The 54,545-nt window shown below is 52.7% G+C and overlaps 5 protein-coding genes across 9 annotated transcripts; 3 read left to right on the forward strand and 2 right to left on the reverse strand.

The window, feature by feature from the left end:
• Nucleotides 1–9,843: 9,843 nt before the first annotated feature.
• Nucleotides 9,844–10,632, forward strand: MYMX (myomixer, myoblast fusion factor). The gene has a single exon (XM_037519812.2). It carries the CDS (start codon nucleotides 9,881–9,883, stop codon nucleotides 10,133–10,135), a length of 255 nt encoding a protein of 84 aa, XP_037375709.1. The 5' UTR covers nucleotides 9,844–9,880; the 3' UTR covers nucleotides 10,136–10,632.
• Nucleotides 10,633–11,660: 1,028 nt separating this feature from the next.
• Nucleotides 11,661–24,511, forward strand: SLC29A1 (solute carrier family 29 member 1 (Augustine blood group)). 4 transcript variants are annotated; one of them, XM_037519809.2, is made up of 14 exons: nucleotides 11,661–11,793; nucleotides 17,236–17,345; nucleotides 18,435–18,535; nucleotides 20,299–20,380; nucleotides 20,500–20,720; nucleotides 20,819–20,958; nucleotides 21,243–21,377; nucleotides 21,464–21,561; nucleotides 21,696–21,771; nucleotides 22,214–22,308; nucleotides 22,497–22,599; nucleotides 22,827–22,912; nucleotides 23,320–23,519; nucleotides 23,847–24,511. In XM_037519809.2, the coding sequence occupies exons 3-14, from the start codon at nucleotides 18,507–18,509 to the stop codon at nucleotides 23,956–23,958; spliced, it is 1,377 nt and encodes a 458-aa protein (XP_037375706.1). In that variant the 5' UTR covers nucleotides 11,661–11,793; nucleotides 17,236–17,345; nucleotides 18,435–18,506; the 3' UTR covers nucleotides 23,959–24,511. The 4 variants fall into 4 exon arrangements, with proteins under 4 accessions (XP_037375706.1, XP_037375707.1, XP_037375708.1 ...); XM_037519810.2 differs by lacking the exon at nucleotides 11,661–11,793 and adding an exon at nucleotides 14,775–14,796; XM_037519811.2 differs by lacking the exon at nucleotides 11,661–11,793 and adding an exon at nucleotides 15,242–15,301.
• Nucleotides 24,512–35,511: 11,000 nt separating this feature from the next.
• On the forward strand, nucleotides 35,512–42,667 carry HSP90AB1 (heat shock protein 90 alpha family class B member 1). Of its 2 annotated transcripts, none has more exons than XM_037519814.2 (12): nucleotides 35,512–35,628; nucleotides 37,094–37,240; nucleotides 37,533–37,739; nucleotides 37,844–38,003; nucleotides 38,138–38,271; nucleotides 38,377–38,685; nucleotides 39,339–39,504; nucleotides 40,258–40,448; nucleotides 41,054–41,201; nucleotides 41,334–41,602; nucleotides 41,864–42,197; nucleotides 42,286–42,667. In XM_037519814.2, the coding sequence occupies exons 2-12, from the start codon at nucleotides 37,094–37,096 to the stop codon at nucleotides 42,393–42,395; spliced, it is 2,175 nt and encodes a 724-aa protein (XP_037375711.1). In that variant the 5' UTR covers nucleotides 35,512–35,628; the 3' UTR covers nucleotides 42,396–42,667. The 2 variants fall into 2 exon arrangements, with proteins under 2 accessions (XP_037375711.1, XP_054554807.1); XM_054698832.1 differs by lacking the exon at nucleotides 35,512–35,628 and adding an exon at nucleotides 36,869–36,893.
• SLC35B2 (solute carrier family 35 member B2) lies at nucleotides 41,829–46,122 on the reverse strand. The gene is made up of 4 exons (XM_037519815.2): nucleotides 46,082–46,122; nucleotides 45,367–45,560; nucleotides 45,041–45,192; nucleotides 41,829–44,352 (listed from the first exon to the last, which is right to left on the reverse strand). Exons 1-4 carry the CDS (start codon nucleotides 46,090–46,092, stop codon nucleotides 43,414–43,416), a joined length of 1,296 nt encoding a protein of 431 aa, XP_037375712.1. The 5' UTR covers nucleotides 46,093–46,122; the 3' UTR covers nucleotides 41,829–43,413.
• A 706-nt stretch (nucleotides 46,123–46,828) lies between these two features.
• NFKBIE (NFKB inhibitor epsilon) lies at nucleotides 46,829–54,334 on the reverse strand. The gene is made up of 6 exons (XM_037519816.2): nucleotides 53,782–54,334; nucleotides 51,303–51,405; nucleotides 50,394–50,616; nucleotides 49,344–49,432; nucleotides 48,960–49,199; nucleotides 46,829–47,901 (listed from the first exon to the last, which is right to left on the reverse strand). The coding sequence occupies exons 1-6, from the start codon at nucleotides 54,147–54,149 to the stop codon at nucleotides 47,836–47,838; spliced, it is 1,089 nt and encodes a 362-aa protein (XP_037375713.1). The 5' UTR covers nucleotides 54,150–54,334; the 3' UTR covers nucleotides 46,829–47,835.
• Between the last annotated feature and the right edge of the window lie 211 nt (nucleotides 54,335–54,545).

Below are 54,545 nucleotides of genomic sequence, written 5' to 3' on the forward strand. Positions count from 1 at the left end.
GCACATGTTGCAGAGAGACACGTGAAGAAACTGCACTTGCCTTTTGGTGGTGGACTGGAGACACAGATGTGGGTGAGAGACCCGTGGGGAGGTGACAATGGTATTTTTTGTCTTGATTTTGATTTTGCTCTTTTCCTTCCAGACTTATCTGGTGGTTTCTGGTCCTTTTCTGTGGGTCCCCACTGGAAGATGCTTTAGACTTGTGGCAGGCTTTCGGGCCTTGCTCTGGGCCAATCTTGCTTGGGTGGACTTTTACCCACTAGGGGACGGGTAACATTGGGTGCTTGATTTAAAAACTATATTCTTTGCCTTTCCTGTATTGTTTCCTAATTGTATTAAAGTTCCTTTCCATTAAAGTCTCATATGTTTTGTGTTGATGCGGCAGATGGCAGAATCCATTTAGAATAGGCAGGTTTGCGGGGTTTAGGCTGCCCCTCTCCCTGCCCTGTAGCACCATCATCTACTTCCCCTGGCCAGCAAGTCAGCCAAGAAGACAAAAGACTGCAACACACGTGTGTATATTGTGGATGTCAAGGTCAACAAGCACCATATCAGACTGTGAAGAAGCTCTATGAATTGACATGGCCAAGGTCAACACCCTGATCAGACCTGATGGAAAGAAGCCCTCTATGTTTGGTGCTCCTGACTATAATGCTTTGGGTCTTGCTTACAAAATTGGGATCAGGGCCTCCTTGGTGGCGCAGGGCCTCCTTAAGCGCTGCACTGTGAAGCTATCCGCAACCGAGCTGACCCACATGGCCAAGCAGACCTCTCCTGTCTTGTCCGCTGCTCCCCTCAGCAGTGTATCTCAGTCAGTCTGCCTGTTCTGTTCCCTACTCTGTCTCTGGTGAATCCTCTCACCCCCCATACCTCTGGCTTATACCTCAGGTTTTTTTTATGCATACATAAATAAATCTTTAAAAACAAAATTGGGACCATCTAAACTGAGTCTAGCTGGCTATTCAAACTTAGCCAGTTTAGAAAAGAAAAAGAAATGGAAATTTCTACTCTCATGGAGTTTACATTCCAGTGTGGAGGGAGATGATGTCCTGAATGAACTCCACAAACTCAGGTTTTATGGACTCCACGCCCACCTCAGGCTGAGAGATCCAAGAAACCAAATCCTATAACATCATCATCACCAAAGGGAGGATTGTTGGGAACTAAGGGTGGAGTTGAGCAGCCAGGCTTGGTATATAACCAGACATGTGGTCTTTGGGTGGATGGTTTTACTGCAGGTATTCAGCGAGCCGTGGGGTCCCAGCTCAGAAGAATGGTAGGATGCATTCACCAATTTATCGCTCTTTCTCCTTCGGTTAGTCCTCTATTCAATTCCCCCTTTCTATAAATAAACTCTTTATTAACCTTTTTGTGTGTGCCTGTAGTTGGGTCTCATTGTAAGCTTTTTGTTTTGTTTTGTTTTTAATTTGTTTTTGCATAGAGGATCTGGGATGTAGGCCAGAGGTGCGGGGGCGGTGAGAAGATTCACCAGAAACAGAGTGGAGAACAGAACAGGCAGATCTACTGAAATACACTGCTGAGGGGAGCAGCGGACGAGTCAGGAGGGGTCTGCTGTGCCATGTGGGTAGCTCCCTGGCTGGGAATTGAACTCATACTGCAGTGGCTGGTGATAGCTTGATAGCACAGAGACTTTAACCCCTGCCCCCCCAGGAAGGCACCAATCTAAGCAGGCCTTATTACTCAAGCTCAGAAAGCCAGACTCTGAACCACAAGATTGTTCCTACAAAGGAAACATTTTGTTAGCCAGTGACTCCCCAACAGGAGGACAGTAGGGGAGGACAATACAGTCTGTACTCAAGAAGGCTGCTTACCACAGTGGCAAGTGAAGGAAGATTATATTAGACAAAAAGGTTTGCAGGGACATGTGGGTCGGAGAGAATTTCTTCTTCATTCTCAGGACCAGGAGGGGCTGGGCACTCCTGCTAGGAGCAGAGGATCACGAGGTTATTGATACACTTCTGTAATAGTTGTTTTCTTCTGAGTTATTAATTTAAAATGACCTGAGGGGTGTTGCTCAGGCACTGATGCTTTCAGCATTCTTAGAGGGAACAAAAATATTTCTGTAAACATGCTGTAAAATGTTCTGGGGACCCTGCCCCTGGTCTCACATGCAAGTGAGTAAAGCCATATTCACAAGCTCCCCCTTGGTATGTAGGTATCTCTTGCCTGATGGTGTGAATCAATCTTCGGTTTAAAAAAATGAAAAGGATTTAACAATGGGTACCCAGCTTTTGCATCCGTGCAGTGCATTCATTAAAATGAAAGCTATTAGATCCTACTTTGTTTTCCTCTTGTATCAGCTTATCACTTAGATCAGGGCCATTTAGAACCAGAAGCCCTGCCTATCAAAAATAATTACATTCTTAATGTCAATGACGCACTGTTTTTACCTATATAAATTAAATTTAAACTTGTGTTTACTGGAATAGCTCTCATAGAGTACAATAGGTTGGACTACTTCCAGGGTTCGAAATTTCACTTTGATTATCTAATAAACTCTTTGTCTAACTATTCTTGAGGCTTTATTTTTTAGTTAATATTTCCTTAAGCATTAGGCAACCATCTTGGCCCTGAGGAATGTAGTACAGCGGCTTCTAAGGCAGGGGGCCTGTGTTCAGCAACACCACCATTCCCTTCTTCATTCCTTTTTTCATTTTTGCTTTGAAGATCTGGGGTGTAGGTCAGAGGTGGGGCGGGGTTAGAGGATTCACCAAAGATAAGTGGGGAGCAGAACAGGCATATCTACTGAAATACACTGCTAAGGAGGGGCAGCAGCGGGAGTCAGGAGAGGTCTGCTGCACCATGTGGGTTGCTCCCTGCCTGGCCTGGAAGCAAACTAATGCTGAAGTGGCTGCGGTTAGCTTCACAGGTTGCGTCTAAACCCTTGCGCCATCAGGGAGGCCCAAGAGCTCATAAATTTTAAAGTTAAGTCAGAGGTGGTTGCAACAGATTAACTAAGTAGAAAGGGTTTAACATGTGATAAGTCCAAAGTGTTGGTCCTTTCAGCTTGAGGACAGGCGTGGTAAGAACTGAATGAGGCCCCTTTGAGGAAGGCTGTAGCTGATCTTAAAGATAATCAGTTTTGGGGCCTCCCTGCTGGCTCAAGGGTTTAAGTCGCAGCACTGTGAAGCTATCCACAGCCACTGCAGCACACACAAGTTCGAACCATGGCTGGCCAGGGAGCTAACCACATGGTGCAGCAGACCTCTCCTGTCTCGCCTGCTGCTCCCCTCAGCAGTGTGTTTCAGTCAATCTGCCTGTTCTGTTCCCCACTGTGTCTCTGGTGAATCCTCTCACCCCCAACACCTCTGGCCTGTACTCCAGTTCTTGTATGCATAAAATAAATAAATCTTTTTAAAAAAGATGTCAGATTTCCCATGTTTTCCGGAGCACCTGGTCACCAGGGAAGTAGCCAGTATAGGGGAACATTCAGTGGATACCAAGACCTTGATGTAGACTTGAGCCTCCTGGGCTCTTCCAAGGCGACTGTTTCTGGTGGAGCTTGGCTGAATACTTCTGGGGCACGTTCTCCCTGAGGTAGCTGGGGTTAGAAGCACTGCCTAGAGGTCACAGGCTGTCTCTTTTTCTCCATCATTTGGATCTCACCCTGGGTCTTGGAACTGTACTGCCAGAGTAGCTTCCTGGTGGATGAGCCTTGGAGCCTGGTGATGGAGGGCATTGGCTTCATGAGAGCTTTTTCCAGGCAGCAGCTCTCCTGTCCACATGTGCCAATGCAGGCATTTCTCATCATCAACTTCTTCCCTTTGCAAAGCTGCAGAAGCAGCTCTTTTTCCAAGACTGCCCACTTGTGTCCATGCAGGTACCTCTTCTAATAAACATTTCCTTTCAGAGGCAGCTCTTTCTGCCCACTTGTGTCTATGTAAGCATCCTTGACTTACCTTCTTTTATTTATTTATTCATTCATTCATTCATTCATTCATTCATTTATTTATTTTTAAGATTTATTTATTTATTTATACAAGCACTGGGTACAGTCAGAAGTGTGGGAGGCTGAGCGAATTCACCAGAGCCAGAGCGGGGAGCAGAACAGGCAGACTGATGAAATACAATGCTGAGGGGAGCAGCAGGCGGCAGGAGAGGTCTGTCGCGCCATGTGGGACCCTTCCCGGTGGCCGGGGATCCAACTGGCGCTGCAGAGGCTACGGGCAGCGTTGGAAGCCAGCGCTCAACCGCTGCCCCACTGGGGAGGCCCCTCTTCTTTTTTTTTATAATAAACCTGCCTTTTTGATATTAAAAATTTTTTTTCAGGCACCATGTTTCTTCAGATCTTAGTTTAACAGTGTATAATCCTCATAGAAAGGGGAGGTTCTAGGTTCTCTGCCCCACCTAGGGAAGGGTGGAGCTGAGCAGTAAGGGGGAAGCAAAAAAAGGCTTGGGAGAGAAGGCTGGGGAAGACTAGGAGAAGGCAAAAGAATCTGCACTGCTTTTTGGCCTTGGAAGACATGGAAGGAGACACTGGAAAGAGACCAGGGTGAGAGACTTATGGGGGATGCTGACAATGGCAGACTTTATCTTGACTTGTACTTTGATTTTGCTCCTTTCCATGGCTTGGAAAATCCCCTGAGGCAGAGATCAAGGCGTAGTCACAATCAAAAGCCCAAAATCACTTCAAAATGCAGCACTACCTTTATTTTTTTTTTATTATTTTTTAAAAGATTTATTTTTATATATGCATACAAGAACTGGGATATAGGCCAGAGTTGCAGTGGGTGAGAGGATTCACCAGAGACAGAGTGGGGAGCAGATTAGGCAGATCTACTGAAATACACTGCTGAGGGGAGCAGTAGGCGACACAGAAGAGATCTACCCTGTCATGTGGGTCAGCTCCCTGGCTGGGGATCACACTCATGCTGCGGATAGCTTGATAGCGCTGACTGTAACACCTGTGCCACCTGGGAGGCCCCCCCCCATCACTACCTATAGAATTGCTACTAAGACCTATAAGCCAGCAGAGATCACAAACAAAAGACCAAAGTCACAGAACTGAATTTATTCTTTTTTTAAAAAAAAAAAGGTTTATTTGTTTATACATACAAGAACCAGGGTACAGGCCAGAAGTGTTGGGGGTGAGAGGATCTACCAGAGACAGAGCAGGGGAACAGAACAGGCAGATCAACTGAAATACACTGCTGAGGGGAGCAGCGGGTGAGTCAGGAGAGGTCTGCTTCACCTTGTGGGCAGCTCCCTGGCCAGGATCGAATTCGTGCTGCAGCAGCTGCCAGAAGCCTCATGGGTTGCGTCTTAACCCCTTGTGCTACCAGAGAGGCCCAGAATGGAATTTATTCTAATAAAAAATGTCACAAATAGAAAAGCCTATTCTTAGTAAAACAAAACTAAAGGGAAAAATCATCAAGAAAACACTTCTTAAAAAAAAACAAAAACACTTCTGGGGGCCTCCCTGGTGGCTCAAGGGATTAAATCTCAGCACTATGAAGCTATCAGCAGCCACTGCAGCACATTCTATCCCCTGCCAGGGAAGTGACCCACATGGCGCAGCAGACCTCTCCAGACTCGCCTACTGCTCCCCTCGGCAGTGTATTTCAGTCAATCTGCCTGTTCTACTCCCACTCTGTCTCTGGTGAATCCTCTCACCCTCCTGCACCTCTGGCCTACATCCCAGCTCTTGCATGCATAAATAAATAAATCTTTTTTTAAAAAAAACCAAAACTTCTGAGTTTCAGAACAGCCCACCATCTGGTCACAAACATCATCTTGGAAAACGTAGACCTTACAGGAGCAAGTGCCATATTTGATTTGGCCATGTGGTTTGAATTTACTACTATCTTTTGCTAAAACTGCTTGCTTAGTTCCTGAGAAGCCCACCACCATGAGGCCCCAAATGCCATTTTGGAGCAGGTTCTATCTTGACCTAACCACATGGTTTCAACATTAAGCATCTTTGAATAAAGTTGCTTATTACCACACAGAACAATTTCCACAAAATCAAACCTCTGCACTAATGACTAGAAACAAGTCGCACACAGTCACAAAGTTTCCATGAGGTCAAAGCCAGTTTTTAATAATCTGAAGTGAGAAGCAAATCAACACATATCTGAAACGCAATCATACTAGAGAAACAACCATACTCTCATTATGGTAGTCAGAGCCATGGGGAAGCCAACTTTCCCCATAGGGCTGACCAACCACAGACTCTAAAACAGACAATGGTTACCAAATTTGTCAGCAGAAGTGATCCAGCAACAAAATACATGCATCTCTCAGTTTCAAAAGGAGGGGCACCCCGGGACCCCTAAACCTACATGATGGAAATGGGTTCTGTCATCTGCCACACAAAGACAGCATATACTGTTTATGTATAAGACCTTCAATAGAAAATAACTTTAATAGAACAAGTGTGCTATAGAAAGAAGAGAAAGAATATAGCTTCTAAATGAAGCACCCAAAGTTACCCAACCCCTCATGGGTAAATGCCAAGCCAAATGGGTGGCCCAAAGCAGGATCACTGAGGTCTTAAAGCTTGAGGTGGGCATCCCTGGTGGCGCAAGGGGTTAAGACGCAACCTATGAAGTTATCCACAGCCACAACCTATGAAGTTAGCACGAGTTCAATCCCTGGCCAGGGAGCTACCCACATGGCGCAGTCAATCTGCCTGTTCTGTTCCCCACTCTGTCTCTGGTGAATCCTCTCACCCCCACACCTCTGGCTTGTACCCCAGTTCTTGTATGCATGAATAAATCTTTGGGGAAAAAATACACTCGATAAAAGAGCTTTAGCCAGTATTGAGTTAATAGTTCCAATTTTTTCTCTAAACTTCTATGAATCTGCAACCAGTATGCCAATCTGACTAAGCTAAGAGTAAATAAAACAGGTTGGGAAACAGAGTAGCAATGAAGGTCCCCTTTCCTTAGAGCTCACTCTGGAGGAGTCTCTACAGTCAGAACTACTGTGGTTTCTTCTAATCAGAAGAAATGGTGCCTTCAACGATAGGTATCTTTCAGTTACTTACCCATCTAGCTTTTTTTTAAGATTTATTTTATTTACTTATGCATACAAGAACTGGGGTATAGGCCAGAGATGTGGGGGCAGGGGTGAGAGGATTCACCAGAGACAGAGTGGGGTACAGTTCAGGCAGATGTACTGAAATACACTGCTGAGGGGAGCAGCAGGCAAGACAGGAGAGGTCTGCTGCACCATGTGTGTTAACCCCTTGGCTAGGAATCGAACTCATGCCACAGTGGCTGGTGATAGCTTATAGCACTGAGACTTTGGTTTTTAATATTCAGGTTCCAGTCAGCAGTTTTCAGTTCCCTTATGAAAAGCAGTGAGTGTGGTCCCATCTGGAAAAGAGAGGATGTAAAACCCAGTCTCTGAGGAAAGAGCTCAAAAAGCTGCTAGGCCTGGTTAGTGGCTTCTCCCAGTACCAGGGAATGGTTCTCAAACCCTGAGTGAAAGGGAATTCCAGACAAGCCCCTGAAATTTGTTATTGACCTACCCTGACTTTATTGCTTGAGCTCAGAAAGCCAGACTCTGAACCACAAGATTGTTTCTACAAAAAAGCATTTTCTTGGGGGCCTCCCCTGGTGGCGCAGCGGTTGAGCGCTGGGCTGCAAGGCTGACCGCAGCCTCTGCAGCGCCGGTTCGTTTCCCAGCCGGCTGGCGAGGGTCCCACAAAAAAAAAAAAAAAGTATTTTCTTGGCTAGTGGTTCCGCATCAGGAGGACAGCAGAGTCAGTGCTGTAGGAAAGGCTGCCTCCTAGAATGTCTAGCAAAGGAAGATTATATAGGAAAGAAAGGGATGCAGGACACATGGGTCTGGGGAGAGTTTCTTTAGTCTCAGGACCAGGAAGGATCCTGCAATCTAGGGGCACTGGATCCTGCGTTATCAATTTAACGAAGCTAAGAGTAAATAAAATGGACAGGATGGGGAACAGCAGCAGTGAAGGTCCCCTTTCCCTAGAGCTCACTCTGGAGGCGTCTCTACACAGTCAGAACCACTGTGGCTTCTCTTTTATGAGTTACCAATTTAAAACAACCTGAGGTACTGACGTTATCAGCATCCTTGGAAGTAACAGAAATATTTCCTTAAGCATTAGGCAACCCATCACCATGGCCATGAGGAATGTAGTACAGTGGCTTCTAAGGCAGGGGGGCAAGTGTTCAGGCCTGACCACAGGAACACAGTTGAGAGGTTACTACAATAATTCAGGAGAGAGATGATGAAAGCTCTGATGAGGGTAGGCATGGTGGTGTCAGTGGTAAGGCACTGAATATGTAGAAAGTAGACCACCTCAATTTACAAATGTGGTGGTGAACTGTGACAGGAAGAGCGAGGTCAAGGATAACTTACAAGATTTTGGCCAGAATAACTGGGAAGATGGAGTTATCACTTAGAGATGAGAAGTACTGAGGGAGGGGCAAGTCTGGGGGGAGATGAGGCCATTTATCTGCTGTATGGGCAAGTTTTTTAACCACTCTGGACATCAGTTTCCACAAATGTTATAATAATCTTCCCCCGCAGAGTGGTAAGAATTCAGTGAGATCATGAGCTCAAAGCCTTGGTACACATGTGTACACATCCTGCCCACAGCACAGGGGTGACACAGGCCATCCCATCTCCTCGGGAAACAGGTAGAAGGAGAGGAAGACAACACCTATGAATCTATACTCCCGCTCCTCTCCCCTGTTACCTCAGGGTGGAAATGGAACAGACCTTTCTGCCATTTAAGCTTTCTTCAAGGTCTCTGGCTTTGGAGATAGTGAGGATGTTAACAGAGACCACTGATGGGACAACGGATCATATTTCCAAGGCCATGAAGTGTGCAAAAACACTCTCATGGTTATTATCTCATGTCAGTCCAGCGAGGCAGAAATTATACCCATTTTATGAAGAGGAGAGTGTGGTACAACAAAACAAACCTTTGTTGTTCCTGTATTTTGCTAGCTCATGGGACCTCGTGAATCTAGGGGAAAAGTGGGTGGAGTGGGTGCTGAGGTAGATATCCCTGTTCCTGTCCCTGTACCTCCCAGCTGTGTACAACTGGGATGAACTGCGACCTACTCCTCTATCCCCCAGGGGAGGGCCTACAAAAGCCAGCCTGCCCGGTCCTATGCTTCCTTTCTCAGCTGCTGAGTAACAGGAGGGACAGGAGTCCAGAAGAATCAATAAGCCTAAGGTCACATGACTAGAAAGTGCAGTCTGGGTTCCAACCCTGAGGTCTGCACCCAGTCAAGGAGAATTCCTGCTTGTGTTCCTTCCATTTCCAACCCCCTCTGCCCCCTCCCCTCCATATACCAGGTGCCAGAACACAGCTGTCTCATTTTCCCCCCACCCCCCAGCCAGTCTGTGTGGGACTGAGCTGAGTGGAGCAGTCCAAGCAGCCTCCAGTGAGGCTGTTACCCTCCAGACAAATTCAGCCTGAGATAGATTGTGGGCAGCGGTTCTGAACGGTGAGTTACACAAGGTAGGGGGTGAGGGACTAGGAGGGGTGAGGTGTCAGAAATGGGTGGATTGAGGGCCCTAAAAAGAAAATTTAGAATTGCCTGGAGGAAGAACTCCTGCTGATTTGAGGGTAAAGTCTGGAGCCTGAGGGTGTGCTTGACGGGTGGGTAACCCGAGGAGGGAAGGGTATGAGCAACTGTAGGAGCTTCCTGGGGCTGAGAGTAGCCAGTTTCTAGTTCTGGGAATCCTCACCTCAGCTACCTGGCCAAGAGAAAGGGCTTCAGGAAAGTAAATATTACCTAAGAACTAAGGTCTGGGGAGCCTGAAGGGGGAAACTGAGGAGGGGGAAATCCTCCAGCTCCATGTCTTTGCCAGGTGAGGAAGGAGCAGGAAAGAGGCAAGTCTAGAGTCTGGATTGCCTCCCAGTCCCTGACCGGCCATGCCTGCACCGCTGCTCCCTCTGCTGCTTCGGATGTTGCTGTCTCGCCTACTGCTGCCAATTGCCCGCCTGACCCGCCGGCACCTCCTGCCCCTGCTGCGCAGATTGGCCCGCCGCCTGGGATCCCAAGACATGCGAGAGGCTTTGCTGGGCTGTCTGTTGTTCATCCTCAGCCAGAGACACTCACCTGATGCTGGGGAGGCCTCCAGTAAGGCCCACCCAGAGAGGAGGGAGAGGCTAGCTCCCCCAAAATGAGACCAGGAGACCAAGTAGCAGCAGTATTCGCCAAAATGCTTTCTTTTGCAGTCACAGTCCCTGCACTGTCACTGACCACAGCCTGCCCAGTGTGCAGAAGACATGGTGGGATGCTAAGCACAAAAGGGGTCTGACCAGGACACGTCTCCTCCTTCCCAGCAGAAATGACAAGAAGGATACCCTGCACCTTGTAGAAAATGGACACTCCCTTCCCTGCTTCCCTTTGAAGACCTTTGTTGATTACCTGTGGACTCAGGGGGGAAAGAAATAACTCCCTCTCAACCCCTACCCCACCCCAGCCAAATGGGGACATGAAGTCCCATGAGGGACGATACTTACTTAACCCAGGGACAACTGACCATTTAGCAGAGTCTAGACATTTTAATCCAGATTGTCTTACTGCCTCAAGATTTACCTTAAAATAAGATCTTGGTTCCTTAGGGAGTTAGTCCTGCATCTGAAGTGACACCTCCAGCATGCAACTATCACTTAATAAATCTGTAGATTTGAATTCCTGGGATGCTTTTGACCATCTTCCATCTCATATGCTACAAGCGGATCTCACCTGGAAGAGGTGCTTGGTGTGGAGGGGTGGGACAGAGGGCGGGCCCTCACGGCTTCCTTTTGTTGCTTATTTCATTGTCACTTATCCTCACCTGGAAACAGCTTCTCTTGTCTAACGTCAGCCAATACATCTGTCACACTCTGATCCGAAGTCGTGGTCTGACTTGGAGGAAGTGTGCCATGCCAGCTCAAGGTAGGGAAAACAGACATCCGTGGTCGTTGAGCAAGTTTGAAGACTTCAGTGAAGGGCTGGGAAGAGGCCCTGTGTCTGCTAAGGGAGCCAGTGGGCCGCCCCTCGGGAGAGCAATGGCGAAGGGATCTGAGGGAAGCTGGGGGTGGGGCGACCTGATGTGATGAATTCACCATAGTTTCTCTTCCCCTAGAAAAGGCCCCACTGGGGTCAAATAAGAATTGCCAGATGTATTTGCAGCCCGTTTCCATATAATTTGCATATTGTTCTCATTCAATAGTCCTCTCTGCCTCTCACGGCTAGTCTTGGGCTCTAGGTCCAGAGGGGAACAGCGAGGACTACAGGCCCTTTTCAGGACCCCATCCTGTCCCCTCACCCTTAGCCTGCCTGGGCTGGGAAAAGAACAAAGCCCCGAGCTATGCGCGCCCCCCCCCGCCCCCCCCCCCCCCCCCCCGGCCCGCCCCGCCCCGCCCGTCGCCCTCCTGCCGGGGAACCATCTGCTCGCTCCTGGAGTTCTCTAAAGCCTGCGCTGGAGCTCGCCTGTATCGGGACGGCCGCTTGGGAGGAGGGCTCGAGGCCATTTCCCTAACTCCCTTCCCCTTTGGGGTCACGGGCGCGGTTTCTGGCCTCCTCCGGGTCTCCTCTCCCACCGACCTCCCAAAGCCCTCCCGGCCCCCAGCGGCGCCGGCGGGGCCCAGCGGAGCGCGCAGAGGGCGCGGGGCTCCGTCTCAGCCGTCCCGGCCGGCGGGGAGACCGGTCAGACCCGGCGCGGGCTGCGATTTCCGGCCACCGCGATGGCCCTCGTCTAGCGGCGAGGACGCCAGGAGAGGGACCCTGGGTTTGCCAGCCCGGGATTTCCGTACCCCCTCCCCAACGCCGGATGTCCTCACTAAAGCTTCAGCAGGTGCGCTGGAGGCGGGGGTAGGGGCGGGGTTGGCCTGGCTCTCCCCTGGCCTCATAGAGCTGGGTGCTGGCAGCGCCCCACATGTGCTGCTCACCCTTGTTGGGGTCGGGGTAGGGGTGGAGTGGGGGTCTGCGGTTTCTGGGAAGGGGGTGCTGGTCTGGGGTTTTGAAGGCCACGGTTAGGTGATCCTCACCCCTCACCCCATGTTGATGACCCCAAGGTCAGAGACTTGCCAAGAGCCTAAGGTAGGGCAGAGGTGGAAGAAGCTAGGCTACATCAAGGCCAGACCTAGTAAACAGAGTCAAGTATTCCTGAATCCTGAACTCCAATACCAGTCTTTCCCCAGGAAGGTCAGGGAAGTGAGTTTGACCCAGAATGAGGTCTTGTTCATCTTGGGTTTTTTGCATTAACTTGGATTATTTTATTTATTTATTTATTTTTTGCGGGACCCTCTCCGGTGGCCGGGGATCGAACTGGCACTGCAGAGGCTGCGGGCAGCCTCGCAACCCAGCGCTCAACCACTGCGCCACCAGGGGAGGCCCTAACTTGGATTATTTTAAATACAGCATCAAGGTATTATTAATCTTGATTTATGAGTTTTTTGGAGCACTCTTAAATTTTGCACCTCAGCCCAGTGCCTCATTGGCCTCTCCCTAATCCCAACCCTGCCACAAAGCCTTGCAGCTGAAGACACAAACACAAGTGAAAAGGTACAGTCATGAGACATGTGACATGTGCTGGTGACAAACTGCCCCCCCCCCCCCCTGCTGAGCAAACACTCCCAGCAACACAGATGGACACAGGGCTGGAGAAATCGGACTGTCTGTGAGGGGGTGAGGCAGGCTTGGGGCTGGGCAGGGGAGGAGGGAGTCTGGGGCAAGACACAGAGTGGGGGGTGGTGCTGCTGGACCAGCCCTTCCCATCTCACAGAATTCAATCGAGGAATGGGACCTGAGGGAACTAGAAGTGAGAGAGCCATAAGAGTGGGCAGAAGATGACAAAGGGCTGGCTGGGCCTGTCTAGATAACTCCAGACCTAGGCCTGAGTGAGTTAGGGCCAGAGGCTGTCCATTCCACTAGGGGGCCCTGGCACCCATAGCAACACTTATCCAGGGAGGTGGCTCTAGAGGGGTGTGGCTGCTGGCTGGGGGCCCAGGCAGGGTGAGGGCCAGATGGGCTTTTCTTTTTTTTTTTTCTTTTTTTTTTAATAGAGGCATGCTTTATTTATTTGTTTGCTGGTTTGTTTGTTTTGTTTATACATGCACTGGGTACAGTCAGAGCGCAGAAGGGTGAGAGAATTCACCAGAGCCAGAGCGGGGAGCAGAGCAGGCAGAAGGACCGAAGTACACTGCTGAGGGAAGCAGCGGGCGGCAGAAGAGGTCTGCGCGCCATGTGGGACCCTCCTCCGGTGGCCGGGGAGCAGCCGGGCATCGAACCGGCGCCGCAGCTCGGGCAGCTTCGCAACCCAGCGCTCAACCGCTGCGCCACCGGGGAGGCCCGGGCTTTTCTTTTTTTCTTTAAGATTTATTTTTATTTATACAAGCACTGGATACAGTCAGAAGCACGGGAGGGTGAGACAATTCACCAGGGCCAGATTGGGGAGCAGAGCAGGCAGAAGGACCGAAGTACACTGCTGAGGGGAGCAGCGGGCGGCAGGAGAGGTCTGTGCCCCATGTGGAACCCTCCTTCGGTGGCCGGGGAGCAGCCGGGCATCGAACCGGCGCTGCAGAGCTGCGGGCAGCTTCGCAACCCAGCGCTCAACCGCTGCGCCATTGGGGAGGCCCCAGATGGGCTTTTCTACAGCAATCACAGCCTTGGCTGTTGCCATCCTGTGAGCAGACCAGGCCCCCGAGGGGGTGGGGAGAGGAACCAGTCTTCCCCTGTCTGGCGTGGGACTCTCACCACTTTCCTTCACTTTAATTCCACTTCCAGCCCTAGTTACACACAACAGCAGCCTCTGACCACCAGCCTGGTCATGCCTGGCAGATCTGCCTGACCACTAAGGCCTGCCACCCCCACATGTCCAGAGACAGGAAATGAAGGTGGGGAGAGAGATGGAGCCAAAGAAGAGGGAGGGAAGGGCTGGGAGAGGAAGAGGGAGAGACTGGACAAACACAGAATGGACATGGGGGCGAGGGAGACCCAGACATGAACCTGTCTTGGACACATGGACAGTGCCTAGAAAAATACCCATTTTCCTGCCCTCTGGATAAGTCTGGGGGCAGATGGTCTATGAAGATCTGTTGGGCTTGGGGCCAGAAGGCTGGAGAACACCCCTTCTGGAGTAGCCTGGGGAGAGTCCATTGATCCTAAATAAAAAAGCATCCCTCCCCTCAGGGCCCCATCTGTTCTCTGGGGGAGAGGGTGTGGCTCTGCCGTAACCCTATGATGCTGGTACTGCTAATTGTTAATTAGTGTTTGTGGCTTCTCCTGGGCACAGGCCTCTTGGGTAATGGCAGGGAGGGAGCAGAAGACTGGGTTGGATTTTCTCTCCAAGGCACCTCCTAAGCTTTGGATTGTCCTCCAGCACCGAGGGCTTCTGCAGGGCAATGATCTGTCCCCAGCCACAATTTACTGCTTAACAAAAATGGAGGGGATCGTTTTCCCTCCTTAGGTAAAAGAACTGACCACTGCTCAGCAGCCCACCCCCTTCCTCCTCAGCCAGTGGAGGATGTGGGGGCTCAGCAAGGCTTCCTCCTCACAATAGGATTCACTCAGGATGTAAGGCAGTTCCGGCCTTTTTCTCTTCCTTTATCCAGCTGTGCCTCAGTTTTTCCAAAGTTCTGGGTACAGAAAGGGTGAATCACTAGGAGGCTACCGAGCTGCGCTTCTAATCAACATCCCCCACCCCCCAACACTCACAGCCACATACCCCCCTTAAGTTGTGGGTGGTAGAGTGTTTGGGCCGTGTGGTTACGTATTAGGGGTGGGAAAACCCACCATGCAGACTCTATCGGAGGGGAACCCCACGGAGTGAAAGAGCAGCAGCGTTCCAGGAGGAGAGGTCTGAAAGGAAGAAGGGGGGCACCGCGTGGGGGAGGGGCGCGGGAAAGGAGAGACGTACCAAGGGAAAGAAAACGGCGTGGGAGGGGGTTTGAGGAGCGACAACGGAGCATCAAGAATGGAGTATGGGGCATCCGGGACTGTCGGGGCAGCAGGTCTGTTGCTGGGAGCATCCCAGGCGGGGCTCTGTGGGAACTTGTGCAGTAGCTCCAGCTTAGAGACTAGGGGTACCGAGTGGGGGGCCTGGCCCCTGCAAGCCCCCGTGCCCCTTAGTGGGGTAGGGTCTGGTGCGGCAGGGCCCAAAGATGTCGTCGCTACAGAAACCACCAGGCGTGGTGCCGGCGGGGGCGCGGGCGGAGGTCGCGCAGCGGCGGGGCCCCCGTGAGGGCGGCGGGCGGAGACTCGCGGGGGCGGGCTCAGCGCAGGGCGGGTTTGAAAAGGCCCCGGCGCGCGGGAAGCGCCGGGAGCGCGCGCAGATCTCGGCGCCGGAGGACCCTTCCCTGCAGGTGCCGCGGGAGGCGCGGGCCGGGGGGCGCGGGCCGGGGGCCGCGGGGGCGGCAGGCGCCAATTCCCGCCAGCCACGAGGGCGGGGCGGCCGAGCCTGGCAGTTGCGTGGCGGCGAGAGGGCACGCGGGGTGCGGCTGCCGCTGCCCCCGTGCGGAGCTGGCGGGGCGGCGCAGCACGTGGCGCCCCGGGGCCAGGCGCGCGGGGGGCCGGGGTGTGGGGAAGGGGTGACCCCCAGGGGATCCCGACTCGTGCGGGTCGTGGGCCGCTGGGCTTTCGGCTCTGAAACCGACTGTCGCCGGCCTGACCTCCTTCCGAGGCGGCGAGTGACTGCATGGCTGATCACCAGCCTGGTCGGTACGCAGGAGGAGTCCCCCTTGGAGTCTTGGGGATGAAGGCACGCAGCCTGCAAGCTGTTTTAGTACCCGTTTGTTATCGGCTCACTCTGTCTCTGGCATCTCCTTTCTGGGCGCTTCCTCATTTTCTCCCAGAAAGTCTTATATTCACTAAGTGAAAGGACAAAATTTTCTTCCCAGGGAGGAAAAGGGTGGGTGAAGGCTGGTCCCAGCCTGGCCCCTTATCCTGTCTGGGCCGCCCCACGCCTCTGGGTAGTCGTCACACCCAACACTCATGCCAAGCTAGTGAGACCTCTAACCTCATTTCTCTCCCCTACTTGAGAGTACCCCCACACCCACTATACAGGGCTAACTGTGAAGCAGCCTTCATACCTCCCATCCCATCCCATAAGTCTAGAATAAGCTGCACAGTTTGAATTACGGCTCTTCACTAACTGTGACCTTAGGAACAAGTAACTCAGCCTCTGAAGCTCAGATGTTCTCAGCTGCATTGGAGACAGCTGAGTGCTAACTTAGATGAGTGCCAGGACAAGAGGGAGTAGGTATCTGCAGGTAGCAACTAGCCCCATATGGCATCCTGAGGAGTAGAGAATTTGGTGCTACTAGGAGGGTGTGCCTGGAAGCCAAGGCTCCTGAGACTTGTTGGGAGCCAGGGGGTGGAGAGCTGCTGAGTTGGGTGAATGCTTTCAGGGCCCCTTAGGCAGGCCAAGGCATGGCCAGAGGGACACCAGATGCTTGGAGCTGGTATCAAATCCCTGGCTGCTGCTGGGCAGAGGCAAATAAGAACAGAACACCTGGGCTGGCCAGCTGAGTGTCCTGACGTGGGCAGGAGGAGGGGACTGCTCCTGGCGTTGAATTGGGCCCAGGATTGGGGAGGTGACTGCTGAGCACGGTTGTAGGGGTGTAATCTTGCCAGCGTTGTTGGGGAGTGCCCTTGGGTTCAAGAAGCTGGGGGTTCCTATACCTAATGAAAAATCTGAGTCTTGAGCCTTCTCCACCTACCCCTAGGGTAGAGTGCTCTTGCCCTCATCTCCCTGAAAATGTAGACTTGTTCTTCACTCTGTCCCCGTGCCAACAGTGCGTGGCTAGCATGCAGAGGTACCCAGTAAATAGTTAGAAGGATAAGGACAGAAGCCCTTGCCTCCATCCTGGGGGTTGTGTGCTTGCTCCTCCGCTCCCTGTTCTTCCACGTGTGTGTGTGTGTGTGTGTGTGTGTGTGTGTGTGTGGGGGGGGTGCTGAGGAAAGCCTTTGACAAGTCTGGAGTTTTCCTAGGGAAGGGTTGGGATGAGGGGAGCGGTGGTGGCAGTGGAGTCTGTCTCTTTGGTGTCTATCTGGCAGTGTCTTTGTCTCAGTACTGGCTGTACCTGTGAATTGACCCACCCCTCAGCCTCCCTGCTGAGAGACTTGTTGGGTCTTTTATCTCCCTAGCTACAGGGGTGGTTTTTATCTTCTTGATGGGTGTGGGTGTGTGTGTGAGAGAGATACTTCTTAGAATGGGGCAGCTCCCTCCTTCAACAAGGCCTGAGGGGGTTCTCCCCGATATGCCCTGTGCCACTCTGCATTCTGGACTCTTACCCAGGAACCAATGGACAAAACCTGCAGCCTGAGCCTGAGCTAGGACCACCTCCCAGGGACAAACTAGGCCCCCTTGACGACGCTGACCCAGCTGCTGGCAAGTTTGGGCATCTGGTAAGTGCCAGCCCCTGGAGGGCAAGGAAGCTTGTCCATCTCCTCCCCCCCACCGCCCCAGCAGGCTTAATACTGGAGCTGGACCCAAATATGGCAGGATGTGTTAGCATGTGTGTGCCTGCCTGGCTTTCTATGCCCTCCAAAGGGAGGGCTGGTGCCAGGGTACTTCTTGCTACCCAAGGGTACAGGAGAGAGACACTGAGGAGGGAGGCTGGCAACTTTCGGGACTGTGCAGTTAATCAGGCCTGTGCCCCCACCCCACCAATCTTCAAGTTTGCTTTCAGAAAGGAGAAGAGAACAGCTGTAGGAGTAGTCAGGGAGGAACTGAGGGGGGATGGGATGACCCTCGGGGTCAAGGTTAGGGGCTGTGTCCCCATACATAGCTAAGTATTTCTTAGAAAACTGGTCTGGAACTGGAAGGAACTAGGAAAGCCCCAGGCACTGGCTGGAAAGGAAGGTTAAGGTGCCACCAGCGGAGAGGCTGGAGTTCTGGGTTGGCTCCAGGAGGGTACAGGCTTTCCAACCCCGCCCTAGACATGAGTCCATGGTCTCTCAGAAGGGTAGCGAGCAGATAGGGCCCTGGGGAGGGAGGCCTCGCTGGCTTGGCCACAGTCATAACTCGTGGCTGCTGCTGTTGCAGATCTGTTTATTTTGTGCCCTGCCTGCTCCCCTCCCCCTTAGCCTCTTTGCTTGTTCTCCTTTCTGTCTCCCTCCCCCGTCCCTCCTTCTGAGATTTATCATCACTGTCCCTGACCCCTCTCATCCTCTTCCCTGCCTTCTCTGCCTGTCTTTCCCTCCCTCTCAGGCATACGTCCTCCTTCCCTTCTGCTCTCCCCCCTCCTGTTTCCAAGCTTCCAAACTGCTTCAGCTGCTGGATAAAAATAGCGGTGGCAGCGGCCTGGCCAGGCCTGGAGCCAGGTAAAGCCTGACCAGGCAGAGGGGCCCAACAGAGCACTCCTGAATAGGGAAGGGGTTCCTTCTAGACTCCTTAGCTTGCCTGCTCTGTCTGCCCTCCTGTTCCCCAAGAGACTGAAGGGAGCTGTGGGGAAGCAGGGCCAAGACCTGGCCCCACACTGCTTTTGTTCCCAGCGGGCCTCAGAGGGAGAGACCTATCAGCCAGAGGAAACCAAGAACGTTGACAAGACTGTCACCATCGTCATCATGACAACCAGTCACCAACCACAGGACAGGTACTGGAGGGCTTGGGCTGTAGTTTCAGGGGAGCGTGAAAATGGGCACAGTGTCCTTGGAAATTTGGGGTTGCCACTACTTACTGGCTTTCCGGTCAGCTAGCTGTGAGTCAGGTCTATTGCCACGATGGGGCCCATGCATTCCTTGGTTGAATATTTGTGGGTGGGAGGCAGCCCCTCCCTGGTCTGTCAATATTTCCACTGTTGCTCTCCAACCAGCCAGCAGCTTCCAGCTCTTCCCGCCACCTATGTGGGGAGACATTTGGCAGCACCCCTCAATACAGAACACATCTGGCCAGGCTGCCCTCTCCTTCAGGGTTACTTTGGGTCCTCTGCCTCGGATGACCCTGGGGTCCTTCAAGCTGACCTTCCTCACTTCTACCCACCTCTGGAGCCTGACCCTCAACTGTGGTCCTGCATATGTGCTCTGGGGGAGGAGGTTGGAGCTTGATTAAAGTTCTCCAAGGTGTACAGGACCCAAGCTGATTGACAAAGCCATGCCTGGGAGCCAGACTCCTCCAACTCAGACCCCACCCCATCCCACCCCCACCACCCTGCTCTTCTGCCTTCTGCATCACAGGTTACGCAACTAGGCAATTCTGACTGAGACCTTGAACCCTTAGTGTGATCTCTCTGGGACTAGTTCCCTCCTGTAAAATAGAGGTGAGGGTTATTTGGATGGGAGGGGTTCTAGTAAGTACAGATCCTAGGTTGCCTCCCTCCTGTGCCTCTATCCCCATCCCAGCTCCCTTGTTGTACTCAGTGAGCCCCACTGTGACCCTCCATCCTATGCTGTGTGGCTTTGGCTGAGAGTTTTTCCTTTTCTCTGGGCTTCTGAATCAAGGCCATAGTTCTTCAAGGGAGGAGTATATGAAGAAGTTGGGGGACTGCACTTATAATGGGCACTCACCCAGACCCTGTACTCTATCTCCTCACTGCCTTGGGCTTGGTCCCTGAAAACTGGTTTTGACTATGGTAAAGGTACAGTAGATCCTGGGGCGGGTGGAAGGGGGGCAATGAGGAGGGACAGGGCTGCCTGGGGGGAGCTGGCCCATCCCTGAGGTTAAGGGCTTGGGCAGTGCCCTGACCAACACTGAAGCAAACTTATTTATACTTGGGGCCCAGATGACTTTCAGTGGCCTTATACCTACCCTAGGGGGTATGACTTACAAAGCCAGTTCTGTCTGGGCCAGGAAAAAACAGCTCCCTCACTTCCTAAGACAGCCGCCTGCCTGTCCTACTAGGTCCAGAATGTCCTACTACGTCTAGTTCTGGGAGTTTCTTGACCTCAGAATCCTCTATGGGGAGCCACACAGTCCCTGCCCAGACATAATCACTTCCAGTCTGCCCCGTGGGGGTGGAAGACACTTGCTGTTTGCTTTCTTACTCACCCGCCCATACCAGGCCTTTAGCAAGATTTCCAAAACCACCTCCGGATGTGTGGGTCACAGTGATTCCCAAACCTACAGGGTCCCCTGAGTCCTTGGGGCTGAGAACCAAGGTCCGTTCTTTCAGCCATGCCCTTTAGTCCTGTGTCCCTGCTCCCCTCCCCCCGCCCCGGACTCCACTGTGCCCTTGTCCCTGTCCCCAGACACGCCCCCGCCCTTGCACCCACAGAAGGACACATGACATGGACACAAACACAGATGCCCTGTGCCCTTGGACAACTTAAGAGGCCGAAGGTCAGGGAGGGAGGCTTCCCTGGGTTTGTGACGGGGAGGAGGTGGTGGGTCACTTGGCTACTCTTTCCTCTTCATCCCCAGGTACAGATTCGTCTGGTTTATCTTCTTCATGCTGGGCTTGGGGACACTGCTTCCCTGGAATTTTTTTATGACAGCCACTCTGGTGAGATTGGGGGGGACTGGGCTCTGGGGTGGGGGGCATCCTCTGGGCATGTAGGACCTAAGTTTATACTCAGTGGACACAGGGAACCATTCCAACTCCTGTCTCTGCTATCCCCACAGTATTTCAGAAACCGCCTGACTGACCCAATCCGCCTGGCCAACCCGTATAACACCTCCTTGGTCACTGCTGAGCCGAGCGGAACCATCGAGCCCTCCTCCATCCCCACAGTAGCCTTTCCAGAGAATAATTATCTCAGTGCCATCTTTAACAACGTCATGACCTTGTGCGCCATGCTGCCCTTGCTGCTCTTCACCTGCCTCAACTCCTTCCTGCATCAGAGGTGCGCAGGCTCCCGGCCCAGCCCTCACGGCCTCCTCTACTCCTCCAGCTGAGCCCTTGGCTTAACCACCCACCTCCACCACCTCCCCCCTCCGGCAGGATCCCCCAGTCTGTTCGGATCCTGGGCAGCTTGGTAGCCATCCTGTTGGTGTTCCTGATCACTGCCATTCTGGTGAAGGTGCAGCTGGCTGCTCTGCCTTTCTTCGTCATCACCATGATTAAGATCATGCTCATTAATTGTAAGCGATCTCCCCCCCATACCTCCACCCTTTATTCAGACCTACAGTGAGCCAAAGGGGGAGTCCGCTCCTCCCCCAGAGGAAGTGGATGCTGTGGGCAGTCAGGCTCTAGAAGCCTGAGCAGGCACACATCAGAACTGGGGGTGGGGCAGAGAGAAGGGCCGCTTCGGTGTCCAAGACTCACGGGGAGTAAATTGGGAATTAGACATCTGTCTTTCCATGGGCCCCAACCACTCCCAGCAGAAATGAGTTCCCCCTGCTGATGCCCACCCTCTTCTCCCCAGCATTTGGTGCCATCCTGCAGGGCAGCCTGTTTGGTCTGGCTGGCCTGCTGCCCGCCAGCTACACAGCCCCCATCATGAGTGGCCAGGGCCTGGCAGGCTTGTTTGCCTCGGTGGCCATGATCTGCGCCATCGCCAGTAAGTCTTGCTGCCTGTCTGTTGCCCTGGTTGTTGGGGGAGAAGCATGGGGGGCCCATCTCTGACCACTGACACCCTTCCCTCAGGTGGCTCACAACTGTCAGAAAGTGCCTTCGCCTACTTTATCACAGCCTGTTTCGTCATCATTTTAGCCATCGTCTGCTACCTGGCCCTGCCCCGGCTGGTGAGCAAATGGAGAAAAAGCCTTGGGGGTAGGAGAGGAAGCCCAGGGCTCCAGACCATAAGGGTGTGCTAAGCCTAAAACTGTAGGAGGGAAATTCTAGAGGTTCCACCTCTCCTGTCTCCCTTGCTTGATAGGAATTCTACCGCTACTACCAGCAGCTCAAGCTTGAAGCTGGGGAGCAGGAGATCAACTTGGACCTCATCGGTAAAGGTCTGAAGTAGCTGGTGTGGAGGGAGGCCTGCCAGGGGTGGGGGCAGTGTGAGCCCAGGGTAAGAATGAATGCGCTGTGTCTGTAGTGGGCATGAACCAGAAGTCCAGAGGGACCAGGGCATGGGGAGTCAGGGGACAACAGGAAGAGAGGGCAGGGAGAGATAAAGTGGGGTAGGTCCTGAATGACCTTGAATTTTTGAGAGTAGTCGGAAGCAATTTTAGATTCTCGGAATAGACATAACATGATCTGAGGCTCCTGGGAGCGGAGGGGGGTTGTACTATGAAGACGTGGAGGAGATCTGGGGCTGGTGTGATGGTCTTACTGCACTGGTCAAGAGGGTAATCTACCTCCAGCTAGCCCCCGCCCTTTTGGGGAATGTGTGTGCCATTTCTGTTGCTCCGTTACAACCTGAAGATTCTTCTACAACCTGTCACCCCCCAGGAGAGGAGACGAGAACAGTCAAAGAGGAGTCCAGAGTTTCAACCAATTCTCAGCCCGCCACCAAACGCCACTCCATCCTAGCCATCCTCAAAAATGTATGTGGGGCCTGGGCGTCCTGCCCTCTGCTCATCCTCTTTCCTCTGCCCACTCCCTGCAGTCCCCGACTTCTCCCTTTCTAACCTGAGACTGAGCGCTTGCCTAGATCTCCCGTGTTGGGGGTGGTTTCTCAGTTCTTTCTCGTACAATATGCCATGAAGACACAGCCTAGGTCCCTTTTTTCCAGATCTTAGTCCCAGCTCTCTCCGTCTGCTTCATCTTCACCATCACCATCGGACTATTTCCTGCTGTGACTGCTGAGGTCAAGACCAGCATTGAGGGCACCTGGGGTAAGGACACCATGGATTCCCAGGGTGGAGGCAGAAAGGCTAAAGCCTGGGAGTGGGGCGAGGGGGGCCTGGCTGCCATCTCCAGCTAGACTACTGGCTTGCTTATCCTTCCCTGGGCTGGAAGTATTGTTGTCATTTCATAGCCCGGGAAACAGCCCCAGTGAGGGTCAGGATTGCTGAGTCTGCCTCTCCAGGCTTAATAACCATCCTGTAATCTCCTCTTCTAGGCAAGTACTTCATTCCTGTGTCCTGTTTCCTGACTTTCAATATCTTTGACTGGATAGGCCGGAGCCTTACAGCTGTATTCATGTGGGTAAGTGGCAGAAGGGGGCATTCAACCCCCGTGAGAGGGAGGAGTTCAGAACCAAGAAAGTATGGTGGTGAAGGGGACATGCTTTTTTTTTTTTTTTTTTAAACCACGACATAATCTATTATACATCTGTAAGGAATACACCAGGCTTGAGTGGACAGGTCAGTGAGCACACACATGCACACTCACACACCCTGAATGATGACCCCCCAGATCAAGATGTAGAGCATTTCCAGTAGTTTAGAGGGCTCCCCCATGTTCTCCCCTCCCATCAGTACCCCAAAAGGCTGGGCACCCCACCTGCCCAGGCTGGTTTCAATTCAGAATCTGAGGGGCCCCAAATGGAGCCCCTGAGGTCTGGATGTGCCTTGCGGATGGCCCTGGGCTAAGGTACTGCCTGGTGTCCACAGCCTGGCAAGGACAGCCGCTGGCTGCCCAGCCTGGTGCTGGCCCGGGTGGTGTTCGTGCCTCTGCTGCTGCTGTGCAACGTCAAGCCCCGCACCTACCTGCCTGTGGTCTTCAAGCACGACGCCTGGTTCATCTTCTTCATGGCTGCCTTCGCCTTCTCCAACGGCTACCTCGCCAGTCTCTGCATGTGCTTCGGGCCCAAGTGAGTGGAACTTGGTGGCATCAGCAGGGTCTGGGCTCTGGTAGGGAGCACTCTCTGTACTCTACAGGGGGAGGGAGGGCGAAAGGAGAGTCCTGCTCCTGGGCTGAGAGGAGGCTGTTGAGGAACACCTAGAAGGTGGTAGTGGGTGGTGGCCAGAGGCAGGTGGGGTGCCCAGGCTTAGTGAGTTGGAGATATGGGAGGTGGAAGATGGTCCCCTGTACGTGTTCTCCAAGAGGGAAGTGCCAGATAGGGTTTGGGAGAGTTTGATCAGAGGAATCTCTTCACCCCAGATGCTGTCTTAAGGTAGCATTGCCCTCCCTCCTTTAGGAAAGTGGATCCGGCTGAAGCAGAAACTGCTGGAACCATCATGGCCTTTTTTCTGTCTCTGGGCCTGGCGCTGGGGGCTGTATTATCCTTCCTGTTTCGGGCAATCGTGTGATTACGGATGGACAGAAAGACAGTCGGGCTGCCTGCTCCTGCCCCTTCCTTTATGGAATGGGTGGGGGTGGACTGGAGGTTGTTTTCTAGTTGACATCTGCTTTCTCAAGGCCTGTACTGGGCCCTGATGTTCAGGCCCTGAGGAGGAAACTCTGGATGGACAGTGGAGAACACGGCCTGAGGGTCAGAGTTGAGGGAGGGGACACAGTCTATATCTGCTTAAGGCCCCCCACATGTGGCTCTGACTGATCCCTATTTGAACAGGATGGCAGAGGCTGAGAGCGTGTGTGTGTGTTCATGTGTGTCAGTCAGTATGTTTGTCTGCTTGTGCCAGGGGTGGCTAGGGGCCAGGACTGTCTGTTCTAAGGTCCCATCTGATATTTCCACCCCCCCTTCTCCCAGTGTCCTTCCCCCCACCTCTCCATGTTCCTACCCAAAATCCATTCTGTTACAGATGCCATTTTACTGCCTTTTTTTATACTGGACAGAAACCAGGTGCCTTCAATGGCTTGCTAATTAAATAAACCTTTTTTTTTTTTCTCTCCATGGTTCCCTGTATTCTCCAGCCACAGCTTCATGGCCTGGAGAGGGTAGACGGATGGCAACCTAAGTTTGGCGGGGGTGGGGGTGGGTGTTAGCATGACCCAACAGGGTCTGGGACAATGCAAGAGTGTGTGTGCCGGCGGGGTGGTGGTGGAAGGATGGCTAGGAATGTTAGGTCTGTAGGCCTCAGAGGGCCTGCAGTGCCCCCTGCTGGGACCACAAAGGAGGCACAGGCCTGGAGCCAGGACACCCAGACTGTTGGCTGGACCAAGAAAGGCCATTTTTCTTCATTGCTTCATTCCTCCTTTCATAGCATGGGGGGTGGAGACAGCACCCCATCTTTCCTTTGTCTTCAATGCCACCCCCTCCACTCTGTCCTTAGCTAGGGAATGAGCTCTGTAAAATTGGCCCGCTTCCCCCTAGCTCCTGGCTGTACTCCCACACCTCTGGGCAGAAGAGGCTAGTGTGGCTAGAGGGCTCTCCCCTCCCTGGCGCTCTGCCCTGACTCACTCGGGCTTCCTGGGGAACAAGGGGCCTATGTGTCCTCAAGTTGAAGCTGGGTCCTCCCCTTTTCTTCCCAAACTCTGGGCTAGGGAGAGGTGGGATGACCATGCCACTGAGACCCCCTTCTCAAAAATGATTTCCTGACAGGATTGGGAATGGGTCCCTCCCCCCACCTCAACCACTCTACCCCTCTTCCCAAGGTCTGACTCCACCCAGAAGGGCAGGGGGTACTCCACACTGCCCAGACTGTTCACTGATCCCTGACCAGCAGATTGCTCAGAACTGGCACCTCTGTTAGCACTTCATTTCTCAGTTTCGTGTAACTGAAGACTTTAGGCCTCATTAAGGACCGTTAGTACCTTTTTAAGGCTCTTTGATAAGCTCTGAGTTCTAATGAGGGCAAAGTCTATCATTGTATTGGGAACTGGAATCATGTATATTCCAGGTACATGTCACACCAGGAGATGTATGTGAAGTTTGGTGGAAACAAGGCCCTTTTAGGTTCAAAAGCAAAAGTTTCCCCAGGTAGTCTCCAGTTCTTACTATACCATTTGGCAGTGAGTCAGGCTGAAATGAACCTGTGCCCTTTCTCTTCTCTCCCTCAGTCCTTTCCAACTTCTCTGTAGTACCAAACCTGAGTATCTCATTGAATTCCTTGACACCAACAGCCCCTTGGGGACCCTGTGCTCTCTGGGTCCCTTTAACCGCCTCCTATCTGACCTTTTAGGATTCCTGACCAGGTCTCCTTCAGCCCATAGCCCACATGGCGACAGAAGAATCTGAAATCAAATATAGGGGTGTGCGGGTCTCCCTGGAATATGCCAAGGGAGCATATCGGGATGCCATCAACAGCCTGTTGATGCGATTCTTTTTCCCCCTCTGTAGCTCAAAACTTGAAACTGTACTTTATCTTGTAAGCTCTTATCTTAGTCTAGCTACAGTTATGTTTTTCAGGTCTTTCAAAGCTGTAGTGTTGAACTTGGTTCCCAGTGATACTCAGGTGTTTGCTGGGCATGGGCTTGTCCCTTCCTCCAACCTGCATGACTCCAGCTGTGTTCAGCTTTCACTGCCAGTGCCCATGGGATAAAGGTGGGATGTTAAGTAGGTTATTCAACCCCAGCAAAGGCTTGAAGGAGAGAAAAACAGTCATCTACTTTCTGAACTTAAGTTCATCTTGCAGAAAATTACTAGAATATTTTTCCAAAGTGTTCTCTAATGCCAGTGCCAAAAAAGGTGCAATTCTCACTCATTTCCAACCTCCTGACATCAGTGTTTTCATCTGAAATCAGGGAGGATGGGGGCGGGGTTAGGGGAAAAAAGCTGCTAGGTCTCCTGCCTGGCTATTGCAGTGATGCCCCCACACCACAAGTGGGCACTCTGCAGCCAACCCACTATCAGGCCTCAGGACTTTCCTCCTTGCATTTTGCAATTTTCCTTTTGTTTTACCTTGTATGTGAGTTGTTGGGGCTTTAAACTCTTGAAAAGCTAAACGTTCCAGTAGAATCAGCAGTCATCCTTAAAAATATACATGAAACCTCAGATACAACAAATTGGAATATAGTTGTGTATCCTTTGAGATGAATATGGAATAGGTGAAGGCCGTAAATTGGGGCAAGGAGAGCTTGATAGGAAAGCCCCAGTTACTGAGGAATGTTCTCCTGTTGTTAAACTGCAGTAGTGAATCTAAATGAATGTGAACAGAGAAGTGCAAAGTCACTTTATTTTATTTATTTTATTTTTTAAAAAGATTTATTTATGCATACAAGATCTGGGGTACAGGCCAGAGGTGCGGGGGGAGGGGGGTGAGAGGACTCACCAGAGACAGCACTGGGAACAGAACAGGCAGACTGACTGAAATACACTGCTGAGGGGAGCAGCGGGTGAGAAAGGAGAGGTCTGCTGCGTCTGGCTGGCAGGGAGGATTGAACTCATGCTTCCGAGGCTGCGGATTGCTTCACATGCTGTGCATAACCCCTTGCGCCACCAGGGAGGCCCTGCAAAGTCACTTTAAAGACAATATTGCTTCCTGGCCTGCAGGTCTTGCCTGAAAGCTGAGCCCTGACATAGGAAGTGTGGCAGTCTGAGGGCTGTCAGCCAGCAGCAGATCTCACAGGGAGGCTGGGCTGGCGGGGAGGCTCGTCTGGTTTCTTGGCAAGTTGGCAGTGAGTGTGTGGATGGACAGAACCCACATCTTCCAAATCAACCAGTGACCGTTGTCTAGCTGGGCATCTCTAGCTCATCTCTGCATGACCCAGCTGCTGCTAGGGTCCCCTCTGGGACAGGGCATGCTTACAACCCCTCTATGTGGTGGCATTCCTGGTGCTCTGTGTCAATGAGCCAGTTGGCATTCTGGATCCATGCTGCAAGGTGAGTGCTAGATGAGTCAGCAGACCCAAAAAAAGGGGTGGCACCCAGGGGGTTCTGTCTATGACAGCTGCCCTTTCCCAGTCTTTCTGTGTGTGTGTGGGGGGGGACTAGGTGGAATGGGGGATTCGGATTCAGACTCTAGGATTAAGACTTGGGCCCAGGTGGGGGCCTCCCTCGTGGCGCAGGGGGTTAAGCACTGCACTATGAAGCACTCCACAGCCTCTGTAGCACGAGTTCAATCCCAGGCTGGCCAGGAGCAACCCACATGGCGCAGCAGACCTGACTCGCCAGTAGACGAGACTTGACCCTCCTGACTCACCCGCCTGCTGCTCCCCTCAGCAGTGTATTTCTGTCAATCTGCCTGTTCTGTTTCCCACTCTGTCTCTGGTGAATCCTCTCACCGCCTCCCCCCCCACTTCCCCCCGCTACATTTCTGGCCTGTACCCCAGCTCTTTTTTTTTTTATTTTAAATTCTCAGCCCAGAGGAGGCGTGTTTTTTTTTTTTTTAAAGATTTATTTATTTATTTATTTATACAAGCACTGGGTATAGTCAGAAGCGCGGGAGGGCGAGAGAATTCACCAGAGCCAGAGCGGGGAGCAGAGCAGGCAGAAGGACCAAAGCACACTGCTGAGGGGAGCAGCGGGCGGCAGGAGAGATCTGCGTGCCATGCGGGACCCTCCTCCGGTGGCCGGGGAGCAGCCGGGGATCGAACTGGCGCTGCAGAGGCTGCGGGCAGCTTTGCAACCCAGCGCTCAACCGCTGTGCCACCGGGGAGGCCCGTGTACCCCAGCTCTTGTATGCATAAATAAATAAATCTAAAAAAAAAAAAAAAAGCTTGGGCCCAGGAAATAGTGACAGTGTGATACTAGACAAGTCGCTCATCCTCTGGCCCAGACTCTTTTTCTTAAGTCAAGGTGGCATGGACTTGTTAAAGAAATTGGGAAAGTGCGAGAATCCTTGAAAACAGTGAGGTCCCTCGAGATGGCCGTTACTAGGGTGAGCCTCAGTGTGGGGCACTCGCCCCTCCACTCCACTCAGCTTGCTGCACCTCCTCACACGCCAGTTATGTGTCCTCCCCCACACCTCCAGCCCCTGGAAACTTCAGAACAAGCTCCATTTCCCCTGAGGCATTCTGGTGCGAATTGCCACTTGGGTCCCAACTGCCAACCCAGGCCAGGGTGTGAATGACCAGAACCTGGATCCCGCTCAGCCCCGCCCCGAGGACCAGAGCAAGAGGGTGACGTCACCCGCCCAGTGCACCCCCCTTTCCTATCCTCCCCCCTCACCCCCCACTACCCCCCCGCTGGAGCTTGGTCCCCAACCCCTTCCCCCCGCGCTCACCTGACGCCTAGCAGGTGTAACAGGCGTAAACTGATGTCTCAGGCCCACTCTGCATTAAGCCTGGGTGACCTTGAACCAGGCATTTCCATCTGCCAGCCGCTCATCTGTAAAACTGGGGTAGTAACATTCGTGCTTAGCTCTCCGGGCTGTGAGATTCCAGGAGATTAAAACGAGGGATCACTTTCACCAGCCACTTTGTTCACCGTCCTACATGAAGAGCCTCCTAAGCGTCTCCCAGTATCCCTATGAAGTGCCGACTTGCTCTGCCTATTTGACTCCAGAAAAGAGATTGAAAGGTTAAAGGGAGGAAAAAACATTGTGCAAAATGCAAAAGCACCAGGTAGATGCCTGCCTCTCTCCTCCACTGGACACGCACACAAACAGGGAGGGCACCACAAAGCAGCTTGGTACACCTTTCCGTCTCCAAAACATCCCACAGTCACCTCTTTTCATATCCTCAGGGATCCCGAGCCTCCTAGGATACTGAACTCCCACGTCAGCCTTCCCAGGTGAAACTAGTAAAGTCTTTACTGATATGTAACCTCAGTCCCTACTGGAATTCCTCCCCACCCAGTGGCACTATTAGCCCTACCAGCCCTTCATCTGGGTGCAGGTTGGCAGCAGTAACTGGGCCCAGTGAATGGCCGAGAAATCCTGCCAGTTGAGACCTGCAAGTTGAGCTCCTGCAGAGGCAGGACAGGTAGCAGGCAGCACAGTTAAGTAGGTCAGGGTTGTTTGTGGCACCACCTGCCCCTTTCCCTGCCTGTAATCTGCTCTGGGAGAACCACTTTGGGGTTGTTTTACTTTAGTCAAAGGAAGCCTGGAACACTGAACAACTGCCCATGCAAAAAGGGTGCTGGTGGGCATGATGGCAAACACATTTTTGGGCTGGGTTGATAGACTGAATCCAGGCAGGATTCATCCACACCCCTTATGTTGTTGATACTATTGTCCTTAGTTACAACAGTCATAAGGGTATTAATAGAGCAGCTTACCAAAGATGACCAATTTACAATTCTGGAAGGGTTAGATCACAGTTTCTGACCTTACCACATTCCCCTGAGATTTCATTCAAGCGCATGACCTCACCCATCAGTCTCTGCCTCCTGGAACCTCTATTTGGTGTCCCAAACTTCCTGACCCCTCCAACCCAGAGTGCCCCTCAGCCCCCACATTCCACTCAGCAAATGTGTACATTTGCCCTTTATCCCACACCTGTCTGATCTCCCCATCTGCAGCCTCTTCCTTCTCCAAGCTATGAACCAACCGTAGAGTCTCTTAAGTGAATATTTGTTTTGATCAACACAGTTAACTCCCTGATTTAATATATTCAAACTTTTATCCAACAACTGATGATAAAGATTTTTCTCAAGCACACATGGAGCACTTATTAATATTAGCCACATTCTAGTTTTTATAAAAAGTCTCAAATACAAAAAGCCAGTATCGGTGGGGGTTATCATGTTCACCTGACAAAAGAGCCAGTATCATAACACCACATATGTCTACAACATAATTAAAGAATATAAAAATGATTGAAAATGCAAGACAACTGGATCAACAAAGATACCATAAGGGGATCAGGGAATGCAAAAACTGAACTATAGTAAGACATATTGAGGACCTCCCTTGGTGGCGCAGGTGGTTGAGCACAGCGCTGTGAAGCTGTCCACAGCCTCTGCAGCGCCAGTTCGATCCTGGCCGGCGAGGGTCCCACATGGCGCGGCAGACCTCTTCCCTCAGCAGTGTATTTCGTCCGTCTGCCTGTTCTGTTCCCGGCTCTGGCTCTGGTGAATTCTCTCACCCTCCCACGCTTCAGTGCTTGTATAAATAAATAATTTTTTTTTTTTTTTAAAGAGACAGATTTGAAAGGGAGAAACCAAACTCTAATTGTTTGCAGATGACAGATAGGGTTATACCTGGAAAACACAGGACACTGACAAATTAAGAATTCATAAGGTAGTTTTCCAAGTTGCAGGATCAATAAACAAAAATTGATTTTCCACACTTTGGTAAACAAAAGGAAAATTCCCATTTAGCCATAGCATCAAAACAAAACAAAACACCATAACAATCAAGTGAGCAAATGGAAAGCTATGCAAGAGACTTCTCATTGTCCCAGCAAAATGTGGAAACTGTGGTAAGGCAAGCCCGGGCTGTCTATACAGAATTGCTCAATTGCCCAAGGTCTCTGAAGGGCAGGTCCATTAGCCAATGAAGATGTCAGTTCAGGATTTCCCTGTGAGAGTTAAGCCTCTGGAAACTAGGAAGGACAGGAACTGAAAGGCCAGTGGTGCTGCTGAACCAGAATTCCCAGTGTGAGCAGCAGTAGCAGGAGGGCTCTGCCCAGACTGTGTATGTGTGCTCCCTCTAGGACCTCACTTAGCTTCTGCTAAATCAGGGGCCTTCTGTAAAAGGTAAGAGAATATACAGCACACGCGTTGCAAGCTATATTACCTAAATTACAATGATCAAGTCCACCATTACAGCATGAAAGAGGGTAAAGACACCATGGAAACAAATAAGTGTGACCATGTTTCAGCAAAACTTTATGGAAACAACTGAAATTTCATATATTTGGCACATGTCAAAATTTCATATATTTATTGATTTTTTTCCATTGTTAAAAATATAAAACCAGGCCTCCCTGCTGGTGCAAGGGGTTAGGCACAGCACTATGAAGCTGTCCGCAGCCTCTGCAGCAGGAGTTCAATCCCAGTCCGGCCAGGGAGCTACCCACATGGCACGCAGACCTCTCCTGTCTCGCCCACTGCTCCCCTCAGCAGTGTATTTTGTCAGTCTGCCTGTTCTCTTCCTCACCCCGTCTCCGGTGAATCCTCTCACCCTCCCACGCATCTGGCCTGTACCCCAGTTCTTGTAGACATAAATAAATCCTTAAAAATAAAAAAAATATAAACCCATCCTTACTGTTTTTTTAAAAAAAGATTTATTTATGCCTACAAGAGCAGGGGTACAGACCAAAGATGCGAGGGTTGAGAGGATTCACCAGAGACAGAGTGGGGAGCAGAACAGGCATATCTACTGCAATACACTGCTGAGGGTGTTAGGGGGAAAAGGATGTCCTAAAGCTAATTCCATACAGGCTTTGTGGACTCCACCCCACCCCAGGCCAAAGCCAAAGACACTGGGAACTCCAAATCCCAATCACCCCAAAGGGAAGGTAGCTGGGACCTGAGGGTGGGGTTAAGCAGCCAGGTGGATATAAAAGGCAGACACGTGGGCTTTGGGGGTTCCCCATTTTGGCTCTCCGCCAGCTCGCAGCGTCCGGCCAGCTCTGAGAGTGACTTTGGGTTTCCAGGTCAGCGGATCGGGTAGGACACATTAAAGACTTTATTTCCCTATTTTCTCCCTGAGTTGTACATTTTCCTTATTTCCTTTTCCCTTGTAAATAAGGCTTTTATTAACCTTTTGTGTGTGCCTGTAGTGGAGTATTCTTAAGTCCCTTTTAAGCGCGCGGGTGAGGACCCACAGCCAGGAACCTGTTCAATATTGGGGCTGCTCTATATCAAGGGGAGCAGGGGGTGAGTCAGGAGAGGTCTGCTGAGCCATGGGGTCACCTCCCTGGGCTGGGATCGAACTCATGCTGCAGTGTCTGCGAATAGCTTCATAGTGCTGTGTCTTAACCCCTTGCACCACCAGGAGGCCCCCTGTTAACTGGAGCTAAGTCTCATTCATAGACAAAGAGTTTATTAGAAAATCAAAGATGATTTGAACTTGGGAAGCAGTCTGGCAGATTTTTACTGAATAGCTGTTAGCTGTTCCAACAATCACAAGTTTGAATTTAGTTTTAAAAGTTAGGAACAGTGAATCATTGCCATTAAAAATGTAATTATTCTTGACAGGAGGGCTTCCAGTTCTAAGTTGTTTTGACCCAGAGATAGAGTGATGCCATTTACATGCAGAGGAAGGCAATGTGGAGGTGTGATCTCTTCCATTCTAAAGAAAGCACTGTGGAGATGGAAAGGCTGAGTACCCCTTGTTTAAATCTTCTTTATCTGGTTCCTTGGTCTTTAGTGGGGGTTGAAGAGATTGGCTTTACCAGCAGGCAGTAGATTTTGCTGAGCTCTCACAGGCCACATTGATGCAGATGGCTTTGCTCTCAGCTGCTGAGCAGGGAGGGGATGTTCATATTACTGGTATATTTACAAAAACAAGCAGCGGGCCCCCCGGCTGCAGACCATAGTTTGTCATTGGGCCATCCTTCAGTAGCAGAAGGTTGGAATGGGTCTTTGAGGCTGGATGGGAATAAACGGTACCTTGGGAACATTAAGAGTCACTAGCAGTGCTGGGAATAAGGCTTCTGGAGATCCAGGAGGGTTTATCTTTAATAGCTTTTAGTGGTTTCCCTCATCCTAAATTAAGGTCAGAAGTTCTTAGCATGGCATTTCTGGCTCTCTCTGACCTGCAGGGTCACTTTCAGCTCCTCCTGCCTCTCTCAGAGGTTCTTGGGCTGTTAGGGTCTCTCTGTTGGGGCTGTGCTTTTCCCTCTTCTGGGAGTAGACTAGTGCCATGACCTGACTAGCTGTAGCCCTAGGCCTGCCCCTTCTAGGGCCTGAGCTCTGAGTCTCTGATATTCTCACGCTGCTATGATTCACACTGTCCAACTGCAGCTCCCCCCCACCCCCTGCACTTGACCGGCTGCAGTGGGCTCCGGCCTTCCTGTCCTTTTCATAATTTGCTACACCTGCAGGCCAGGCTCACAATGGGCGCTTAGCGAGTATCAGTGAAGAGTAGAAGCTATCACAGGGGACTTTTAGAAGAGAAGGTAGAATTTCTATGTTGGTGCAGGATTTGGTTTTTCCCATTTAGAAGCCCCTGAGGAATTTTTGGTCCTGGCACCAGAAACAGGACCCATTCTTGCTCTGCTCTGGATTTGGGTACCGGGAGGGGAGACAGCATTCTCCACTCCATTTTGGGAGTAGGGAGCATGGAAGTTAGTTAATTGAGCAAAGGTTTTGAGCTGATCGACCTGGGTTAGTCACTGAAGCCTTCCCTTCTCAGTGCAAACAATGTGCATGCTCACTTTTACCCTTTCAGAGGACACTGGGATGTTGTGAATGCTCTTTGTGAACCAGGGAGCGAATTTTTAATTAACCAAGAACTGAATTTTTAATTAGTTAGGCCCCGTCTGCCTAGAGGAAGTGTGTTGAGGGACTAATTCACCTGGTTTGAGATTTCCACGAGAAAGAGAGCAACCTGGGGCTTTCCAGGCAGTAGCGCCCAAGCCTCTTCAGACTCCCGAATCCTCCCAGCTGCAGGCTTCATACAGACCACAATGCAGGCAGGGGAAGGGGAAGGAGAGCTGAAATCTGGACTGTGGGGCAAGGAAGAGAGAAGCAAGGGCCCTTTGTTCTTTGAAATTCCACACGTGAACAAAGAAAATGTGGAAGAAGGGAGCCTAGGCATCCGCGCTGGTGAAGGAGACTGGGGAACCATCCCGGCGGGGTGGGGTGGGGTGGGGTGGTCAGGAAGGGGGTGATGATATTACAAGGTCACAGCGCCGGGGGTGCGCCTTCCCCCCCGGAGGGGCCTCGGCGAGGCTCGGGAACGGCAGGGACAGCTCGCCCGCCGGAGGGCGCGCAGCAAGGGCAGAGCCAGGCGGGGTGCGGTCCTCGCTCACGCGGCAGGCGCGAAGCCGGAACCGCTCAGGGCCGGCCGCCCTCCGGCCGGCGTGTCCGCGCGGCCCCCAAGAGCCCGGCCCCCGAGCGGTCGCGGGAACCCCGTCCTCCGGGCGGCGGCCGCGGCAGGCGGGAAGCGGGCGAGAGCCCACCGGAAGCAGGTGGAGAAACAGCCCGACGCCCCCGCGCGGGGGAGAGGGCTCTGCGCCCCAGGCACGTGGGCGGCGGCCGAGGCCAGGCCGCGTCCCGGCGTCGCGCCCGGTCCCTGCTCGCCGGAGGCCGCGCCGCCGGGGCCGCCCCGCAGGCGGCGTGGGGTGAGACTGACGGGGCCGCGAGGGGTCGGCCGGCCCTTCCCCTCACGCCACAGCCCACCTGCGGGGCGCGCGGGGCCTGGCGAGAGGGCCTGAGCGACCCCCGCTGACCAGAGCAAACGCGCCCCGGGCGGCCCGCGCCCTCCCTCCGGACTCCGGACAGCGGCGCTCGGGGCGGAGCCGCCGCAGACACCCGGCCCCGGCCGCAGCGGGCGGGGCGGAGCCTGCAGGGAAGGGGGCGGGGCGCGACCGCCCAGGCGGGCCTGGAAACTGCTGGAAGCATCGCAGCACCGCCGCCGCCGCTCCTTCCGCCTAGAGCGGCCAAAGAGTCCCCCAGAGCCCCGGCCGGCGCCCCTCCCCCCGCGGAGCCACGCCCCGCGCCCAAACACGGGCTCTTTCCCCCCGAATTCACCACCGCGGGGAAAACCCCTTACCCTTATCGGGCTGCAAGGCTGTGTAGGGAAGGTTCTAGCAGGGAGGTCGAGCCAGGAACTCACGGCCGGAGAGATGAGCCGCCTCCACCCTTTTAGGTGTCCCTCGAGACCCGCCTCTGGGCTGGGGGGGGGCCTGCCCCCCCCCCCCCGGATGCACCGTTGGTGGATGCGAGCATGCCCACTTCAGTGCTGTCGGTCACATCCTGGGAGCGTGGGGGGCTGTGCGATGCAGTGGGTGTGCGCGCTGCGCGCAGACCGGCCGCCCGCTCCCGGCGCTCGCCGCCCCCTCCCTTATTTTGGGCCATGACGTCAAGGTGGGCGGGCGGTGCAGGTGCCGGGCTCCGGGCATCCTCCTTTAAGGCGGAGGGATCCGGGGGCGGGCGGCTGGGCTGTGCTTCGCCTTATATAGTGCGATCGGGGGCGCACAGCCTCTCTCTTGAGTCGCCCCCGTGCAACCTCGTTGGCGGCGCGTGAGCCGGCACGGTCCCTGCCTGTTCTGCTCGCTAGTGTTTGCGACGCTTCTCCGTTAAGGTAAGGTCGCAGGCTTTTCCTCGGGGCTTTCTCACTCGAGCGCCTTTTGGTGTTAGCCTTGCCCTTGTGTGCTCCAAAGTGCAGGTTTTGTCGTGTGTTGGGGTGATGGGGGGGCAGTCTGACAATTTCCGTAGGGGATGGGGGGCAGGGGGGCTCTCGAGTTAGCTTTTTCCCCCTCTCGCGCTTGGGCGGTGGGGCTTCCCCTAGGGGGCGGCTAGCCACTGGCGAGGTGGGCCGCGGAGTGGGGCTGGGGTGGTGGGGCGCTGCACGTGGTGACCGCGTTGGCCCGGGACGCTGCCATGTTTGCCCCTCCACTTCCGGACGCGGCTACGGGGCGCCGGAGGGTCCGCAGGGGAGAGGGGTAGGCGCCCGGCGTGACTCAGCACAGCGCGGTGCTGGCCGGGCTTTGCCGCCTCTTTTCGCGGACGTGTTCCCCCCCCTCCCCGCCTCGCGGGGCTTTTCAGTGAGGGTCCGCGGCGAAGAACGCTGTCGGCCGCTTCTGGCCTCTCTTGCTTTCTTCCTCCTTCTAGAGCTTTCTCGAAGTCCCGGTGGAGGTGGAGGAGGAGGAGGGGCGGGGGAGGGGCAGGCTCTGGTAGATTCATGGACTCCCTCCCTCCCTGAGAGCTGAGATTGTTCTGGAAGCTTCTGGAGCCCAGCGCCCCGCCCTGGTGCCCGGATGCTGGAGCGAATGGAGGCTGCGCGGCGGCGCCCCCTCCTCGCGTGGCCCCGGCCGACGCATGTCCGGCAGTGACGAGGGTCGACCCAGCGGGCTGCGGCCACCATCTTAATAGTGTTGGCGCCGGCCTTCGCTTAAGTCATGGGTGCTGAGGGCCTGTGGTGGAGCTGTTGCCTCAGCAGTTCTTTGTCTTCTAACCCCCTGGGGCGGGTACCCTACCAAGTGTCAGGGTTCATCCTCCCCTAGTGTGTGAGGCAGCAACCCCACGTGTGCTCGGCGCGTCTTAGACAAGCGTGTCTAAGGAGGGAGCAGTTTTAAATTAGTGCTACTTTAACCTACAGTTGGGCACCTTGATTTTCTCCCCTCCGCCACCTTTCCCAAAGTAATAAAATTAGTTCGTGATCTATACAATTAGTCGCCAGTGGATTGCCTGAAATTTCTCTTCCCATTTTAGTAACTAAGGTTTGGGCCAATGTTTTGCATTTCTGAGACTCTTATCAGGTGATGCAGAGGCTTCTGGTCGTCGGACCACCTAGAAGTAGTTGGAGTCCAAAATACTGTGCAAAAAAATAATTTTGCCTTGCAGAAGGTATTGGTTTGTTTTTGTCTCCCTCTGAATTGGTTTCTGAGGTCTTTGAAGAAAGGCTTCTGGATCTCTTGGGAATGGAAAGTAATGTTTAGGGCAAAGCAGTTAGACCTAGATCTCTCTTCCTTGTGACTGGGAATCACTTTAGTAGATAAATACAAGCTAGTTCAATCCTTTCTTAGGTTTGACCATTTTTATTTTAGATGCCTGAGGAAGTGCACCATGGAGAGGAGGAGGTGGAGACTTTTGCCTTCCAGGCAGAAATTGCCCAACTTATGTCGCTCATCATTAACACCTTTTATTCCAACAAGGAAATTTTCCTTCGGGAGTTGATCAGCAATGCTTCTGATGTGAGTGTTCTGGGCATCTTCATTTGATGTATTTGTTTTTTCTCTTGAAAAGGAAGAAGGGGTGGTTTGGTATTTGGTGAGGCCTATTCTTAAAAAAAAAAAAAAACAAAACAGCAGCAGCTGTTCCTAAAATGCTTGCCTTGCTCTATATTGATAGAAGGGATGTTGTAATTGTATTTATGTAGCTAATTTCAAGGGATAATCAGAATTGAGATAATTTCGGGAGTAAAAGACAAAGTTTTCTTTTGGATGTGTTAAGACGATTATAAATTGTGGTTTGTTTCATTTTTAGGCTTTGGACAAGATTCGCTATGAGAGCCTGACAGACCCTTCCAAGTTGGACAGTGGTAAAGAGCTAAAAATTGACATCATCCCCAACCCTCAAGAGCGTACCCTGACTCTGGTGGACACAGGCATTGGCATGACTAAAGCTGATCTTATAAATAATTTGGGAACCATTGCCAAGTCTGGTACTAAAGCATTTATGGAGGCTCTTCAGGTATGTGGTGTTTTTTGGCTAGGCACCCACCATTCACTTGTATTGATTTTCTTTGGCATGCTGTTACTTGAAGACTTGTATTTGATTTTTAAACATTTTGGCAGGCTGGTGCAGACATCTCTATGATTGGGCAGTTTGGCGTTGGCTTTTATTCTGCATACCTGGTAGCAGAGAAAGTGGTTGTCATCACAAAGCATAATGACGATGAGCAGTATGCCTGGGAGTCTTCTGCTGGGGGCTCCTTCACTGTGCGTGCAGACCATGGTGAGTAGCCTTTCTTATTAGAGTGACTAGGTTGAAATTTCTTGTGGAAACCTTATGACAGAAATCTTCAACAGTAAGGTAGTTACTTTTCGCTGCAGCACTGCATTTAATTTACTTGTGATCAATTTTCCCAGGTGAGCCCATTGGCCGGGGTACCAAAGTGATCCTCCACCTTAAAGAAGACCAGACTGAGTACTTAGAAGAGAGGAGAGTCAAAGAAGTGGTGAAGAAGCACTCTCAGTTCATAGGTTATCCTATCACCCTTTATGTGAGTATTAACTGGTAACCCTCATGCAGTTATGTTTGTTATTTGGGGAATTGCATGGTCCTTTATGATTTGTACTCAAAAATTGCTGTTGTTGGTCCTTGGCAGTTGGAGAAGGAACGAGAGAAAGAAATCAGTGATGATGAGGCAGAAGAAGAAAAGGGTGAGAAAGAGGAGGAAGATAAAGATGATGAGGAAAAGCCCAAAATAGAAGATGTTGGCTCAGATGAGGAGGATGATACTGGTAAGGATAAAAAGAAGAAAACCAAGAAGATTAAGGAGAAATATATTGATCAGGAAGAACTAAACAAGACTAAGCCTATTTGGACCAGAAACCCTGATGACATCACCCAGGAGGAATATGGAGAGTTCTATAAGAGCCTAACCAATGATTGGGAAGACCACTTGGCAGTGAAGGTGAGGGACTATTGCATATTTGCTAAATAGAAGGGGACAGGTTAAAAAGAGTAGTAGTGTTGGTAATAGACTTGTTGTCCAGGAGTATCTGAAACTGTATGAGTTTACTATTGCTAATCACCTTTCTTAGATTTTCTCTCCTAGTGGTCTCATTTTGCTCCTGGTAGTCTTACACATACTGATAAAACTGTTTTGTCGTGTAATTAGAGATACATATTTTGTATAAGTCTAGATTCCTTTAGAGCTTGGGGTTTTTTGTTAATTTTACATAGAAGAATTGGTGTGTAGGCCAGAAGTGCAGGGGGTGAGAGGATTCACCAGACACAGTGGGGAGTAGAACAGGCAGATTTTACTGAAAATTCCTGCTAAGGGAATCAGTGGGCGAGACAGAAGAGGTCTGCTGTGGGTTAGCTCCCTGGCCAGGGATTGAACTTATGCCATCCACAGTCACTGGCAATAATTTGATAGCCCTGAGACTTTAACCCCTGTACCAGCGGGGAGGCCCACAGCTTAATTTTCTTAATTGTCATAGTGTTTGTTGCTGGTCTCCAGGGGAGATTTTTGTTTCAAACAGTTTGATAATTTGGGGTTGCAACTAAAAAGCTGCTCATAACTTGAAATACATCTACTGACTTGCTTTCCCCGTCTCCCAGCATTTCTCTGTAGAAGGGCAGTTGGAATTTAGGGCATTGCTCTTCATTCCACGTCGGGCTCCATTTGACCTTTTTGAGAACAAGAAAAAAAAGAACAACATCAAGCTGTATGTCCGCCGGGTGTTCATCATGGATAGCTGTGATGAGTTAATACCAGAGTATTTAAGTGAGTATTCTTTTAGTCTAAGGTTTTGGGTGGTTTTACGAGTACTTGGCATTCTCACTGGGACTGAAATCTTTTTTTTTTTTTTTTTTTTAAAGATTTATTTTATTCATGCATACAACAGCTGGGCTTTCACCCCAGAGGTGTGGGGTTGGGGGTTGAGAGGATTCACCAGAGACAGTGGGCAGCAGAATAGGTGGGTCTACTGATATACACTGGTGAGGGGAGCAGTGGGCGAGACAGGAGAGGTCTGCGCTATGTGGGTAACCCTCCCTGGCTGGGGATCAATGTCCTGCTTCAGTGGCTGCCAATAGCTTCGTAGTGCTGAGACTTGCCACCAAGGAGGCAAGGAGACTGTGCCACCAAGGAGGCCCTGAAACCTTCAAGTATCTTATGCCACATAAGTAAGTCGATGGTTCAGTGGAAAATTAAATCTTTATATTTAGGCTGACATCTCAATTGAATTTTTTAAAAATTTATTTTTTTATGCATACAGGAGCTGGGGTACAGGCCATAGATCTGGGGGTGAGAGGATTCACCAGAGACAGAGTGGGGAACTGAACAGGCAGACTGACTGAAAAACTGCTGAGGGGAGCAGCGGGCGAGGCAGGAGGGGTCTTCGCCATGTGGGTTGCTCACTGGCTGGCAGGGGATCGAACTCCTGCTGCAGAGGCTGTGGATTGCTTCATAGTGTAGTGCTTAACTCCTTCCGCCACCAGGGAGGCCCCTCAACTGAGCTTTTGTCCTTGATCACAGATTTTATCCGTGGTGTGGTTGATTCAGAGGATCTGCCCCTGAACATCTCTCGAGAAATGCTCCAGCAGAGCAAAATCTTGAAGGTCATTCGCAAGAATATTGTTAAGAAGTGCCTTGAGCTCTTCTCCGAGCTGGCGGAAGACAAGGAGAACTATAAGAAATTCTATGAGGCATTCTCCAAAAACCTAAAGGTAAGGAAGTAGAAAAGCTTAGTAATAATTACTATACGTTGTTTTTCTTTACATGGAGGGTAAAAGAATATTTCCAAGGAATAGTGTGTTCTTTTTTTTTTTTAAATGCAGGCACTGGGTACAGTCAGAAGCGCAGGAGGGTGAGAGAATTCACCAGAGCCAGAGGGGAGAGCAGAGCAGGCAGACTGACGAAATACACTGCTGAGGGGAGCAGCGGGTGGCAGGAGCGATCTGCCCGCCATGTGGGACCCTCACCCAGTGGCCCGGGGATCAAACTAGCGCTGCAGAGGCTGCGGGCAGCTTCGCAACCCAGCGCTAAACAGCTGTGCCACTGGGGAGGCCCTCCAAGTAATAGTTTTTTAATAAGATTTACTTATTTATGTATACAAGAACTGGAATGTAGGCTGGAGGTGTGAGGGTTGAGAAGATTCACCAGAGACAGTAGGGAGCAGAACAGGCAGATACACTGAAATACACTTGCTGAGGAGAACAGGAAAGGTCTGCGCCCAGTGGGTAGGCTCTGTGGCTGGTGATAACTTGATAGCATTGTCTTTAACCCCTGTGCTACCAGGGAGGCCCAGTAAGTTTTCTTTCTGCTCCTAAAGCTTGGAATCCATGAGGACTCTACTAATCGGCGACGCCTTTCTGAGCTGCTGCGCTATCATACTTCCCAGTCTGGAGATGAGATGACTTCTCTTTCAGAATACGTGTCTCGCATGAAGGAGACCCAGAAATCCATCTATTACATCACTGGTGTGTTTGAAACCCTTGGGTCTGATCAAAGTCTCTAGGAGGTGTAGGAGAGAGGGGAGAATAGCAAAGGAATACTTGGGAACTGGTCGTGTGTGAGATGTTCTGTTGTGACTCATAATCAATATCCCACAGGTGAGAGCAAAGAGCAGGTTGCCAACTCTGCCTTTGTGGAGCGAGTGCGGAAGCGGGGCTTTGAGGTAGTATATATGACAGAGCCTATTGATGAGTACTGCGTGCAGCAGCTTAAGGAGTTTGACGGGAAGAGCCTGGTCTCAGTAACCAAGGAGGGCCTGGAGCTACCTGAGGATGAGGAAGAGAAGAAGAAAATGGAAGAGAGCAAGGCCAAGTTTGAGAATCTCTGCAAACTCATGAAAGAAATCTTGGATAAGAAGGTTGAGAAGGTAAGCAGTTTTGGAACTGAAAGGTATTTTCTCAAACCTATTCAGGGCTGTTGCCCTCAGAACATTTCATTGGAGCTAATTTTGCTCTTGGCTCTTAGGCACTCAGGTTTGAGGCTGCCTTTGCTTAGGAAGTTTGGCAGTGACTAAATAAATAAATAAGCTTTGCTTCTGAGTTTGAGACTGAACTTTTGGAATACAATGTTTTCTCTTTGAAGTAATATGATCGTAATGTAAACTTAAGGTTTCTGTGTTTGTCCACAGGTGACAATCTCCAACAGGCTTGTGTCTTCGCCCTGCTGCATTGTGACTAGCACCTACGGCTGGACAGCCAACATGGAGCGGATCATGAAAGCCCAAGCACTTCGGGACAACTCTACAATGGGCTACATGATGGCCAAGAAGCACCTGGAGATCAACCCTGACCACCCTATTGTGGAGACACTGAGGCAGAAGGCAGAGGCAGACAAGAATGATAAGGCTGTCAAAGACCTGGTGGTGCTGCTGTTTGAAACTGCCCTGCTGTCTTCTGGCTTCTCACTTGAGGATCCCCAGACCCACTCAAACCGTATCTACCGCATGATCAAACTAGGTTTGGGTGAGTGTCATTGTGTGGCAAGAAGCTTGGGAAGTGTCTTTTTGATGCTGTTTGGGTCAAATCTCACAATGTTCTTTATTACTTCTAGGCATCGATGAAGATGAAGTGACAGCAGAGGAGCCCAGTGCTGCTGTTCCTGATGAGATCCCTCCCCTTGAGGGTGATGAGGATGCATCTCGCATGGAAGAAGTAGACTAGGAGTTTGTACCTACAGACCCTGTGCCCTCTGTATAGTGTCCCCATCTCTTCCCCTAGCAGCCTGAGTGGCTCTGCCCACCTGGTTCCTTCTGCTGATAAAACTAGTGTTTTTTTCTTTGTTGTCTTACCTAAGACAGGATAGGAGGGTCTCAAACCCTGTCCCCTCCCATGTTGACAACGGGTTTGGATGTTGTGAATTTTTTTGTTTATTTTGTTCTGAAATTAAAGTATGCAAAATAAAGACAATGCAGTTTTATACAGTTATGCTCTCACCTGTAAAGTGGATATAATACTACCTTGTCATCTAGAGCGTTACAGTACTCGTAAACAAAGATGACTTGGTAGCCATGTAGCTGTTAGAAGACCACACTGAAAGGGTAGGTTTAAAATGGGTTTTAGTCCCATTCCTAGAACATGTATTTAAGTAAAGCAACACACAGGACCAAGCCCATTGTAGCAATTTAATTTAATAAAATAAAATTATAAGAGCCAAAAGTTACATTTCCAAAGTACCAAAACCTGCAACTGGCTCCAAGGTGCTCCATGAGCTCAGGGTTCCAGGAGCACAGAGGGTGCCACTGCTGGGCAGGGCTCTAGAACCTTCCCTCCCCGCCAGCACAGCACCATCTTTCTCCTGGGAAAGCAGCATTTGGAGTCTACAACACTTTGTGCTTTTCTCTCCAGAGTAAGAGATGCAAGTCTCTGGGTATTCAAGGTAGGGGACAAGCACAGGTGACCAGTTGGGTGAAATTTCTGGGAAAGGGCGGGGGTAGTGTTTGGAAGGTGTCTGCCTTGTAAGACTCCTTCACACTGCATGTCTACAGTGGGGCGCCTAAAAATCCTGCCTACTAGAGGATGGGTGACTTAAGGCAAAGGGGAAGGCTTCCTCCAGGGCTCCCTGCCCCCAGCTGCAAAGCTGGTTCTGTGATACTGAGAACTGCGTTTTGCCCTTGAGCCAGCCTCCTCTGACAAGTAAATGTAGGAGACAGTTACACGAGGTACTATTTCACTTCACCCCTCAAACCTTCTGCACAGGGGACTCTACTGGCACAACTTTCTTACCCCGTTGCTTTAGGCGGCCCCGTGCATAGACTCGGAGCAGGAGAGCAGCAAAGACCACAGCCACCCCCAGGCCGCCCACCACAGTGATGGTGTGGCCGTAGAGGAGGCAGGAGAGCAGGATGGCAAAGGCCTGGCGGAGAGTCATGATGATGGTGAAGGCAGCAGCCCCAAACTGCCCAATGGTGTAGAAGATTAAGAGTTGGCCGCATGCTGAGCAGACAGACAGCAGGAGGGCATGTGCTGCAAACTCACTGTGTCGCCCCATGAAGCGGGTCCCCTCCAGGAGAGCCCCCTGCTCTAACAGGGAGCCCACTGTGAAGAGGCAGGAAAAAAAGTTGACCCCAAACATCATCTGCACTGATGACATCTTATAGGCAAACAGGGCTTCTTGCCAGTTTGAGGTGAAGCTGTCAAAGACAATGTAGCCTGCCAATAGGATGAGGCCCGAGAGAGTGGTGGCTGGGGAGCTGCGGGGCTCTGGTCCACTGGACAGTAGAAACATGCTGACCCCAATGGAGATAAGGCCAGCTGTCAGGTATTCCCAGTGTTCATAGCTGCGCCGGGACACCAGCTTTCCCATCATCATGACAGGGATCACCTTAGAGGCCTTGGCCAGCACCTGGGTAGGGAAACTGACGAATTTGAGAGCTTCATATTGGCACCAGCTGCTCAGCACATTTGACAGGCTGGCAAAGGAGTACCGGTACATGGGAGCCCCATGCCGGGGCTGCTTGAAGAGGATGCAGCAAAGGCCAGCCACAATCAGTGCCAGCACGCGGTTCATTAGCACCAGGAACTGTGAGTCCGTGAAGCGCTCCCCTGGTGATGTGGCCGTGGCCCCATAGCTTCGGGTCATCACTCTTTCCTGCAGCACACCCCAAGTCAGGTAAGATGCCTGGGTGGGGGAGGGTGAAGAGAGAAGACAAGAAGGAAAAGGTGGGGAAAGATGGACCTCAACAATCCCCTTGTCCTTAGGAGGGTGTCTCAGTGATTTAAAGGACAGCATGAGTACTTTGCTTCCTCTAGTGAGCCAAGCTTGGATTCACCTGGTAAGGAGTCAAGTGTGAATCAAACACTTACAATGACAAATGCTTTAGAACTGCCCAGATCCTGTCCGACGGTAAGGGGGTATTAGAGCGGACTCCAATCCCCAAGTATTTTCCTATCCTCAACCAATTCAGAGAGCCAGGAATTCTCAGAGATCAGTGATACAGGTTAAACATGACTCCACCATGCCATGAGGTCAGCACCTTAGCACCCCTCTCACAGGCAGTATTGGGGAAAGGTTGAGTGGAGACCCAGACTTTCATCAGTTTACTGTGCATGAGACACATTATTGCAGGGGGAAGTGTAATAATAGCACAGTAGAAATGAGAGGGGGAGGTAAAAGAAATGAAAAAGAAGAGAGGGTTTCCTCCAACCACCTCCACGCAGATGGTGGTACAGTTTGGCCCAGGAAAGAGGGAGACACATTACACACCGCTGAGCAAACCCTTGGAAGTGGTAGGATGAAACTTTGCTTCCAGATTCCTTGGAACCCACAGGACCTAACCCAGGAAGGGAAGCAAAGCCTGCCTACTCACCAGGAGCCCAGTGGCACAGGAGAGCAGCTTCAGGGCCTGCCAAGGAGTGGTCTCTGCAGGCTCTGTCCGGGCCGCCAGGGGAACTTCGTCAGAGGCCTTGGGCTCATTGCCAAATACACAAGTTTTCACCAGAGGGAAGCAGAGACCCCTGCCTGAAGAAGGCACACAAAATCAAGAAGCCCCGCATCTTCTCCAGAGACGCCACCCTGTCCTGCTGTTGGTCTGCAGGCCCCCCACCCCCTCCCTGTCCAAGCCACATCCTGTTAGGGCTGCTGGCCGGAACTCACAACCCGGACCTAGCACACTGTTCCCCCAACCTCCCTCACCTGTCTCCAGGTAGTTCTTGTGCCTGAAGTATCGCACTAGCAGGTAGCCAGGTACCATAAAGCTGGCATAGCCAGCAGCATTCACCAAAAAGCGGAAGAACCATTGCTGGGTCCATGCCTCTGGAGGGGCTTCCGGGGTCTCCCCACCTGCCCCCAGGGAGGGGAGTGCAGCCAGCACCACCACTGCCCACCACCTGCGGTAACAGCGGACATAAATATTAAGGTGCAGTTCCTCATCCACTCCGCCCTCCGGAGGGGAACCACACTGGAGAAGGGCCCGGAGTCTCCTCCCCGCCCCCCTCAGCTGCAGCCCAGCCCGGACAAAGGGCCTCTCTCTGGGGGGGGGGGGGATGGACGGCGCGGGCGAGGCAGGGCTCCCTCCTCCCAGGGGGAGGACCGCCCCTCCGGCCACACAGGTTCCCTCTGTTCCCTTCAGAGCTCGCCGGCTGTTGGGGCCAGAGGCGGGGCCCCCTCCCAGCCCCGCCCTTCGGGTTCCCGGAGCGTCAGGGTTCCCCAATTCCTGTGCCAGACGCTCTCGAACCCTCGGAGGAGCACGCCGCGTCCCCGCCCCCACCCCATGCCTGCCGGCCCCGGCCGAGCTGCGCGGGCCTAGCGCCCAGCAGCCGGGACCCCACCCGGCCCCCGGTGCCGGGGAGCAGCGGTCACGTGGCCCGGGGTCCAGTCACGTGAGCTCGTGGCTCCCCGTAGCCCCCACCTGGCGTCCATGGTTCGGGCCGCGTGGGGCGGAGGGGGACCGGGGAATGCGGGTCCCCAGGCCGCACGCTCCCTCCGCTCCCGCCGCCGTCTCCAGCGGCCGCCAGTGAGTGAGCGGCCAGCGGAAGTGCCGCGCTCTTCCCGCCTCCCTCCCTGCGGCCGCCCCTCCGCGCCCAGCCGCGACCACGCAGCGCCCCGGGCCGCCGCCGGGCCACAGCGCCCCCGCGCGGGCTGGAGGGGACGCCGCCGGGTTCCTGGGCGCCGGGCTGCCCCAGGGTGGGGGGGTTGGCGAACCCCCAGGTCCGAGCCTCCCGCTGTCTGAACGTCGCCCTTAGCCCTCGCAGGCAGCCCTGAAGGTAGGGGGGACCACTGCCATCTTAGGGACTGGGACTCTGAGGTCCTGCATCCCAAGCACTTGCCTTTCTATAACAGTTTTTCAGTTTGACCTTCCGGAAGGGGTCTCCTTCCCTTTTTGGCTGGGCCATCTCCACCCCGCTGTCCCCATGACCTTCGAGGCTTTGCATGACCCCGTCTACCTCGCCCACCTCATCATCTACCCCCTGTAGCGCCCCGTTAGCCTGCTCTCAGTTTCTCCAATTCACCGGAGGCCTTCCCCCCATGTTCTGTCCCATCCTTTACTCATCCTTAAATGCCAGTTGAGATGGTACTCCCCTGACCACCCAAAGTATGGCTTTCCACCCATTCCATTGTTCTCCTTCCCCCCATGCTTCCCTTCACAGCATCCATCACTGTTTGTAATTACAGATTTATTTGGATGTTAATGATTTTAATGGCTATTTCACTCACTATAAACTCCAAGTGGCCAGGGACTGTGTTGGTTTATTTGCCCATATTCTTCATGCCAGCATAGGCCTGACCTCACAGGACCCTCACACGTGTGTGGAATGAGAGGAGAGAACATAACACAGCCACAGCTCCCTGAAGTCACCCTTCTTATGCTAGCCCTTCTCTACAGTCTCTCCTAGATGGCAACCTCCAGGGCAATAGTGAGGCCTCCCACCTCTTATCCCTCTGCATTTCCACAGGAAGGGCAGGGGTCTGTGCTGGGCAGAAAGGCCTGAGGGCTGTTAGTCCCTCTTCCCTATCTAACAAGGCTCTACACTGCTCAAGTGACAATATCCCACTCTCTACCTCTACCACAACGTCTCAAGGCAGGTCTGTCTAAAATTCCCCAGTGTACGCAGACCTGCATGCACGCAAAATAACTGACAGGGGAGGGCATTTTAAAAGTCTCTGATATTTTAGTGTCATGTAATTGAAACTACCCCCTCCCCAAAGGCTGAGTTCAGGGCCCTCTATATGAAGTCGTTAAACAAGTGTTTAAGAATCCTCAACAGCGGTGAGATGGAACCCTTCAGGGCCCTGCTTGTTCATATTTCAGCCTTTCTCTTCACTCAGAAGAGTCTCTTTTTCCTGAAGATTGGCAGTTTCAGGCTGACCCAACATGGGTAGAAACAAGAGCCCTTGTCATTCTCAAGAGAGGCAAACATGCTTCACCCAGGACACCTGGGGCTCTGGGAGTCTTCCAAGAATTTCTTCCACCTGGGAAGCTCTTTCTTCCAGACTGGCTCTCACTTGTGAACCTGCTTCTCAGATTAGGGCTGTGCTGGTCTCAGACTCTGGCCTCAGCAGTCCCTAGGACACCAGAAGGGCACGCAATGCTTGGGCCAAAACTGCAGCAGCTTCCAGATGGGAAGAAGTGGAGGCTCCAGAGCCCCTGACACTGCCCTGGCTTCAGTCGGCACACAGCAGCGGCTTCCCTGAGATCTTCAGATCATCGAAGGGCAACAGAGCAAGGGGCTAAGAAAGAAAATGGAGAGACGAAAGGTCAGAGCCCCAGGGCCTCCCTGGTGGCGCAAGGGGTTAAGATGCAACCTGTGAAGCTATCCGCAGCCTCTGCAGCACGAGTTCAGTCCCTAGCCAGGGAGTATCCACATGCGCAGCAGACCATTCCTGTCTCACCCACTGCTCCCTTCAGCAGTGTATTTCAGTCAATTCACCTGTTCTATTCCTCACGGTGTCTCTGGTGACTCCTCTCACCCCCCACACCTCTGGTCTGTACCCCAGTTCTTGTATGCATAAATAAATAAATCTTTTTTTTTTTTAAAGAAAGGTCAGAGCCCCAGGGGATAAAGCAACAGTGGGGGAAGGACGCTGGGGAAACCTATGGGGCCATTTCCTCCTCACCAAATGACAGTTGAAGGACATCAGGCAACTCATCTTCCTTCTGATCTCAAAAATACTGCTCTAGGCTAGGGTCAAGCCTTGAGGCCTTAAAAAAGACTTTACTCTCTAAGAAAATGCCAGAATATCAGAGATAAGAACTAGAAGGTGATCCAGCTCATGTACCTATTTTTTTCAAGGTGGGAGAGGTAGAGGAAGGGGGAAAGAGCTTGGGGTAGAGGAAGGGTATTCACAAAACACTTTGAATAGTATTTCACACTGAATATCTAAAAATGGGAAAGATAGAGAAAAACTAGGTTTCATTTCTATTAAATTCCAAGAGCTAGAAAGACCAGGGTCCACATTCCTCATCTGCAACCATCTCCTGCAGTCTAGTCAGGAGTGACCACCCACAGGGACTCTCCAGGGTCCATAGGCCCCACCACCCTGCTGTCTCATACACAGCCTGCTTCACTGGTTTACTTGGGCTGCAGGGCTCCTGCAGGAGTCTTAAGTTTGGGGCCTTGGTTGGTATTGAGAGAAGGGCAGAGATTTGGCCAAGGTTGCACAGTTGATGAGTGATGCACTGGTCTATTACACCCCAGGACTGCTAATTCCTTGGACATTTCAGCTCTTACAGCTGCCTTAGCCCTACTTGTGTGGATCCCAGAGAGCAGAGCTGAATATTTGCTTACATCCTCAGCCAGGTCTTGTGGAGTCTCATCCTCCACGTTCCGAAGCAGGGAGTCAGCACCTGCCTGGCACAGAGTGGATGAGATGCTGTTGAGGCCCCGGCCAGCTGCGAGGTGCAGGGGTGTGCAACCATTGAGCATACGGGCATCCACCCGGGCCCCAGCCTGCAGCAGGAACTGCACCAGACCCCGCTCCTGGGTCTCCACGGCCAGGTGCAGCGCTGTCTTCCCGCTCGTGCCCTCCTGGAAGGGAATAAGGTTGTCAGCCAAGGCCCTCCTAAGGACGCCTGCTGGGGGCCCAGGCCCACCTTTCCTGACCATTTGGTCAGGGGACCCCCGGTGGTGGGCGGGCCCTTGGCTGGACAGCGCCATGATGGGTCGCCTCACCTGCGCATCAATGTCAGCTCCGTTCTGAAGCAGCAGTTCCATGAGCGTGGGGTTCTTCTGCAGGGTGGCGATGTGGAGACAGGTCAAACCTGTGATGGGGTGAGAGTGGGGCTGCAAATCTACCTTCCTCTCCCTCCCTCCCGCCCGCCTCCTGTCTACCTCCTGATCCCTCAGACCCAGGGGACCCACGGCCCACTCAATGCCGCTGATCACAGGACTGTTAAAATGTAAACCCAAAAACCCCCTCAAAAGTAAGGGGAGAAAGGGACTCAAAGTTTCCACCTTTCAGAGTCATGTTATTGAAACTTTCATGCTTCAGGGGTCAGGTTGCTAAGTGACGCCCCCCCATACACACATCCTCCCCTTCTCCCCACTCACTCAGTAAAACTCCACCTGCCTTCAAGTCCTCTCCAAAAGCTACCTTCTTCAGAGCCCCCCTGAATCCTCAGGCCCCCAGGCCCTCCCCAAGGGTTACTTCCCCTCCTCCTCTTCCCCGTGAGTCCCTAGCCTTTCTGCTATCTCCTTTCTGGCCCAGGCCCCTCTCTTTTTGCTTAGAGAACTAGTTTCAGCTTCACAAGCCTCGCCTCCTTCAAGTCTCTGCCTAAATGCGGCTTTCCCTGGACGTCCTAATTACAAATCATCCCAATCCCTTCCCCCCACATTCAAGTTCTCACTCTGCCCTGCTTTCCCCATAGCGTGTACTTGCCTTTGAACCTACTATATAACTCACTCCTTATATTCAGTTCTGTCTCAGTCATTCTGTTTTGTTTGCAGATGCAAACTAAGCTTCTGGAATAGTGACTAACACATTGAAGACCCTCAGTATATTTTTGAATTAATGAGTTCATCTAAACTCCATTATTCTGAATATGAAATTGAGGGCAAGGTAAAGTGTTCTGCTTAGCATGCAGCAGGTGCACAGTAAATTCTAAATTCATTCCTTCATTCAACAATGACATACTTAGTACCCATGTGCATCACCTTCCCTGAGAGTGGGGTCCCCTGTCTCCTGTCCCCACTTTATCGTAAGGGCTCTGGGGCTGCCAGCACCTTGCCAGTTTTGCAGGTGGAGGTCCAGGGAGTGAGGTGGTCCTCTGCCAGTTTCTGGCTGTCCCTCCAGCAGGCAGCGGGCACAGGCCAGATGCTGGCGCTGACAGGCCACATGCAGGGCTGTGTCACCATGCCGGTCCTGTAGTTCCCGGCTGGCCCCCTTCAGCACCAAGGCCTGGACTGCACCTGGCTGGTCCAGATGTACAGCGAGATGGAGCGCAGTCTGTAGGCACAAACAGAAGGTCACAGGGCCACTGCAGCATGCTCCTATCTCTGGGACATGGTATCGCGGGCACAGCAGTTGCCAGCTGCCAGCACCTCCTTTGAGGGTGACTTATAAAGGCTATGCCCTTGGTCTTCCAAGGAAGTGCTATAAACTTTTCCCTCTGTCACTTCCCTGCCAAGCTCTAGCAACCCCCATCTGTAAGCAGGGAAAGGGAAGTGGTCCCCTGGTCTTCTTGTAGGTCCCCTCAGCCCCTGGAGAAGGGACAAATGGGGCAGGGTCTAGCCTCTCACCCCTGTGGAGACCCCTGTAGGCTACAGGGAGAGGCTGGGGGAGAGAAAAAGAGGGGCACCAGGCAATCTCCAGCTGGCGCACTCTGCCTAGAAGGCCCCATTCAGATGTCACCTGCCTGGCTGCTCCCCACAGACACTGGCACCCCACAGCAGCTAGTATGGGTCTCCATCACAACTCTGGTCACCATGCTACATAATGAGAAGTGATGTGAGTTCCCCTATCCAGGCTGCGAGCGCCTTGTGGGCAGAGGCTTACTCATCTCTACCCTCAGCTTCTCGCCCAGTGTCCGGCATACAGTTTCAAGAATGAGCAACCTAAATGTACTTATGTGGCTGCTGAGGATGGCGCACAGGGTACGTATCTAGGCACGGCCACCCCTCCTCTCCACCCACCTGGTAAAGGTTGTTCTGAATGTCCAGGACTTCCTGGGGCAGCAAAGTCAGGCAAAAGAGCAGCACAGCTGGGGCCTCATGAATCACTGCCAGGTGGACCAGCCTGGGAGGCAAGGCAGGGTTTGGGGTCAAAGCTCAGACCAGAGAGAATGGGATGGGGTCCTGGGGTTAGAAGGAACACGTCGACCTCTAAGTAGCCACCCATAGGGAAGGTGCAGGAAGTGAGAATTTGGGCCAGGAAGTGAGGGTTGTTGGGGGAAGACAGGATCCTGGTGGTGGGAGCTTCAAGTTCCTATCTCTGGCCTTCAAGAGGGTCTTGGCAGGTGGGAGTGTGGGCAGAGGGTTGATGGGACCAGATCCCTCTTGTCCAGCCTGCCCCCCACCCCCACTCCCCTCCGGTCCCGGGGTCCCGCCAAGCCAGCTGCACTCAAAGCCAAACTGAAAGCAGCTGGGGTAGTGCAGAGGTGGTTTCCAGGGTGAACTCTCCACCTCCTCACACCCCAACAGGGGAGAAAAGGGGACTGCGGTAGGGTCACCCCCATCCTTCCAGCAGTGCAATGTTACACTCTTAGGGAGAGCAAACAGAATCTCTTGGGAGGGAGGGAGGAGACAAAACAGCATCCTGTTGCTCCTTTCACTAGGGAGCAAGAAGGCGAAACTTCATGGAGCACAGACTGGGGGGACGTGACCTCCATTCCTGTGTGTACCTCCAAATGGAGGTCTGTGAAATACAGAAAATATATGCTTTTGGGGGGACAAAGAGCGTTAACCGAGGGCTGGTGGGGAGACAGCTGAAGGGGAAGTTCCAGTGCTGGGGTTTCCCCCGTATCAGGTGGGGAAAACGAAAGACAGAGCTGGAGGGTCTAGTCCAGGACAGCTGTCTTGGGGCTTTAGTGAGGGGGTAGCTTGGCTAAAAGGCCTGTCTGGGCTGGGGAGGGGGCTGCTCAGGCAGAAGGGGAGCAGGCTTGGGTGGCAGGCAGCAGGCGAGGCCCAGGAGAGAGAGAGCCGGAGGGAGGGAGGAACCGCTCTGGAAATCCCCTCGGCCAGGGCCTGCTCTCTGGGTCACATTCCTGCAGCCACCTCCCTCTCTCCCTCAGTGTCCCCTCCTCCCACTTCCTCTTCCCATTTCCATAGGTCCCAGAGCTCAGACACCAAGGAGGAAAAAAAGTGCCCCTCCTCTTCGGGGACCCCCTGGGAAGTCTTGACACTGCTCCACCAACACCACCCCTCCCCTCAAGTCTAGACAACACCAGTCTCTAACCAGAAATGGGAAAGACCAGGGCGGGGAAAGGGGAGGGGGGGATTGAGAGGCTAACAAAGGATGGCTGTGTCAGAAGTCCCCAATCCCTGGATCAAAGGTTAGCCATAGGTATTCCCCATGGGGCCTCCACAATGTTGGTTCTGGGCATGAGGATCAGAGGATCAGTGATGTGGGCATAGAATACAGCAAGGCCCAGGGGTGGCTCCTCTCCCACTCACTGGGTCCAGAGGCTATACTTGTCACAGGGCAGCCAGGATTGAGACCCTGCTCCTCCAACAAAGCAGGACAGACACCTCCTGCTTCCTCTAGCTCCTCCCCTTCACTCCTTGCAACATCTCTGATCTGGGACCTCAGCCCCCCCTCTACTCTGTTTCTCCCAGTAAATCCAACCACCCCCTGTCCTGTCAGTGCTTCCTAAAGGGCAAATCCTCCCTGGCCAGCTCCTCCCACACAACTGCCTCTTACTCCAGCTCCCTAGTGGCCCAGTCCCCACTAAGCCCCATCTGGGCCTGGGAGAGGAAGGGTAAAGCCAAGGGGTCTGACAGCACAGTGAGGGGGCTTGGTGGGCTCAGGAGGTGGAGGGTGTAAGTGAGGGGGACTCCAGCCCTCACTTCCCCTTTCTCAGCAGAGGAGGAAGTAAGCTGGGTCTACCAGCAGCCTGTCTATCTGCTGGGGAAAGAGTGCCTGGTTCACCCCCTCCTCCTCACAACCAGTCTCAGCTCTGCACCCCTACCCAAAACTTCCTGGCCCCCACCAGCCACCTATAACTGGCACCCTTTGCTCCTTGAGACAGGGCATTCTGAGGTCAGGAGTTGGAAATCCCAGATATTGAGCAAACAAGGATGCCCTCCCCCCAGCAGAAAAAAAAAAAAAAACTGGACTGGTCAGGGGACTTTTCTCCTACTCAGGGTGGATTATTTGTAGTTTTCCAGATGCTAGCTGTAGCTCCAGGTACATGGTAAGGGCCCTGCCAGCTCCACCCACATCCATAGGGTGGGCAGAGATGTGATGCCAGGTCATCTGGTCTGGGCCTGGCTAGATCTCAAAAGTGGGCTGAGGAGTTAAATTTGGAGTTTGAAAGAGTGGGGACTGTCCCTTCCAGGACGGTTAACTTGAGGGATCCCCATAGAGGGGGTGGCTGGCATGCTGTGGTTCCTGGGGAGGCCCCAGGTTCTCCCCAGGAGGAAAGGATCCTGCCGGCCTAGCCCCCATACTCACGTGTCTCCGTCATCTGAGATGTAAGTGAGAGCTTCCAGCTGCTGTGGGCTCAGCGCCCCCGTGGTGGGGAGAGGTGAGCCTGGAGCTGGATCTTCGGTCTCGGCACCCCCCAAAAAAGGCAGGGGCTCTGTGAGCGAAGAGGAGCCATAGGTAGAGTCGGCTCGGTCCCCATCTGTGTCTTCCTTCTCCTGTGTGTCCTCGGCGGTGCCCGTAGGAGGGGTCCAAGGCTGGGCGCCCCCGCCTTCCGAGGACCCGGGGGCAGAGACCGGGGTAGGCTCAGGCAGGGACCGCAGAGAGCGTAGAGACTCGATGCCCGAGTCATACTGGCTCTCGTCCGTCTCATCCCGCCCCTTCCGCGCCTCCGACATGCCGGCGGTGCCGGTCCGCTGGGGCCCGGTCCGAGGAGGATCCGGCTCGGGGCTTCGCCGCACCGCCTTTCCGGGCTGCAGGTTCACCTCGCGGAGCGGCCGCTCAGCCTGGAGTGGCCTCCTTTCCCGGCAGCGGGCGCCGGAGGGATGGGCGACACGCGCGGACGAGGGTCAGCGCTGGCGGGTCTACGGCAGCGGATCCCCGGGCAGCTGGGCAGCCCGGTCTGACGCGCTCTCCGCCCCGCCCCCGGCCCCGCCCCGCCCGGCGCTTCCGGGCCGAGGCCCCGCCCTTCGGAATCTCCCTACCCCGCCCGCGGTGCTGGCTTTGAGTCAGGGGTTACCCTGTTCTGACTCACTGAAGAGTCCGTGCCGTGCCGTCCATTCATCCCTCCCTCC

Source organism: Talpa occidentalis, unplaced genomic scaffold, assembly GCF_014898055.3.
Source record: "Talpa occidentalis isolate TD23 unplaced genomic scaffold, MPIMG_talOcc4v2.1 talOcc4.2, whole genome shotgun sequence".
NCBI classification, from domain to species: domain Eukaryota; kingdom Metazoa; phylum Chordata; class Mammalia; order Eulipotyphla; family Talpidae; genus Talpa; species Talpa occidentalis.

Excerpts from the sequence above, each read along its gene's own strand:
- NFKBIE (XM_037519816.2), bottom strand. The coding sequence starts at position 54,149 with ATGTCGGAGGCGCGGAAGGGGCGGGATGAGACGGACGAGAGCCAGTAT. Across the intron at positions 50,617-51,302 it reads TTCAGAACAACCTTTACCAG|ACTGCGCTCCATCTCGCTGT; the intron begins GTGGGTGGAGAG and ends TTGTGCCTACAG. Across the intron at positions 49,433-50,393 it reads CCACCTGCAAAACTGGCAAG|GTTTGACCTGTCTCCACATC; the intron begins GTGCTGGCAGCC and ends ACCCCATCACAG.
- SLC35B2 (XM_037519815.2), bottom strand. Across the intron at positions 45,193-45,366 it reads CAAGAACTACCTGGAGACAG|GCAGGGGTCTCTGCTTCCCT; the intron begins GTGAGGGAGGTT and ends TGCCTTCTTCAG. Across the intron at positions 44,353-45,040 it reads CCTGTGCCACTGGGCTCCTG|GCATCTTACCTGACTTGGGG; the intron begins GTGAGTAGGCAG and ends TCCCCCACCCAG.
- HSP90AB1 (XM_037519814.2), top strand. The coding sequence starts at position 37,094 with ATGCCTGAGGAAGTGCACCATGGAGAGGAGGAGGTGGAGACTTTTGCC. Across the intron at positions 37,740-37,843 it reads CATTTATGGAGGCTCTTCAG|GCTGGTGCAGACATCTCTAT; the intron begins GTATGTGGTGTT and ends ACATTTTGGCAG. Across the intron at positions 41,202-41,333 it reads ATCCATCTATTACATCACTG|GTGAGAGCAAAGAGCAGGTT; the intron begins GTGTGTTTGAAA and ends AATATCCCACAG.
- SLC29A1 (XM_037519809.2), top strand. The coding sequence starts at position 18,507 with ATGACAACCAGTCACCAACCACAGGACAG. Across the intron at positions 20,381-20,499 it reads TTTTTATGACAGCCACTCTG|TATTTCAGAAACCGCCTGAC; the intron begins GTGAGATTGGGG and ends CTATCCCCACAG. Across the intron at positions 21,378-21,463 it reads CATGATCTGCGCCATCGCCA|GTGGCTCACAACTGTCAGAA; the intron begins GTAAGTCTTGCT and ends CCCTTCCCTCAG.
- MYMX (XM_037519812.2), top strand. The coding sequence starts at position 9,881 with ATGCCTGCACCGCTGCTCCCTCTGCTGCTTCGGATGTTGCTGTCTCGC.